The following is a 72,089-nucleotide window of genomic DNA, read 5'->3' as shown; positions in this document are numbered from 1 at the left end:
ATTGATTGTACAATATCTGTCATTATATCACTGTATCATTATATCACTATATTGCTGTATTATTATATCACTATATTGTTCTATCACTATATCATTATATGATTTCTGTTATCATTGTATAACTTCAGTGATAGTCACTCTCCTCTTTTATCTCTTTGAGTGAAGAGCAGTTTTCTTTGAATCTGATTCATCACTTCTATCTCTTTCTCACATCTCATTCATTTGCATATGTGGCATTTATCTGAGTGTGGAGTTTTTTCTTCAACAAGTAAAGCAGCATCAATCAGATGCTCTTTCACTCACTACTCTTCATACACTATCTTTTGAGACATTCTAGAACCACACTGACATGATAACTATGAATCACTTCATAGATGAAATTATCACATTCTGGAGGAGCCTGCACTTCTCACTAGTTTTTAGACATGCTATCAGATGTGATTCAAAGGTTGCTTAAGCCAGTGTATAATTACAGGCGTATGCCGGCTTCTTATATATTGAATCTCGTACGCTAAATTAATTAGTGGCTGCTAGAGCCCCCTTTACATTCATACGCTAGTAGTTCGGAAGCGGCCGCGTTATTATCCGACGGTCGTACGTTCTTCCGAACCACAGAGCCAGATTGAAAGAGAAGTATAATCTAAATCAATTAAATATGAGATTCTTATTCTCAACTGAGACAGGAATTAAATACTTAATAGACTTTCTATCAGAAACTCAAGCAGCTAGAAGAAAATGACTAAATTCAGAATTATCTGAATATGAAGAGAAGGAAATCAACCAGATATAGTCTGTTAAAACAGCTATATACTATCTTTTAATAATTTGTTTTATTACAGTCTTTCTTTATTTTATCTTTTCCTTTCAATTCCTTTCTATCTATCTATTTAATGTGTCTATCTTTAAGACTGTGTTCTCTTTTCCTTTGTCATGATGTTGTCAAATGGTTTCAAAGTATTAGAAGATGTTAAATCACTGTAATTTGTAAACAGTTTTTGTATTCTGAGCTGGAATTTTCTGATTTTGCATATCTGAAATTGATGAATGTATAATAGTTAACTTTACAGATATAGAAAAAACTCTGAGAACTAAAAGTTCTCAGGTAGATGTCATAGTCTCTGACTGCATACATATATAATTGAAGAATAATAATAATAATAATCACTTACAGATCACTGTAAGAGTCACAGACTTATAGAGAGTAGATCACTGATCAGTCTTATAAGAGTCAGAATAACAGAGAACAGATTTATCAGAGAAAGATAATAAGATATAGAGAGATTTATATCTAACTACTAAGTAGAGAGAAAGAGCTTTATAAGCTTCTATAAACAGAGTATATAACAGAGAGATTAAGAAAAAGAGTCTCTACTTTATCTATTTAAAATCAGAATATCTTCACACAAACTGTTCAGATAAATTAAAATAGAAATTTAAAGAATTATAAACAGAGTTAGTAATAGTCTTCTTAAAAGTCTTGAAGCTAATATCTGAATCTGTTACTCTCTTAATAAAAATATATACTTACAGAGAGAGACTGTGCTATAGTACTACTATTTTATCAGTATAAGAAGTATTAATAAACTTAAAATCTCAGATCACTATAATATCTCTAAAGCTCACAGAGTGAATAAACTGAGTGATGAAAACTGAGAATCTACTCTTATAATAAGCAGAGTATGAGAACTCAGACTTGAGAATAGAGAAACTTATAAGAGTTATCTTTGAATTATAAAATCTCTCTGAAATCTGAAGAAAATTTATAGAAACTGTGATTATTACAGATATTACAGATAACATATACTTGAAACTTATATAACTTTAAAGACATAATTTATATATAGCTGTTTATAAGTCAGATTTATACTTCTGATCAGTGTTAATAAACTTATTTATAAAGATAGAATCAGTTAATACTGTAGAGTTAATTAGAGAAGACAAGTTCATCTATATAATAACTTTATAAATATCTGAGAACTTTATAGTTATAAAAACTGAGCTTCAGATATCAGAGAAATATCAAGATCTCATAGAGATATTCAGTTAAGTTAAGATAGTTAAGTTTTCTTCTCACTATGAGAAGAATCTAATAATAGATTTAATAGAAGAGTAGAAATTCTTCTGAGAATTAATTTATAAGTTCTCTTATTATAAGATAGAGATCTTACAGACTTATATAAAGAAGAATCTGAAGAATAGCTTTATCTAATCTTCACAGATCTCTGCAGAAGTCTCTGTAATATTTATAAAAAAGAAGAATAAAGATCTCAGATTGTATATAAACTATTCTAATCTGAACTTTAAGACTATAAAGAGTTACTACTCTCTATCTCTTTATTATTATTATTATTATTCTTCAATTATAGATGTATACAGTCAGAGACTATGACATCTACCTGAGAATCTTTAGTTCTCAGGGTTTTTCCTATATCTATAGAGTCAACTATTATACATTTATCAATTTCAAATATGCAAAATCAGAAAATTCCAGCTTAGAATACAAAAACTGTTTACAAATTACAGTATTTCAACACCTTCTGATAGTTTGAAATCATTTGAAAATATTATGACAAAAGAAAAGAGAATATAGTCTTAAAGATAGACACATTAAATAGATAGAGAAAAGAATAGAAGGAAACAAGTACAGTAAAGAGAGACTATAACAAAACAAAATTATTAAAAGATGATGTATAGCTGTTTTAACAGACTATATCTAGTCAATTTCCACCTCTTCATATTCAGATACTGCTGAATTCAGCCATTTTCTTGTAGCTGCTCTAGTTTCTGATAGAAAGTCTATTAAGTATTTAGTTCCTGTCTCAGTTGAGAATAAGAACCTCATATTTAATTGATTTAAATCATACTTCTTCTTTAATCTGACTCTGAGACTATTGTATAATGCACAATACATTACAATATACTCAGAATTTTCATTCACATTGCAGAATGAGCACTCTGTTGAATCAAATCTATCATCAAATCTTTGTATATAAGATTTGAAATAATCATGTCCTAGTTTCAGCTGAATTATAGATGAGAATATTTTCTTTTTACATTTAATTGAACAAGATTTTCACTTTGATTTTGTCTCAAATCTTGAATAATATATACTCTTCTTTTGTTTCTGCCAGCTTTCATTTCACTTGTTTAAATAAGATTCTTTTATCTTTCTCTTTATGAAAGATCAGAATACTGTTTTTTGAATAGATCTGCTTAATTCTGAACTCTTTTTTGCAGCTGAATCAGCCAATTCATTGCCATGAATATTCATATGAGCAGGAATTCAATGCAGATGAATTATCAGTTTTGATATTCTTCTCTTTTGAATTTTCAAAACAGAGTTTAAAATCAGTTCAAGATTCATTTGATCATTATAAATCTGACTATTTCTAAGTCTTTTTAAAGCAGCTTGACTATCAGAGAATATTCATGCCTCTTTCAAATCATTTCCTCTTTTATGAGATTTTATTTCAATGAGTTTGAAAGCTTTCACTATTACAAATAGTTCAGCATCAAAGACTTCAGATTCACAGCCTAAATTTCAGAAATCTGAGATAAAATTAATATTATCTTCAGTATAAGCAATGCCTGCGCCTAATATATTCAAATTCTCATTTTTTGAGTCATCTGAGTAGATCAGAATAGAGTCTTTTATATTAATTGTAGAGATCTTCTTCAAATGCTGTTCATATTCTCTCTCTTTGAATAGTTCACTTATTTGTAAGTCTATGAGAGATTTCAGCTTTTCTCTTCAGAGAGATATCTTCTCATGATCAATTTTCTCAATATTTAATGAAGAAAATTGATTCTTAATAAGTGAACATAGTCTATACAGTTGAGAGGGCATTTTCTTTAAAGTATTATTCTCATTTCAATCAAGAAATCTATTCCAATTCAGTTCATTTCCTGAGTTAACTGATGGAAATGAAGAAGAGACTCTTTCTCTGATTATATGATTTGAGCTCATCTTCATGACTCTCAGAGCATAGTTCATACAGGCCTTTTCAAATTGAATAGCAGAAGATGGAATTGAAGCTTCAATTTTCATTGCTTTAATAGAAGATGACTTGAATACTCTCAGAATTCTTCTCAAAGCTCTGTTTTGTAGACTTTGAAAGAGTTCAGTGAAGTTTTCTTGATTATTCCATCAAACTTGAACTTCATAATCAGCTACTGAGATAATACAGGCTATGTATAACTGTCTCATAGCCTGAAAGGATAGACCTCTCTCAGTATTTGATAGTCTGATTATACTATTCAGTAGTCTCTCTGTCTTGATGATTCTTTGTTGAATATGATATTTAAAATTCAGCTTGGAGTTTAATCATACTCCTAGTCATTTGACATTTAAACTGGGTTTAATCTCTTTATTTAAAAGAGTTAGACTTAGTTCTTTCTCATTAAATCTGGGAAAAAAGTGAATTAGCTCAGTTTTATTCATATCAAATTAAATTAGATTGATATCTGCTCTAACAAAGATTTTCTTTACTACTTTCTCAATCACTTCTAAATTCTCTTTGATTGTCTTTGAATTGTAGAGTAGATCAATATCATCTATATAACTTGAAGATCTCACTATTTTCATCTCTCTATTCTTGAATAGATATGCAGTGTATATTGCAAATAAAACAGGTGAGATTGAAGATTCTTATAGTACTTCTATTTTTATCTCAGTTTTATCTTATTTTCTTTCATCAAAGAATAGTTGTATAATTCTTTTAGATATGAAACAATTGATTCATTTTATTAGAGAAAGTGATAGTTTTAACATCTTCAAAGTTTAAATCATCTTAGACTTTGACACATGATCAAATGTATCTTTTATATCAATAAAAACTGCAGTTGAGACCAGGCCTTCATGCTTTGCTACTTGAATATCATAAATAACTGAGAGAACAGTATCAATTGCAGAACATTGTTTTCTATCTCTCATTTGTTCATTAAATAGAAGAGAATCACTAATAGAGCTTATAAAAGATAATCTAGTAGCTATTATCTTTTCTAGAATTTTTCTCAAACAGTTCAACAGAGATATTACTCTATATGACTTAGAAATTGAAGCCTTTCTATTAGATTTTGCAAGGATTACTTCAGTAGCTTCTCTTCAGTATTCAGAATGATAACCATTTTTTAAGAGATTGAAAAAGAGCTCAAAATATTCATTCTTCAAGTAGAAATATGTGTTTTGAATAATTGAGTGATTAATTGAATCAGGCCCTGCAGCAGTTTTAATTGAACTTGAGAATATTGCTGACTCTAGTTCATCATATGTAAGCTCAGGCCATTCTCAGTTATTTTCATCAATATATTCATGAAATGACATATTCTCCTCTTCTAAATGTGATAAGTTTTGGAAGAGAATTCTCATAAAAGCTTGACATTTTTTCTCAAAAGAATTTGCTGTATATAATTCATTCTGAAATTCATATTCTAAGGTTGAAAGCTTTGCTACACTTCTTGTTTTAGTATAGTTAAAGGCTTTAAAAACTTCTTTTTCTTGTGCTTCTTCAAGAAATTTATTCCAGCAATCTGTTTTGGCTTTTTTAATATCTGAAAAATATTCATTTCAAATAGCTTTGAACTCTTTATCAGATATTAAGTGATTCTTTCAATCTCTCTTAGCAGTGACTAATTGCTTTCTTTTAGAAGTGATATTCTCATTTTATCAAGATTTGAAATACTTAGAAGACTTTTTCTTTGAAATATTTTCTTCAATACTTATTAGAAGAATAGATGTAATCAGCTTTGCTCTATTCTCAAGTATTTCATTTGATATATCTTGACTTTGATTTCAATAGAGCTTACTCTATCTTTCAGATTTCAGCTGTTTTACTCTTTCTTCAACTGCTTTTCAATCAGCTTTATCAAAGTTATACTGATTAGAGAGAAGAGGATTTTCACTTCTTTATTTTTCACTCAGTTCAATATCAAATTGAATAATCTTATAACCTGATTCTGAGGTTTCATTTGAATCAATAAATCAGTTTATAAGTCTTTTTTCAATTAGATTTTATGACATGAAAGTTAGATCTATAATAGATTTCTGTTTCATGTCTTTTCTAAAGAATGTTTGTTGATCAGACTTGTTAACTAAATCTATTGAATACTTAAAAGTTCATTTAATCAGTTTATCTGCTCTTACTGCTCTTATGCACTCTGAGTTTTATCAGAGATGATGTGCATTGAAGTCTTCTGCAATTATAGAGTTTTTTAAGAGAGTTATATTCAAAAATTCTCTATCAATTGTTCAGATATTGTTGTTTTCTTTCAATGATTTTTCATTATAGATATTTATAAGTTGAATAGTATCAAACTCATTATCTTTATCTATAATGTCACTTACTAGAATGTCAGAGTCAGATATGATATCAAATCTCAGATTAAATTGATATCTTGATCTTTTTCTCTCATAGATTGCTACTCTTGATTTTATCTCAGATTTTTCAGAAAGAAAGTAGTAATAGCTTGAATGAGAAATGATGTACTTTTGCTCAGTATCAAAGTTTGATTCTTGAAGAAGTACAAAGTCAACTTTTTATTCAAATGCAATCTGAAGATAAGAATAAATACAATTTAAGTTTCTATTCATATTGTTTTAAATAAATGTGATTTTTGAAGAGTTTTTAAACTTTTTTTGTTGTTTTTGTTGTATATTCATACTAAAAGAGAGTGAAGATATAGTAGAATCTAATCACTATCATCAGATAGTAGATTATAACTATTTTGAAAAGCAGGAATCTCAACTGCTTGCATTCTATCTAGTTTATTATCAGAGTCATTTCTCAATTCTCTAATCTTAACAGATGTTTAAGAATTCAAATTCTATTTACATTTAGCTGGAGAATTGAAGTTTGAAGACTTAGATAGTTGAGAGTTTCTTCTTTTTGAGCTTACAGTTGTGAATTTACTAGCTTGACTTTTCTCTTCAGTTTTAGATTCACTTTGAGCTTCATCTTTTCTTCAGTTCTTCTGAGTTCTTGAAGCAAATACACATTCTTTTGAGCTAGATGCATGTTTTTCTTTGCAATTGAAGCACTTAAGCAGAGTATGTTAACATATTTCATCTCTTTTTGAGCATGTTTCACATTTATGCTCACTAGTTTTGTGATCTCTAGTATAGAATGCATATTTTGAGTCTCTGAAATAAGAGATTGCAAAGTATTCATATCTTTGACAGTTTGAACACTGTGTTTGAGCTTTGAGATTCATTCTTGAATCTTTGTATTTATAAACTCTCATTTTCAAACCTGCTACTCTTACTTCAGAGATTCTTGATTATTCAAGTGTCTTTGTATACACTAGAACAGAGATATTTCTTCTACTCTATCTGAACTCAATTGAATTAAGTCATACAGACTCTTTTCTCAGTTGAATAGAATTATATTCTTCTAATTCATTTTTAAGAAGTAGCATTTCTTTCTCACAGTCAAAAATTTCAACTGAAATATCATAAAGAATGAATTTATCTCACTTTTCATCTCTTTTAGATAGAATTGTTGTATTCAGTAGAGATTCTATTACTGATTTTCAGAGATTCTTATTCTGAATAAGGAATTCTGCACTGAATTCAGACATTGTAGTCAAAATAATAGAGTTTTCAAAGAAAGATAGCTCAATTGAAGCTGTAACTGATTTTTGAACTTTAATATTAGTTATTAACTGAGAAAAGAACTGCTGATTAATTTCATTTCTAATTCTGAAAATAAGATTTAAGTTTAGCTTGTTTTTTTACAAGCTCTTCTGATTTGAGACTTTGAGAATAAGTCTTCTGTTTCTAAAGATTTGAAAGTTCTTCTCTTTTTACATTTCTTTTTTTTCCTTTCTATGAACAGAGATCTGAGAAATATTCTTCTCAGTTTTCTCAGAATTTTGAGCATATTTTGAACTAGCAGGTTTGAAGACAGCAGATTCTGCTACTTGAGTATATATTTTCTTCTGATTTGAAGAAGAAGATGAAGAGTAGAAGATGAAAAAGAGTCAGTGACTGTACTGAAAGATTTCAATGTTTTTTGAATTGTGTTTGAAATTCCAAGTTTGAACTTAATCACTTCTTGTAGTTGTCTAGTCTGAGCATGAAGAATTAACAGAACTTCTTCATTCTTCTCACTCAGACACTGTTTTTCAAGAATTTTGCTTGCTTTTTCCAGTTTCTGTATTTCAAGAACTTGTTATTTCTCTATTTCTTCCTTCTTTCTTCTCTTTAGAATTTCAATCACAGAAATGACATCTGAGAAAACATCTTTTTTCACATCAACTGAGTGTACTCTTGAACTCATTTTACTCACTGAATGTAAAGTTAATCAGACTGTTTCAATTGAGAGATTTATCAGTATATTTTCAAATGAAAAGTTGATCAGACTGTTTCAATTGAGAGATTTATTAATCTATTTTCAAATGAAAAGTTAGTCAGACTGTTTCAGTTGAGAGATTTATTAGTCTATTTTCAATTGAAAATTTGATCAGACTGTTTCAAAAGAAGAATGAAAGACTTTTATGTATAAAACATCTAATTTTTTTTCACACTAGTTCAGTAACTAGATTAGATTTTTGAAGAGAATCTAATAAACTAAAAGTGATTTTTAAGATAAATCAATAAAATCTTTACAAACTCTTTCTTGAAATACAGTGAGGAAAAGTATGATATCAATTGATAATAAATCAGATAATATGACAGTTTTTGAGAGAAAAACTGACAAAAAATAAGTCAATTTTTTGCAGAGAAATTGATTAAAACTATTCAATTTTATTCTAAATCATTCAATTCTCCTCACACAACAAGTGTGCAACTCAAATCAGTCAATAAAGAGTGTAAAAGAGAATTAAGTATTAATGAAAGCTCTTCAGCCACTGAAAAAGTAATTCTTACTTAAAAGAATATGAAATTATGACAGAAAATAACTCTGTTTTTAATTCTTTGTAAGAATATTGTGTAAAACTCAGAGAAAAACACCTTACTTTTTCAAGAGAAGTAAAAAACTATTTCTAAGATCTTTTTTTTGCATTAACTGCTGCAGAAGAATGAGATAGAAACTGCTAAGATATACACTACTATATACTCTCTATCAAGACTTTCCCTCTTCAGAGTCTTGATATTATAGAGAATATAAGTCTGTTTCTATATAATAATGTAAATATTGTCAGCAGAATGTAGAGGAACTGGTTATTTATATCTTAAAATAGAAGACTTTGTCAATGATTATATCAATATAGAGTTAATTCTCAAATTCAATAGAAATTTAGTATTGCTGTTCTCAATCTCTTGCAGAATCTATTGAATATTGAGATATTAAAACTAGATTTAATATATCTCACTGTGCAGAGATCAAAGGCTCAGTCAGATCTTGAAGTATACTGATTTTATAGTTATTGATGTGCTGTTAACTCATTATTCACTGATTATGTATTGAATGCTGTTACTAAGGTATCTTTTTGTATCATTCTGCTGAGAATGAGCCAGATTGAGAGGGATAGTACAAGGGTGAGACTTGGTGTTGAAGTCTAGATACACTGGTGACAGACTGTGAAGATTACACTTCAGAAGAGTTCATTGATTATGTGCTTGATATTATTGCTGAGGTATCTTTTTGTATTTTTCTGCTGGGGATGGGCCAGATTGGGAAGGGCGGTATGAGGGTGAGACTTGGTGTTGGTGTTTTGGAACATCAAAGATGGACAGGGTTTTCACGGAGGTCACTTCTCGGATATCTCCACAACTACAGGTCGGGGATCTTCCAAAATCGAGAAGATTGGTGCATATGGCTAGGTCACTTCACCTTACAATTTGTATGGCACTCTGGCCCGGGGTTGTGGTGTGGTAGGGGAGAACGGGGGATAATCCCACACAGAAGCTTCGAACAACGTCCGGTTCACATTTGGCTGGATAACTCCACCATCACACAGGGTATGCGGTCGGCGATGGGGTCAGAATGCTCGTATGATCGAGGGCTTTTCGATGGATCTATCGGCGGGTTCTTATTCGAAAAATCGAGCGAGTTCGTGGTGGAGCGGTTGGCTTGATATGCAGTGTATATTGCAAATAAAATGAGTGAGATTGAAGATCTCTGTGACACTTCTATTTTTATCTCAGTCTTATCTTATTTCATTCCATCAAAGAAGAGTTGTATAATTCTTTTAGATATAAAACAGTTAACTCATTTTATTAGAGAAAGTGACAGTTTTAATATCTTCAATATCTGAATTAACTTTGACTTTGAAACATGATCAAATGCTTCTTTTATATCAATAAAAACTACAGTTGAGACCAGACTCTCATGCTTTGCTATTTGAATATCATGAACAACTGAGAGAACAGTGTCAATTGCAGAACACTGTTTTCTATCTCTCATTTATTCACTGAATAAAAGAGAATCATCTATAAAGCTTATAAAAGATAGTTAAGTAGCTATTATCTTTTCTAAAATCTTTTCTAAACAGTTCAATAGAGATATTACTCTATATGACTTAGGAATTGAAGTTTTTCTATTAGATTTTATAAGAATCACTTCAGTGGCTTCTCTTCAGCATTCAGAATGATATTCATTTTTCAAGAGATTGAAAAAGAGCTCAAAATATTCATTCTTTAAGTAGAAATATGTATTTTGAATAATCAAGTGATTAATTGAATCAGAATCTGCAGCAGTTTTAACAGAACTTGAGAAGATAGCTGACTCTAATTCATCTTGTGTAAGATCAGACCATTCTCAGTCATTTTCATCAATGTAGTTAAGAAGTAATATATTCTCTTTCTCTGAATCTGAATCTGAATCTGATGAGTTCTGAAAGAGAATTCTTATAAAAGCTTGATATTTTTTCTTAAAAGAGTTTGCTGTATATGATTCATTCTGAAACTTATATTCTAAGACTGAAAGTTTTGCTACACTTCTTGTTTTAGTATAGTTAAAAGCTTTAAAAACTTCCTTCTCTTGTGCTTCTTCAAGAAATTTATTCCAGCAGTCTGTTTTAGCTCTTTTGATATCTGAAAAATATTCATTTCTGACAGCTTTAAACTCTTCATCAGATATTACATCATTCTTTCAATCTCTTCTAGCAGTAGCTAATTCTTTTCTTTTAGATGAGATATTCTCATTTCATCAAGGTTTTGAATACTCAGAAGATTTTCTCTTTGAAATATTATCTTTAACACTTGTTAGAATAATAGATGTAATAAGCTTCACTCTATTCTCAAGCATTTCATTTGAGATATCTTGATCAGAATTTCAATATAACTCATTCTGTCTTTCAGATTTTAACAGTTTTATGCTTTCTTCAACTGCTTTTCAATCAGCTTTTTCAAAGTTATACTGATTAGAGAGAAGAGGATTTTCACTTATTTGTTTTTCACTCAGTTCAATATTAAATTGAATAATCTCATGATCTGATTCTGATGTCTCATTTGAATTAATAAATCAGTTTACAAGTCTTCTTTTCATTAGATTTTGTGATATAAAGATTAGATCTATAATAGACTTCTGTTTCATATCTTTTCTAAAGAATGTTTGTTGATCAGACTTATTAATCAAATCTATTGAATACTTAAAGATTTATTCAATCAAATTATCAGCTCTCACTGCTCTCTTGCATTCTGAATTTCATCAGAGATGATATGTATTGAAATCTTCTATAATTATAGAGTTTCTTGATGAAGTTATGTTTAGAAATTCTCTATTAATTATTCAGATATTGTTATTTTTCTTCAATGACTTTTCATTATAGATATTTATGAGCTGTATAGTATTAAACTTATTTTCTTTATCTATAATATCATTCATCAGAATATCAGGATCAGATATGATATCAAATCTTAGATTAAATTAATATCTTGATCTCTTTCTTTCATAGATCACTACTCTTGACTTTATCTCAGACTTTTGAGATAAAAAGCAGTAGTAGCTTGAATAAGAAATGACATATTTTTACTCAGCATCAAAATTCAGCTTCTGAAGCAGTATAAAATCAACTTTTTATTCAAATGTAATTTGAAGACAAGAATAGATACAGTTTGAGTTTCTATTCACATTATTTTGAATAAATATGATTTTTGAAGAGTTTTTAAACTTTTTTTATTATTTTTATTGTATATTCATACTAAAAGAGAGTAGAGTAGAATCTAATCACTATCATCAGATAGTAGATTATAACTGTTCTGAAAAGTAGAAATCTCAACTGTTTACATTATATCTAGTTTATTATCAGAGTCATTTCTCAATTCTCTAATCTTAACAGAAGTTTGAGGATTTAAATTCTGTTTACATTTAGCTGGAGAATTGAAGTTTGAAGACTTAGATAGTTGAGAGTTTCTTCTTTTTAAGCTTGTAGTTATGAGTTTACTGACTTGACTCTTCTCTTCAGTTTTAGATTGACTTTGAGCTTCATCTTTTCTCCAGTTCTTTTGAGTTCTAGAAGTAAACATACATTCTTTTGAGCTAGATGCATGTTTTTCTTTGCAATTAGAGCACTTAAGCAGAGTATATTGACAAATTTCACCTCTTTTTGAGCATGTTTCACATTTATGCTCACTAGTTTTGTGATCTCTGGTGTGGTTCGGAAGAACGTACGACTGTCGGATAATACCGCGGCCGCTTCTGAACTACTAGCGTACGTGTACAAGTGTAAAGGGGCCATAGCGACTGCTAATTAAATTAGCATATGATATTACAATATATAAGAAGCCGGCGTACGCCTGTAATCATACACTGGCTTAAGCAACCTTTGAATCACATCTGATAGCATGTCTAAAAACTGGTGAGAAGTGCAGGCTCCTCCAGAGTGTGATAATTCCATCTACAAAGTAATTCATAGTTATCATGCCAGTGTGGTTCTAGAACACCTCAAAAAGATAGTGTATGAAGAGCAGTGAGTGAAAAAGCATCTGATTGATACTGCTTCACTTGTTGAGAGAAAACTCCACATTCAGGTGAATGCCATATATATGAACAGATAAGATGTGAGAAAAGAAATGAGAGCAGTGAACCAGATTCAAAGAAGACTGCTCTCCATTCAAAGAGATAAAAGAGAGAGATGGCCATCACTGAAGTCATACAATGATAACAGAAATCATATAATGATATAGTGATATAGTGATATAGTAATATAATAATAGACATTGTACAATCAATGAGAAAATCACTGAAATGAATATCTCTTCTAGTCAATACAAACAACACTCTTCTCTGCTATCTGAACTGAAAGATATGCAGAACCTCTCAGAGAGTTTACTCAAAGTAGTAAGAAAAGCAGCTGAGACTGCTGAACCAGAATCAAAGCTTCATACATGTATGAGAATTCTAAACAAGATTGAGGCCTTGCGTACACAGTGGCAGGCCAAGATGAAAATCAAACAACAATTGACATTCACTGCAGATCAAGCATTCACTATGAAGAGCTTCACTGACGCAATCATCACTATTAATAAGAATAGAGAAAACCAGATCTTAGGCCTGCAGCAGGAGATTGAATGTTTATGCAGACAGATGACTATGCTGAATCTGAAGATCTCATCATAATCATTCACAATCTCTTCAGAAGTGTACATATTATCAGAGACTGCTGTGCAGAATGAGAATCTGAGCATGAAATATATCAAGTCAGAAGATCTGCTGAAGTTACTAAGCTTTAATAGTGACTGAAAAAATAATGCTGCAATCAGCTGGCTAAGTCAGATGTAATTATATTATTGAATTGAACATGAACTTACAGACAGACAGTTAACAGAATTTCAACAAGTCTTAAGATCTGTTATATTTCTACATGAAAAAGCAAAGTCATTATAAATGACTGATGAAAAGATGAATCTCACAGATCTGAAGTAATATTCATTTTCACAAACATGAAATGAGTTTTTCAAATGAATCTTGCACAACTTTGAGAAAGTGAATGTATGAGATAAGTGTTATGAACACTTCACTGAGTGTAGATAAGTGAGTAATCTTATATCATACTTCACACACTTCAGCTTACACTATCTTGTATTGAATGAAGAGCTTTCAACATCTTTCTGTTTACAGATCTTCATTCATGATCTCACATCTGAGTTGAGAGTAGAATGAAAATGCTTAACCTCACAGCCAGGCACAGTGAAGAAAGTATACAACATTCTCATTATACAGAAACAAGTGAGTCAATTGCAATAGAAAATACTGCAATCAAGTATATCTCAGTGAAGAATGAATAATCAGACTTCTACAATACAAGTCACACATCTGAATATAATGAATCTAGATCTGAATGTCATCACTAAAGCACTGAATTCTCTGAAAAAGAAATTCTTTGAGTGAAAACCTTGATGTTGTGAGCATTGAGCTTGTTTCAACTGCAGATGCTAAAATCATGATGCAAAAGATTGCACTCAGTGTGTGCAGTTAAAAAACTAGCAGAATCAGTGAGCTTAGAGGCACTCACTGATATTCTATGAAAAGTCTTCAAAGTGAAAGAGATGCCCGTGTTAGATGACTCTCTGAATTCTGTAAATGTAAAGAAGAAGCAGGCTTCTGACTGAGGTATGAGTGAGAATGAAGTGAACACTCATCTCAATGCCTTGAGACCTGAAATGTTAATGTATAAGAGACACTTGAGTAAGAATTGAGAGATAGCTGCAAAAGTGTTAGTGAACACAGAAGCTTCAACACAATATATTGATAATTATATAATCTGAAGATTGAAAGAGATCTGCTGAGTGAAGAATCTCTGATGCATAAGATTATCTGATAATCAATATTTAATATCACCTGCAAAAGTAAGAGTTCCCTTGCACTTCAGAGAATAGTCTTGCTATATTTAAGCATGAGAGCTGCAGAATGTGAAATACAATCTTATTCTCAGACTTGATTGATTTCAAAGGTTCAATCTGCAGATTCAATGACGTACATGCCATATGCAGTTGACTGATAGAAAGAAAATAGTTCATACAATTCTATCAACTGATATGAGAAGGACATTTCATGTCTCTGATATAGAAGGGTTAAATCTGCTTATACATTAACAAGTAAAAAGAATGATTTGCAAGACCTCATCTGAAAGCATTCTGTATGTCATACAGGACCTGAAAGTGAAGAAAACTAAGATAAAGAATATATGAGAGAATAAGTGTATGAAGAAGCTTCTGAAGAAGCATAGAAAGGTCTTCTGAACAGATCTTTCACTGAAATTACTGCTGGAATGAGAATTCATATATGAGATTGACACAGGGGATGCAAAATCAGTCAATCAGAATGCATACTCTCTGTCACAAACACATCTTGAAGAACAGAAGTGTCAGATCACAGACCTTCTAGAATGTGATCTCATATGATTCTCATCAAGCACATGAGGCTTTCCAGTTCTATTTGTGAAAAAGGTGAGTGAGAAGTGACAGATGTGTATTGATTATTGAGCACTTAACAAGCTTATGATCAAGAATGAATATTCACTGTCACAGATTCAATAATAGTTGAATACAGTCAGAAACACCTGATATCTATTAAAGATTGATCTTCTCTCAGAATACTGATAGATTCATGTAGATAAACTGTCAGTTCTGTGAATTATGTTTAATATACAATGAGAGAAGTTTAAATTTCTGACAATGCTATTCAGTCTGATAAATGTATCTATCACTTTTTAAACAATGATGAATATGATTCTTTATAAACAGAATGAAACCTCATGCCTTGTATATCTCAATGATATTCTAGTCTTTTCAAACTCATACAATGAATATCTGAAGTATCTCAATGAAGTACTTATAACTCTGACAGAGTATAAGCTCTACATCAAATCAATCAAGTATGTGTTTGAAATGAAAGAGTTGAAGTTCATGAGATATGTAGTGAGTGATGACTGTATACACCTCATTCTGAAGAAATTGAATGTCATAGCAAATTAACCACAGCTGAGAAATGTACACCATATATGACAGTTTCTTGAGTTAATCTCATATTACTGCAGATTCATCAAGGATTTCACATAAATATCTGCATCACTCTTAGATCTCTTAAGAGAAATGAATACAAATCTGTGAAAGAAGAAGTTTCATTCAATCATCTGAAATGCTGTGTGTGAAGAGGCTTTTCTCACACTGAGAGAACATGTAACAATATTCTCAGTGCTTATTCAATCAGATTATAATAAATCTTTCTACATTGAGACAGATGCATCTGAATGAGCTATTGAAGATGCTCTTCTACAGATGAGTAAGAACAGCAAGCTGCACTCAGTGATATATGATGATAGGAAACTATCAAGTACTGAGCTCAATTATTCAGTGCATGAAAAGAAATTGCTAGCAATCAAGCATGCACTGGTGTTGTGAGATAGATATATTGATAACAGACATATAATAACAGTGATCACAGATTATGAAAGCCTCATCTATCTATAATTAACAATAAAATCTTTTAAACACTTAGTATGTTGAATCTCAGAGTTTCAAGTGTATAATCTTCATATCAAATACTGAAAGAGATCAGACACAGTGATATCTGATGCAATCAGTCACAGACTCAATTTCATGAGTGAGAGTCCTGCAAACCAGGTACAAGAGATGTTCATGTTAAACACACTGAGAAGATGTAAGAAATTAGAATGAGTGAATGCCATGATCTCTCACTTAAAGAATGACAAGATGTCAGATAACAAGTGTCTTATGAAAGTAGTAGAAGAGATGCTTCTGAACTTCAAGCTGAGAAAATTGAAAAATGATGTTGTGCTTTATCATGATCTAGGATATGCAGAAGCTCTCTATCTAGAATCTTTATTTAGACATGACTTGGTGACTCATATGCACAAGGAATTCAGTCACTTAGAAAGCTCTGAACTCATGAGTGTACTTAAATCAAGAGTATACTGGCCAAGCATGACTGAGGACATTCAGATGTATGCTCATGAATGCTCAAATTATCAGGTCATGAAAGAATCTAAGAAAGGGTTAGAATGTGAGAAAGTATAACATCAGATAAAGTGTATGATACAACTGTTCAAATGATGAGAGATGAACCTCATAGGCATATTACTGTGAACATCAAATGGAAATTAATGAATAATCACTGCTATTGATTACACTACTGACTGATCAGTTGTGAAAGCAGTTTCAGAGATGACAGAGAAGATGATGATGAAGTTTCTATATAATGAGATCTATATCAACTATGAAATGCCACGCGAGATTCTAACTGATAACAGTGTGAATCTTGTGAGAGAAGTGATGAGGCATTTTGTGAGCCAGTTACAGATAAGACATTGTAGAACAATACCATATCATCCGCGGATGAATGAGAAGATGAAATGCTTGAATGAAATCTTGAACAACATGCTGATGAAATATCTAGTGAACAAGTCTATGAGACTATGAAATGAATATCTCAGGCAGGTGCTATTGACCACATGGATTCAACAGTATGCAGTCTTCAAGTGTTCATTATTCTACCTGTTGTATGAATTGCATCCGCGCATTCTGAAGAATGCTTTGAAAAAGGTGAAGGAGAAAGCAGTTGCAGACACAGCAGAAACAGCAGTTGCAGATGCAGTAGAAACAGCAGTTGCAGATACAACAGTTATGGACACAGAATCAAGATTGAAAGAGATCAGTCACACATGTGTAAAAGCTAACAAGTTACTTCTGAACTGAGCAATTCAATTGAAAAGAATATGAGACTCACTTGTTAAGAAATCAAGTCTCAAGATAGAAATATAAGTTCTTGTATACAATGAGAGTTCTGAGAAGTTTCAATCTAGATGATTTGAGCTATATAAAATACTTAAATCACATTCTCTGAGAACATATGCATTGAAAGAATCAGAGGAACAGATCTTATACAACTTAATCAATGATTCATAACTTATGAAAGCAAAGATGTAAGATCTGAGTGAATTATGATTATCTACAGCACTATTATCAGTGTTGAAAAAGAAGAGACTTACAATTGAAAAGTCTCATAAAGTAAGAGAAATCATAGATGCTTATGAATCAGATGATCTCACTTATTTCAATCTTTCTACAATTATAAGAAAAGAATGGAAAGAAATGAAGAAATCAGATGAATATCACACTTCAATAAGTGATAAGACTGTAGCTGATTGTATGATAACACACTGCAGACAGTGAGTGCAATGTGATAAAGAGTAGTCTCAAAGTAGCAGACTTGCATGTGAATCAGATTACAGAAGAAAAAGAAATTCAGAGTTAGATTTAACTGTTTACACTAGTTCAATTGCAGAGATCACAGAGGATGAACTATCTGAAATATTCACAGATATGTGAGATCAAGCTATCTTGACCTCTGAGAATACTCAGAGATCAGATGAGATTAGTTTTGATGAGCTGTTCACTGTAGTGATCTGAGCAGGTGAAGAGAGACAGTATAATGTGTGAGACAGAATCACAAAAGATGAAAGCTGCTGAACCTAGTCACTGAATGCTGTACTATATAGAGGTTGTGTAAGAGTAGTGACTAGTAAATAAAGGAAAAGTGTAAGAAAAGAAATGATGGATTGATCATCAACTGTAAGAGTCAGCTGTAAAAAGACAAATGTTATCATACACATCTCATTCATTTTTATATGTCACACATTTAATCTATTTCCAACATCACATCATCTGAAAAATGTTAAAAACAAAGAAAATCTCAAAACTCAAGATCTGTAAGGAATTTGAGAGCTGCAAGCTGCTCTTGTAATAACACTGTACATGTCTCTGATTTCTCTACTGCTCTGTATATGACATTAATGTCATTTATTGCAAGATTGACTGGAATGTCAATATAGAAATGCGTACGTGTACATGTAGAGAAATTGAAGGAGAGTGCAGAACCTGCAGGACCAGAAGTCAGAGCAGAGGAAGTGAAGATGAAAGAGACAGAAGAAGAAGAAGACACAGAACTGAATGAATGACAGTGAAAGTCACTCAGCACTGAACACTTATAACTCAGTGTGCACACAACCTTTCTCACAGAGAAGGGAGAGAAAGCAATGAGAGAAGCTTGAGAATGAGAGAGAATAGTCTCAGCAGTGTTGTTATCTTTGATTAGAATAGTCTCTGATGCTGAAGCAACTAAGAATCATTATTAGTGTATAAAAATTGCAAACTCAGAGATGAGAACAGTTACTGAATGAACATCTGCTGGCCTTAGAGTTGTACATGCAATTACAACATGCACAAGGCTTCTCAGAAAGAGAGAGAGAGACATGAGAGAATGCAGGAAGCAGAATGCAGTATATGAATGACTCATTCTCACAACAACATCTCAGACAAGGTGTATGAGCCTCATGCCTGTGAGTGTAAAAGAGTATGACATCTGTGTTTCTGTTCCTGAAAACACAGATATCTTTCATCTGCATTATGAAGTCAGATAACAGATATCAGAGAATAGACTGATACAGATTGATTATTCTGAAGAAATTCATCAGAGTAAATGTTCTCACAATGTTGAACTTTACAGTTGTAAAAAGTTTCTTAATATCTATGAACATCACAACTTTGTACACAGTAAAACTCATAATAATTTTCTCTAAGAACAGGAAAATCAGTGTTAGAAAGAAAAGATGAAAAAGAAAAAGACTTACAATCTTGATACTGTTAAAGAGAGAAGTGATTCTCTAGAATGAATAGATGATTGTCTCATCATGAATATTTAAAATGAATGTAATAATTAGTGTCTGTGACTGAGCTTCAGATAGTTATGTTGTACACAGTCTTTGTATAATAAATTATTCTGAGAGTTGGCAAGAAGGGTGAGAGTGTACATGCTGGGAGATGTGATTCATTAAACCTATGCAATATCTTCTTGAAACAGGGAGAGCTAGTAATGAAAGCAGAGGCAGCAAAACCAGGGGTCGCGGGAACAGGGGTAGCGGGAGCGGGAGAACCAGACACAGGGGCAAGTGTAGGAGATTGGGGAGTAGCAGAGGAAGGAACAGAGAGGAGAGCAGCAGAGGAAGAAGTGGCAGAAGAGGCAAGAGAGGATGTGAGAGACCTGATCACACATGACATGAACAATTCCTTCATTATCACATTCTTCAAGTTCTTGATCAAGGATTTCACATCAGGTTCACTATTATTGATGAATATGAATCTGTCAATGTGTGAAGATTCTACATGAATAAAAACAAACATATCAGCATCTGTGTTCATGCAAAATTGTGTCAGAAAATATGATCAGAAACTCACTGAGAAGAAGAAACAGTCAAGAATATATGAGAAGGTGAAGAAGATGTATCATCATTCATGATAATATATCATTCTGATGATTATTAGAAGATAAATAAGTTCTGATCATGTTTCACAATGCATTACACTTACTGCTAACAAACTGCTCAGTATGAGCACTATGATGATGCTTGCTGTGAAAATGAGAAGTCATTGCCAGAAATGTGTACAATGTGATAGATGAATAGATAGAAAGAGTTGAACAGAAGAAGAGGTAGAAATCTTGAATGATGATGATGTTCAATGATGATGGAATGAAGAAGATGATTGAAGAATGAAAAAAGTTAGTGAATGAGTGATGTAATATAGTGGAAGTTTCTTTGTGAGAGTGTATACAGAATGCTAGCTGAATCAGAGATAGGTCACACAATTGTGAAACACTAGTGATGAGCTAATTCACATGAAGCTAGAGTGTATGACATGATCATGTGAGCGTGACCGAATCTGATGAGAGAGGATGTGATTTGGAAGAATGTATGACTGTCAGATAATACCGCGGCCGCTTCTGAACTACTAGCATATGTGTATAAGTGTAAAGGGGCCATAGCGGCCGCTAATTAAATTAGTGTATGATATTACAATATATAAGAAGCCGGTGTACGCCTGTAATTGTACGCTGACTTAAGCAACCTTTGAATCACACTGGCACAGAATGCACATTTTGAGTCTCTAAAACATGAGATTGTAAAGTATTCATATCTTTGACAGTTTGAACACTGTGTTTGAGCTTTGAGATTCATTCTTGAGTCTTTGTATTCATGAACTCTCATTTTCAAATCTGCTACTCTTACTTCAGAAATCTTTGACTGTTTAAGTGTTTTTATATATACTAGAACAGAGGCATTTCTCCTGCTTTGTCTGAACTCAATTGAATTTAGTTATACAGGCTTCTTTCTCAGTTGAATAGAGTTGTATTCTTTCAATTCATTTTTAAGAAGTAGCATTTCTTCTTCACAGTCAAAAATTTCAACTGAAATATTATAAAAAATGAATTTATCTCACTTTTCATCTCTTTCAGATAGAATTATTGTGTTTAGCAAAGATTCTACTGCTGATTTTCAGAGATTCTCATTCTGAATAAGGAATTCAGCACTGAATTCAGGCATTATAGTCAGAATGATGAAGTTTTCAAAGAATAATAACTCAATTGAAGCTATAACTGATTTTTGAACTTTAATATCAGTCATCAACTGAGAAAAGAACTGCTGATTAATTTCATTTCTGATTCTGAAAATGAGATTTGAGTTTAGCTTGTTTCTTTGCAGAATGTCCTGGTTTGAGACTTTGAGAATGAGTCTTCTGTTTCTAGAGATTTGGAAGTTTTTCTCTTTTTGCATTTTCTTTTCCACTTTTCTATGAATAGAGGCATGAGCAGTATTCTTCTCAGTTTTCTCAGGATTTTGAGCAGGTTTTGAGACAGTAGATTTAGAGACAGTAGATTCAGCTGCTTGAGCATATGTTTTCTTCTGATTCAAAGAAGAAGAAGAAGTAGAAAAAAAGAAAGAAGAAGAGTAAGATAAAGAGTCAGTGATTATACTAGAAATTTTCAAGGTTTTTTAAACTATGTTTGAGATTTCAAGTTTGAACTTGATCATCTCCTGTAGTTGTCTAGTCTGAGTATGAAGAATTAACAGAACTTCTTCATTCATCTCACTCAGACACTGCTTTTCAAGAATCTTACTTACTTTTTCAAGTTTCTGTATTATAAGAACTTGTTATTTCTCTATTTGTTCTTTCTTTCTTCTCTTCAGAATTTCAATCTCAGAAATAGTATTTGAGAAAGCATCTTTTTCTACATCAACTGAGTGTATTTTTGAACTCATTATTTTCACTCAATGAAAAGTTGATCAGACTGTTTCAATTGAGATATTTCTAAGTCTGTTTTCAATTGAAAAGTTGGTCAGACTGTTTCAAAAGAAGAATAAAAGACTTTTATATATAAAACACCTGATTTTTTTCACACTAGTTCAGTAACTAGGTTAGATTTTTGAAGAGAATCTAATAAACTAAAATTGATTTTTAAGATAAATTAATAAAATCTTTACAATCTCTTTCTTGAGATACAGTGAGAAAAAGTATGATATCAATTGATAATAAATCAGATAATATGACAGTTTTTGAGAGAAAAACTGACAAAAAATAAATTAATTTTTTGCAGAGAAATTGATTAAAACTATTCAATTTTATTCTAAATCATTCAATTCTTCTCACACAACAAGTGTGCAACTCAAATCAGTTAATAAAGAGTGTAAAAAAGAATTAAGTATTAATGAAAGCTCTTCAGTCACTGAAAAAGTAATTCTTACTTAAAAGAATATGAAATTATGATAGAAAACAACTCTGTTTTTAATTCTTTGTAAGAATATTATATAAAACTCAGAGAAAAACATCTTACTTTTTCAAGAGAAGTAAAAAACTATTTCTAAGATCTTTTTTTTTTTTTGCATTAACTGCTGCAGAAGAATGAGATAGAAACTGCTAAAATATACACTACTGTATACTCTCTATCAAGACTTTCTCTCTTCAGAGTCTTGATATTATAGAGAATATAAGTCTATTTCTATATAATAATATAAATATTGTCAGTGAGATGTAGAGAAACTGGTTATTTATATCTCAAAATAGAAGACTTTGTCAATAATTATATTAATATAGAGTTAATTCTCAAATTTAATAGAAATCTAGTATTGCTGTTCTCAATCTCTTACAGAATCTATTGAATATTGAGATATTAAAACTAGATTTAATATATCTCACTGTGCAGGGATCAAAGGCTCAGTCAGACCTTGAAGTATACTGATTTTATAGTTATTGTGTCTGCTGATTATGTATCAAGTACAGTTACTCACATCAACCGCTCCACCACGAACTCGCTCGATTTTTCGAATAAGAACCCGCCGATAGATCCATCGAAAAGCCCTCGATCATACGAGCATTTTGACCCCATCGCCGACCGCATACCCCGTGTGGTGGTGGAGTTATCCAGCCAAATGTGAACCGGACGTTGTTCGAAGCTCCTGTGTGGGATTATCCCCCGTTCTCCCCTACCACACCACAACCCCGGGCCAGAGTGCCATACAAATTGTAAGGTGAAGTGACCTAGCCATATGCATCAATCTTCTCAATTTTGGAAGACCCCTGACCTGTAGTTGTGGAGATATCCAAGGAGTGACCTCTGCGAAAACCCTGTTCATCTTTGATGCTTCAAAACATCAATGCCAAGTCTCACCCTCATACCGCCCTTTCCAATCTGGCCCATCCCCGGCAGAAAAATACAAAAAGATATCTCAGTGATAATATCAAACACATAATCAACAGACTCTTCTGAAGTGCAATCTCCACAGTTCATTATCAGTGTATCTAGACTTCAATACCAAGTCTCACCCCTGTACTATCCCTCTCAATCTGGCTCATCTTCAGCAGAATGATACAAAAAGATACCTCAGCAACAGTATTCAATACATAATCAGTGAACAATGAGTCAACAGCACATCAACAACTATAAAATCAGTATATCTCAAGATCTGACTGAGTCTTTGATCTCTGCACAGTGAGATATATTAAATCTAGTTTTAATATTTCAATATTCAATAGATTCTGCAAGAGATTGAGAACAGCAACACTAGATTTCTATTGAATTTGAGAATTAACTCTATATTGATATAATCATTAACAAAGTCTTCTATTTTGAGATATAAATAACCAGTTTCTCTACATCCTGCTGGCAATATTTATATTATTATATAGAAACAGACTTATATTCTCTATAATATCAAGACTCTGAAGAGGGAAAGTCTTGATAGAGAGTATACAGTAGTGTATATCTTAGTAGTTTCTATCTCATTCTTCTGCAGCAGTTAATGCAAAAAAAAAAAAAGATCTTAGAAATAGTTTTTTACTTCTCTTGAAAAAGTAAGATGTTTTTCTCTGGGTTTTATACAATATTCTTACAAAGAATTAAAAACAGAGTTATTTTCTGTCATAATTTCATATTCTTTTAAATAAGAATTACTTTTTCAGTGACTAAAGAGCTTTCATTAATACTTAATTCTTTTTTATACTCTTTATTAACTGATTTGAGTTGCACACTTGTTGTGTGAGAAGAATTGAATGATTTAGAATAAAATTGAATAGTTTTAATCAATTTCTCTGTAAAAAATTGATTTATTTTTTGTCAGTTTTTCTCTCAAAAACTGTCATATTATCTGATTTATTATTAATTGATATCATACTTTTTCTCACTGTATTTCAAGAAAGAGATTGTAAAGATTTTATTGATTTATCTTAAAAATCAATTTTAGTTTATTAGATTCTCTTCAAAAATCTAATCTAGTTACTGAACTAGTGTGAAAAAAATCAGGTGTTTTATACATAAAAGTCTTTTATTCTTCTTTTGAAACAGTCTGATCAACTTTTCAATTGAAAACAGACTTAGAAATATCTTAATTGAAACAGTCTGATCAACTTTTCATTGAGTGAAAACAATGAGTTCAAAAATACACTCAGTTGATGTGAAAAAAGATGCTTTCTCAAATACTATTTCTGAGATTGAAATTCTGAAGAGAAGAAAGAAAGAAGAAATAGAGAAACAACAAGTTCTTGAAATACAGAAACTTGAAAAAGCAAGCAAGATTCTTGAAAAGCAGTGTCTGAGTGAGATGAATGAAGAAGTTCTATTAATTCTTCATGCTCAGGTCAGATAACTACAGAAGATGATCAAGTTCAAACTTGAAATCTCAAACACAGTTCAAAAAACCTTGAAAATTTCTAGTACAATCACTGACTCTTCATCTTACTCTTCTTCTTTCTTTCTTTCTACTTCTTCTTCTTCTTTAAATCAGAAGAAAACATATGCTCAAGCAGCTGAATCTGCTATCTCTAAATCTGCTGTCTCAAAACCTGCTCAAAATCCTGAGAAAACTGAGAAGAATACTGCTCATGTCTCTATTCATAGAAAAGTGAAAAAGAAAATGTAAAAAGAGAAAAACTTTCAAATCTCTAGAAATAGAAGACTCATTCTCAAAGTCTCAAATCAGGATATTCTGCAAAGAAACAAGCTAAACTCAAATCTCATTTTCAGAATCAGAAATGAAATTAATCAGCAGTTCTTTTCTCAGTTAATGACTGATATTAAAGTTCAAAAACCAGTTATAGCTTCAATTGAGTCATCATTCTTTGAAAACTCTATTATTCTGACTACAATGCCTGAATTCAGTGCTGAATTCCTTATTCAGAATAAGAATCTCTGAAAGTCAGCAGTAGAATCATTGCTAAACACAATAATTCTATCTGAAAGAGATGAAAAGTGAGACAAATTCATTCTTTATAATATTTCAGTTGAAATTTTTGACTGTGAAGAAGGAATACTACTTCTCAAAAATGAATTGAAAGAATACAACTTCATTCAACTGAGAAAGAAGCCTGTATGACTAAATTCAATTGAGTTCAGATAAAGCAGAAGAAATGCCTCTGTTCTAGTATATATAAAAACACTTGAACAGTCAAAGATCTCTGAAGTAAGAGTAGCAGGTTTGAAAATGAGAGTTCATGAATATAAAGACTCAAGAATGAATCTCAAAGCTCAAACACAGTGTTCAAACTGTCAAAGATATGAACACTTTACAATCTCATGTTTTAGAGACTCAAAATGTGCATTCTGTGCCAGAGATCACAAAACTAGTGAGTATAAATGTGAAACATGCTCAAAAAGAGATGAAATTTGTCAACATACTCTGCTTAAGTGCTCTAATTGCAAAGAAAAACATGCATCTAGCTCAAAAGAATGTATATTTACTTCTAGAACTCAAAAGAACTGGAGAAAAGATGAAGCTCAAAGTCAATTTAGAACTGAAGAGAAGAGTCAAGCCAGTAAACTCACAACTGCAAGCTCAAAAAGAAGAAACTCTCAATTATCTAAGTCTTCAAACTTCAATTCTTCAGCAAAATGTAAACAGAATTTGAATTCTCAAACTTCTGTTAAGATTAGAGAATTGAGAAATGACTCTGATGATAAACTAGATATAATGCAAGCAGTTGAGATTTCTACTTTTCAGAACAGTTATAATCTACTATCTGATGATAGTGATTAGATTCTTCTCTACTCTCTTTTAGTATGAATATACAACAAAAACAACAAAAAAAGTTTAAAAACTCTTCAAAAATCACATTTATTCAAAATAATGTGAATAGAAACTCAAATTGTATTTATTCTTGTCTTCAAATTGCATTTGAATAAAAAGTTGATTTTGTACTGCTTCAGAAGCCGAATTTTGATGCTGAGTAAAAATATGTTATTTCTCATTCAAGCTACTACTGCTTTTTACCTCAAAAGTCTGAGATAAAGTCAAGAGTAGTGATCTATGAAAGAAAGAGATCAAGATATTAATTTAATCTAAGATTTGATATCATGTCTGACCCTGATATTCTGGTGAGTGATATTATAGATAAATTATTATTATTATTATTATTATTCTTCAATTATAGATGTATGCAGTCAGAGACTATGACATCTACCTGAGAACTTTAGTTCTCAGGGTTTTTTCTATGTCTGTAAAGTTAACTATTGTACATTCATCAATTTCAGATATGCAAAATCAGAAAATTCCAGCCCAGAATACAAAAACTGTTTACAAATTGCAGTGTTTTAACATCTTTTGATACTTTGTAACCATTTGACAATATCATGACAAAAGAAAAGAGAGAAAGAACACAGTCTCAAAGATAGACACATTAAATAGATAGATAGAAAGAAATTGAAAGGAAAAGATACAGAAAAAGAAAAAGTAAAGAGAGACTATAACAAAACAAATTCTTAAAAGAGAGTGTATAGCTGTTTTAACAGACTATATCTGATTGATTTCCTCCTCTTCATATTCAGATAATTCTGAATTTAGCCATTTTCTTGTAGCTGCTTGAGTTTCTGATAGAAAGTCTATTAAGTATTTAATTCCTGTCTCAGTTGAGAATAAGAATCTCATATTTAATTGATTTAGATCATACTTCTCTTTCAATCTGACTCTGAGACTATTGTATAATGCACAGTGCATTATAATATGCTCAGGATTCTCATTTGTATTGCAGAATGAGCATTCTATTGAGTCAAGTCTATCATCAAATCTTTGTATATAAGATTTGAAATAGCCATATCCTAGTTTCAGCTGTATTATAGATGAGAATATTTTCTTTTTACATTTAATTGAACAAGATTTCCACTTGGGTTTTGTTTCAAATCTTGAATAATGTATACTCTTCTTTTATTTCTGCCAGCTTTCATTCCACTTGTCTAAACAAGATTCTTTTATTTTTCTCTTTATAAAAGACCAGGACACAATTTTTTGAATAGATCTGCTTAATTCTGCACCCTTTTTTGCAGCTGAATCAGCCAATTCATTGCCATGAATATTCATATGAGCAGGAACCCAGTGCAGATGAATTCTCAGCTTTGATATTCTTCTCTCTTGAATTTTTAAAACAGAGTTTAAGATCAGTTCAAGATTCATTTGACCATTATGAATCTGACTATTTCTAAGTCTTTTTAAAGCAGCTTGACTATCAGAGAATATTCATGCCTCTTTCAAACAATTTCCTCTTTTATAAGATTTTATTTCAATGAGTTTGAAAGCTTTCACTATTACAAATAGTTCAGCATCAAAGACTTCACATTCAGAGCCTAGATTTCAGAAATCTGAGATAAAATTAATATTATCTTCAGTATAAGCAATGCCTGCGCTCAATCTGTTCAAGCTCTCATTTTTTGAGCCATCTGAATAAATCAGAATAGAGTCTTTTATATTGATTGTAGAAATTCTCTTCAAATGCTGTTCATATTCTTTCTCTTTTGATAGTTCACTTATTTGTAAGTCTATAAGAGATTCAAGCTTTTTTCTCCAGAGAGATAACTTCTCATGATCAACTTTTTCAACATTTAAAGAAGAAAATTGATTTTTAATCAGAGAGCATAGTCTGTACAGTTGAGAAGGCATTTTCTTTGAAGAATTATTTTCATTTCAATCAAGAAATCTATTCCAATCCAGTTCATTTCCAGAGTTAATTGATGGAAATGAAGAAGAGACTCTTTCTCTGATTATATGATTTGAGCTCATCTTTACAACTCTCAGAGCATAGTTCATACAGGCCTTTTCAAATCTAATAGTAGGAGAAGGAATTGAAGCTTCAATTTCCATTGCTTTAATAGAAGATGATTTAAATGCTCCCAGAATTCTTCTCAAGGCTCTGTTTTGCAGACTTTGAAAGAGTTCAGTGAAATTCCCTTGATTATTCCATCAAACTTGAACTCCATAATCAGCTACTGATGTAATACAGGCTATATATAACTGTCTCATAGCCTGAAAGGATAGACCCCTCTCTGTATTTGATAGTCTGATTATGTTGTTCAATAGTCTTTCTGCCTTGACAGTTCTTTGTTGAATGTGATATTTAAAATTCAACTTGGAGTTTAACCATACTCCTAATCATTTGACATTTACACTGGATTTAATCTCTCTATTTAAAAGAGTTAGAGATAGTTCTTTCTCATTGAATCTAGGAAAGAAATGAATCAACTCAGTTTTATCCATATCAAATTGAATTTGATTGATATCTGCTCTAACAAAGATTTCCTTTGCAGCTTCTTCAATTACTTTCAAATTCTCTTTGATAGTTTTTGAGCTGTAGACTAGACCAATATCATTCACATAACTCAGAGATCACACTATTCTCATATTTCTATTTTTGAATAGATATGCAGTGTATATTGCAAATAAAATGGGTGAGATTGGAGACCCCTGTGATACTTCTATTTTTATCTCAGTCTTGTCTTGTTTCATTCCATCAAAGAAGAGTTGTATAATTCTTTTAGACATAAAACAGTTAACTCATTTTATTAGGGAAAGTGGCAGTTTTAATATCTTCAATGTCTGAATTAACTTTGACTTTGAAACATGATCAAACACTTCTTTTATATCAATAAAAACTGCAGTTGAGACCAGACCCTCATGCTTTGCTATTTGAATATCATGAACAACTGAGAGAACAGTGTCAATTGCAGAACACTGTTTTCTACCTCTCATTTGTTCACTGAATAAAAGAGAATCATCTATAGAGCTTATAAAAGATAGTCAAGTAGCTATTATCTTTTCTAAAACCTTTCCTAAACAGTTCAATAGAGATATTACTCTATATGACTTAGGAATTGAAGTTTTTCTATTAGGTTTTGTAAGAATCACTCCAGTGGCTTCTCTCCAGCATTCAGAATGATATCCATTTTTCAAGAGATTGAAAAAGAGCTCAAAATATTCATTCTTTAAGTAGGAATATGTATTTTGAATAATCAAGTGATTAATTGAATCTGGACCTGCAGCAGTTTTAACAGAACTTGAGAAGATAGCTGACTCTAATTCATCTTGTGTAAGATCAGGCCATTCCCAGTCATTTTCATCAATGTAGTTGAGAAGTGATATATTCTCTTCCTCTGAATCTGAATCTGAATCTGGTGAGTTCTGAAAGAGAATTCTCATGAAAGCTTGACATTTTTCCTCAAAAGAGTTTGCTGTATATGATTCATTCTGAAACTCATATTCTAGAGCTGAAAGTTTTGCTACACTTCTTGTTTTAGTATAGTTAAAAGCTTTAAAAACTTCCTTTCCTTGTGCTTCTTCAAGAAATTTATTTCAGCAGTCTGTTTTAGCTCTTTTAATATCTGAAAAATATTCATTTCTGACAGTTTTGAACTCTTTATCAGATATTACATCATTCTTTCAATCTCTTCTAGCAGTAGCTAATTCTTTTCTTTTAGATGAGATATTCTCATTTCATCAAGGTTTTGAATACTCAGAAGATTTTCTTTTTGAAATATTATCTCTAACACTTGTTAGAATGATAGATGTAATAAGCTTCACTCTATTCTCAAGCATTTCATTTGAGATATCTTGACCAGAATTCCAATATAGCTCATTCTGTCTTTCAGATTTTAACAGTTTTATGCTTTCTTCAACTGCTTTTCAATCAGCTTTTTCAAAGTTATACTGATTAGAGAGAAGAGGATTTTCACTCATTTGTTTTTCACTCAGTTCAATATCAAATTGAATAATCTCATGACCTGATTCTGATGTCTCATTTGAATCAATAAACCAGTTTACAAGTCTTCTTTTCATTAGATTTTGTGACATGAATGTTAGATCTATAATAGACTTCTATTTCATGCCTTTTCTAAAGAATGTTTGTTGATCAGACTTATTAACTAAATCTATTGAATGCTCAAAGGTTCATTCAATCAGATTATCAGCTCTCACTGCTCTCTTGCATTCTGAATTTCATCAGGGATGATGTGCATTGAAATCTCCTGCAATTATAGAGTTTCTTGATGAAGTTATGTTCAGAAATTCTCTATCAATTGTCCAGATATTGTTATTTTCCTTCAATGACTTTTCATTATAGATATTTATGAGCTGTATAGTATCAAACTCATTTTCTTTATCTATAATATCACCCACCAGAATATCAGGGTCAGACATGATATCAAATCTTAGATTAAATTGATATCTTGATCTCTTTCTTCCATAGATCACTACTCTTGACTTTATCTCAGACTTTTGAGGTAAAAAGCAGTAGTAGCTTGAATGAGAAATGACATATTTTTGCTCAGCATCAAAATTCGGCTCCTGAAGCAGTACAAAATCAACTTTTTATTCAAATGCAATTTAAAGACATGAATAAATGCAATTTGAGTTTCTATCCACATTATTTTGAATAAATGTGATTTTTGAAGAGTTTTTAAACTTTTTTTGTTGTTTTTGTTGTATATTCATACTAAAAGAGAGTAGAGAAGAATCTAATCACTATCATCAGATAGTAGATTATAACTGTTCTGAAAAGTAGGAATCTCAACTGCTTGCATTATATCTAGTTTATCATCAGAGTCATTTCTCAATTCTCTAATCTTAACAGGAGTTTGAGGATTCAAATTCTGTTTACATTTTGCTGAAGAATTGGAGTTTGAAGACTTAGATAATTGAGAGTTTCTTCTTTTTGAGCTTGCAGTTGTGAGTTTACTGGCTTGACTCTTCTCTTCAGTTCTAGATTGACTTTGAGCTTCATCTTTTCTCCAGTTCTTTTGAGTTCTAGGAGCAAACATACATTCTTTAGAGCTAGATGCATGTTTTTCTTTGCAATTAGAGCACTTAAGCAGAGTATGTTGACAAATTTCACCTCTTTTTGAGCATGTTTCACATTTATGCTCACTAGTTTTGTGATCTCTGGCACAGAATGCACATTTTGCATCTCTAAAACATGAGATTGCAAAGTGTTCATATCTTTGACAGTTTGAACACTGTGTTTGAGCTTTGAGATTCATTCTTGAGTCTTTGTATTCATGAACTCTCATTTTCAAACCTGCTACTCTTACTTCAGAGATCTTTGACTGTTCAAGTGTTTTTGTATATACTAGAACAGAGGCATTTCTTCTGCTTTGTCTGAACTCAATTGAATTTAGTCATACAGGCTTCTTTCTCAGTTGAATGAAGTTGTATTCTTCCAATTCATTTTTGAGAAGTAGCATTCCTTCTTCACAGTCAAAAATTTCAACTGAAATATTATGAAGAATGAATTTGTCTCACTTTTCATCTCTTTCAGATAGAATTGTTGTGTTTAGCAATGATTCTACTGCTGACTTTCAGAGATTCTCATTCTGAATAAGGAATTCAGCACTGAATTTAGGCATTGTAGTCAGAATAATAGAGTTTTCAAAGAATGATGGCTCAATTGAAGCTATAACTGGTTTTTGAACTTCAATATCAGTCATCAACTGAGAAAAGAACTGCTGATTAATTTCATTTCTGATTCTGAAAATGAGATTTGAGTTTAGCTTGTTTCTTTGCAGAATGTCCTGGTTTGAGACTTTGAGAATGAGTCTTCTGTTTCTAGAGATTTGGAAGTTTTTCTCTTTTTGCATTTTCTTTTTCACTTTTCTATGAATAGAGGCATGAGCAGTATTCTTCTCAGTTTTCTCAGGATTTTGAGCAGGTTTTGAGACAGCAGGTTTAGAGACAGCAGATTCAGCTGCTTGAGCATATGTTTTCTTCTGATTCAAAGAAGAAGAAGGAGTAGGAAGAAAGAAAGAAGAAGAGTAAGATGAAGAGTCAGTGATTATACTAGGAATTTTCAAGGTTTTTTGAACTGTGTTTGAGATTTCAAGTTTGAACTTGATCATCTTCTGTAGTTGTCTGGTCTGAGCATGAAGAATTAACAGAACTTCTTCATTCATCTCACTCAGACACTGCTTTTCAAGAATCTTGCTTGCTTTTTCAAGTTTCTGTATTTCAAGAACTTGTTATTTCTCTATTTCTTCTTTCTTTCTTCTCTTCAGAATTTCAATCTCAGGAATAGCATTTGAGAAAGCATCTTTTTCCACATCAACTGAGCGTATTTTTGAACTCATTGTTTTCACTCAATGAAAAGTTGATCAGACTGTTTCAATTGAGATATTTCTAAGTCTGTTTTTAATTGAAAAGTTGGTCAGACTGTTTCAAAAGAAGAATAAAAGACTTTTGTGTATAAAATACCTGATTTTTTTCACACTAGTTCAGTAACTAGGTTAGATTTTTGAAGAGAATCTAATAAACTAAAATTGATTTTTAAGATAAATCAATAAAATCTTTACAATCTCTTTCTTGGGATACAGTGAGGAAAAGTATGATATCAATTGATAATAAATCAGATGATATGACAGTTTTTGAGAGAAAAACTGACAAAAAATAAATCAATTTTTTGCAGAGAAATTGATTAAAACTATTCAATTTTATTCTAAATCATTCAATTCTTCTCACACAACAAGTGTGCAACTCAAATCAGTTAATAAAGAGTGTAAAAAAGAATTAAGTATTAATGAAAGCTCTTCAGTCACTGAAATAGTAATTCTTACTTAAAAGAATATGAAATTATGACAGAAAACAACTCTGTTTTTAATTCTTTGTAAGAATATTGTGTAAAACTCAGAGAAAAACACCTTACTTTTTCAAGAGAAGTAAAAAACTATTTCTAAGATCTTTTTTTTTTTGCATTAACTGCTGCAGAAGAATGAGATAGAAACTGCTAAGATATGCACTACTGTATACCCTCTATCAAGACTTTCCCTCTTCAGAGTCTTGATATTATAGAGAATATAAGTCTGTTTCTATATGATAATATAAATATTGTCAGCAGGATGTAGAGGAACTGATTATTTATATCTCAAAATAGAAGACTTTGTCAATGATTATATCAATATAGAGTTAATTCTCAAATTCAATAGAAACCTAGTGTTGCTGTTCTCAATCCCTTGCAGAATCTATTGAATATTGAGATATTAAAACTAGATTTAATATATCTCACTGTGCAGGGATCAAAGGCTCAGTCAGACCTTGGGGTATACTGATTTTATAGTTGTTGATGTGCTGTTGACTTGTTGTTCACTGATTATGTATTGAATACTGTTGTTGAGGTATCTTTTTGTATTGTTCTGCTGGGGATGGGCCAGATTGAGAGGGGTAGTACAGGGGTGAGACTTGGTGTTGAAGTCTAGATACACTGGCGGCGGACCGTGGAGGTTGCACTTCAGAAGAGTCCGTTGATTATGTGCTTGATATTATCGCTGAGGTATCTTTTTGTATTTTTCTGCTGGGGATGGGCCAGATTGGGAAGGGCGGTACGAGGGTGAGACTTGGCGTTGGTGTTTTGGAACATCAAAGATGGACAGGGTTTTCGCGGAGGTCGCTCCTCGGATATCTCCACAACTACAGGTCGGGGGTCTTCCAAAATCGAGAAGATTGGTGCATATGGCTAGGTCACTTCACCTTACAATTTGTATGGCACTCTGGCCCGGGGTTGTGGTGTGGTAGGGGAGAATGGGGGATAATCCCACACAGGAGCTTCGAACAACGTCCGGTTCACGTTTGGCTGGATAACTCCACCACCACACGGGGTATGCGGTCGGCGATGGGGTCAAAATGCTTGTATGATCGAGGGCTTTTCGATGGATCTATCGGCGGGTTCTTATTCGAAAAATCGAGCGAGTTCGTGGTGATATTATAGATAAAGAAGATGAGTTTGATACTATACAGCTCATAAATATCTATAATGAAAAGTCATTGAAGAAAAATAACAATATCTGGACAATTGATAGAGGATTTCTGAACATAACTTCATCAAGAAACTCTATAATTGTAGGAGATTTCAATGCACATCATCCCTGATGAAATTCAGAATGCAAGAGAGCAGTGAGAGCTGATAATTTGATTGAATGAATCTTTGAGCATTCAATAGATTTGATTAATAAGTCTGATCAACAAACATTCTTTAGAAAAGACATGAAACAGAAGTCTATTATAGATCTAACATTCATGTCACAAAATCTAATGAAAAGAAGACTTGTAAACTGATTTATTGATTCAAATGAGACATCAGGATCAGATTATGAGATTATTCAATTTAATATTAAACTGAGTGAAAAACAAATGAGTGAAAATCCTCTTCTCTCTAATCAGTACAACTTTGAAAAAGCTGATTGAAAAGCAGTTGAAGAAAGCATAAAACTGTTAAAATCTAAAAGATAGAATGAGCTATATTGGAATTCTGATCAAGATATCTCAAATGAAATACTTGAGAATAGAGTGAAGCTTATTACATCTATCATTCTAACAAGTGTTAGAGATAATATTTCAAAAAGAAAATCTTCTGAGTATTCAAAATCTTGATGAAATGAGAATATCTCATCTAAAAGAAAAGAATTAGCTACTGCTAGAAGAGATTGAAAGAATGATGTAATATCTGATGAAGAGTTCAAAACTGTCAGAAATGAATATTTTTCAGATATTAAAAGAGCTAAAACAGACTGCTGGAATAAATTTCTTGAAGAAGTACAAGGAAAGAAAGTTTTTAAAGCTTTTAACTATACTAAAACAAGAAGTGTAGCAAAACTTCCAGCTCTAGAATATAAGTTTCAGAATGAATCATATACAGCAAACTCTTTTGAGAAAAAATGTCAAGCTTTTATGAGAATTCTCTTTCAGAACTCATCAGATTCAGATTCAGATTCAGAGAAAGAGAATATATCACTTCTCAACTACATTAATGAAAATGACTGAGAATGGCCTGATCTTACACAAGATGAATTAGAGTCAGCTATCTTCTCAAGTTCTGTTAAAACTGCTGCAGGTCCTGATTCAATTAATCACTTGATTATTTAAAATACATATTCCTACTTAAAGAATGAATATTTTGAGCTCTTTTTCAATCTCTTGAAAAATGAATATCATTCTGAATGCTGGAGAGAAGTCACTGAAGTGATTCTTGCAAAACCTAATAGAAAAACTTCAATTCCTAAGTCATATAGAGTAATATCTCTATTGAACTGTTTAGAAAAGGTTTTAGAAAAGATAATAGCTACTTGACTATCTTTTATAAGCTCTATAGATGATTCTCTTTTATTCAGTGAACAAATGAGAGATAGAAAACAGTGTTCTGCAATTGACACTGTTCTCTCAGTTGTTCATAATATTCAAATAGCAAAGCATGAGAGTCTGGTCTCAACTGCAGTTTTTATTAATATAAAAGAAGTGTTTGATTATGTTTCAAAGTCAAAGTTAATTCAGACATTGAAGATATTAAAACTGTCACTTTCTCTAATAAAATAAGTTAACTGTTTTATATCTAAAAGAATTATACAACTCTTCTTTGATGGAATAAAACAAGACAAGACTGAGATAAAAATAGAAGTATCACAGGGGTCTTCAATCTCACTCATTTTATTTGCAATATACACTGCATATCTATTCAAAAATAGAAATATGAGAATAGTGTGATCTCTGAGTTATATGAATGATATTGATCTAGTCTACAGCTCAAAAACTATCAAAGAGAATTTGAAAGTAATTGAAGAAGCTGCAAAGGAAATCTTTGTTAGAGCAGATATCAATCAAATTCAATTTGATATGAATAAAACTGAGTTAATTCATTTCTTTTCTAGATTCAATGAGAAAGAACTATCTCTAACTCTTTTAAATAGAGAGATTAAACCCAGTGTAAATGTCAAATGATTAGAAGTATGATTAAACTTCAAGTTGAATTTTAAATATCACATTCAACAAAGAACTGTCAAGGCAGAAAGACTATTGAACAACATAATCAGACTATCAAATACAGAGAGGGGTCTATTCTTTCAGGCTATGAGACAGTTATATATAGCCTGTATTACATCAGTAGCTGATTATGAAGTTCAAGTTTGATGGAATAATCAAGGGAATTTCACTGAACTCTTTCAAATTCTGTAAAACAGAGTCTTGAGAAGAATTCTGAGAGCATTTAAATCATCTTCTATTAAAGCAATGGAAATTGAAGCTTCAATTCCTCCTTCTACTATTAGATTTGAAAAGGCCTGTATGAACTATGCTCTGAGAGTTGTAAAGATGAGCTCAAATTATATAATCAGAGAAAGAGTCTCTTCTTCATTTCTATCAATTAACTCTGAAAATGAACTGGATTGGAATAGATTTCTTGATTGAAATGAAAATAATTCTTCAAAGAAAATGCCTTCTCAACTGTACAGACTATACTCTCTGATTAAAAATCAATTTTCTTCTTTAAATATTGAAAAAGTTGATCATGAGAAGTTATCTCCCTGGAGAAAAAAGCTTGAATCTCTTATAGACTTACAAATAAGTGAACTATCAAAAGAGAAAGAATATGAACAGTATTTGAAGAGAATTTCTACAATCAATATAAAAGACTCTATTCTGATTTATTCAGATGGCTCAAAAAATGAGAACTTGAATAGATTAGATGCAGGCATTGCTTATACTGAAGATAATATTAATTTTATCTCAGATTTCTGAAATCTAGGCTCTGAATGTGAAGTCTTTGATGCTGAACTATTTGTAATAGTGAAAGCTTTCAAACTCATTGAAATAAAATCTCATAAAAGAGGAAATTGTTTGAAAGAGGCATGAATATTCTCTGATAGTCAAGCTGCTTTAAAAAGACTTAGAAATAGTCAGATTCATAATGATCAAATGAATCTTGAACTGATCTTAAACTCTGTTTTAAAAATTCAAAAGAGAAGAACATCAAAGCTGAGAATTCATCTGCACTGGATTCCTGCTCATATGAATATTCATGGCAATGAATTGGCTGATTCAGCTGTAAAAAAGGGTGCAGAATTAAACAGATCTATTCAAAAAATTGTGTCCTGATCTTTTATAAAGAGAAAAATAAAAGAATCTTGTTTAGACAAGTGAAATGAAAGCTGGCAGAAACAAAAGAAGAGTATACATTATTCAAGATTTGAAACAAAACTCAAGTGAAAATCTTGTTCAATTAAATGTAAAAAGAAAATATTCTCATCTATAATACAGCTGAAACTAGAACATGGCTATTTCAAATCTTATATACAAAGATTTGATGATAGATTTGACTTAATAGAATGCTCATTCTGTAATACAAATGAGAATTCTGAGTATATTATAATGCACTGTGCATTATACAATAGTCTCAGAGTCAGATTGAAAGAGAAGTATGATCTAAATCAATTAAATATGAGATTCTTATTCTCAACTGAGACAGGAATTAAATACTTAATAGACTTTCTATCAGAAACTCAAGCAGCTACAAGAAAATGACTAAATTCAGAATTATCTGAATATGAAGAGAAGGAAATCAATCAGATATAGTCTGTTAAAACAGCTATACACTCTCTTTTAAGAATTTGTTTTGTTATAGTCTCTCTTTACTTTTTCTTTTTCTGTATCTTTTCCTTTCAATTTCTTTCTATCTATCTATTTAATGTGTCTATCTTTGAGACTGTGTTCTTTCTCTCTTTTCTTTTGTCATGATATTGTCAAATGATTTCAAAGTATCAAAAGATGTTAAAACACTGCAATTTGTAAACAGTTTTTGTATTCTGAGCTGGAATTTTCTGATTTTGCATATCTGAAATTGATGAATGTACAATAGTTAACTTTACAGACATAGAAAAAACCCTGAGAACTAAAGTTCTCAGATAGATGTCATAGTCTCTGACTGTATACATCTATAATTGAAGAATAATAAATAATAATAATAATAAGTACAGTTACTGAGATATCTTTTTGTACTTTTCTGTTGAGAATGAGCCAGATTGAGAGAGGTGGTACAAGGGTGAGACTTGGTGTTGATGTCTAAATACACTGAAGACAGACTGCAGAGATTGCACTTCAGAAGTGACTGTTGATTATGTTCTTGATATTATCATCAAGATATCTTTTTGTATTTTTCTGCCGGGGATGGGCCAGATTGGGAAGGGCGGTACGAGGGTGGGACTTGGCATTGATGTTTTGAAACATCAAAGATGGACAGGGTTTTCGTGAAGGTCACTCCTCAGATATCTTCACAACTACAGATCAGGGATCTTTCAAAATTGAGAAGATTGATGCATATGGCTAGGTCTCTTCACCTTACAATTTGTATGGCAATTTGGCCCGGGGTTGTGGTGTGATAGGGGAGAATGAGGGATAATCCCATGCAGGAGTTCTGAATGATGTCTGGTTCATGTTTGGCTGGATAACTCCACCATCACACGGGGTATGCGGTCGGCGATGGGGTCAAAATGCTTGTATGATCGAGGGCTTTTTGATGGATCTATCGGCGGGTTCTTATTCGAAAAATCGAGCAAGTTCGTGATGGAGCGGTTGAGTTGAATTCTGAACTGTTATAAGGCCTTCTCTATAATATGTTATGAGATGAACTTCTTCTTCTTTAAAAGACACTTAATGATCTGTTAAATAAGAGATTTATACACATTAGCAACTCTTTCACCACAGCCTCTATTCTCTTTGTAAAGAAACCAGGAGAAGGACTTCAGTTCTGTGTAGATTATCAAGAATTAAATAGATTAATAAAGAAAGACTGTTATTCTTTATCTCTTATCAATGAAACTCTAGCTTGCATTGAATAAGCTCAATAGTTTACAAAGTTAGATGTCATTGCTGTGTTTCATAAGATTCATATCACTGAAGAAGATGAGTGACTTACAGCATTTTAAACACAATATAATCTCTTTGAATGAGTAGTCACACTCTTTGAACTGATCAATACTCTCAGTATATTTCAGAAGTATATTAACTGAGCACTTCAAGACTTTCTTAATGAATTTGTATCTGCTTATCTAGATGACATTCTTATCTTCACTGATAAATTCAGAAAGAAATACTAAGAGTATATACAAAGAGTATTACAATGACTATGAGAAGCAGAACTATTAATTAATATTGATAAGTGTGATTTTAAAGTCAAGAGTACTAAATACTTAGGTTTCATCATAGAAGCTGACAAAGAAATCTGAATGAATTCTGAGAAGATCTCTGCTATTCTTAAATGAGAGGCTCTGTGCACTGTGAAAGATGTACAAAGCTTCATCAGATTTGCTAACTTCTATCAGTGATCTATATGAAACTTCTCAGATATCACAAGATCACTTATAGAACTCACTAAAAAAGACTCAGTATTTCAATGATTAGCAGACACTGAAGCTGCATTTACACAGATGAAAAAGATATTCATTAATATCTCTTTGCTGATAATATTCAATTCTGATTACAAGATAGTTATTAAAGCTGATTTCTCTGACTATGTGACAGAAGAAGTAATATTGCAATATAATAATAAAGATATTTTACAATCATATGTCTTTATATCTAAGAAACTGAGTCTCACTGAATATAATTATGAGATCTATGATAAGAAACTTCTTGCAATTATACACTGTTTAGAAGAATGAAACTCTGAACTCTAAAGTATCTCTGAATTTAAGATAGTCACAGATTATAAGAATCTCAAATACTTCATAACTACTTATAAACTCACTGAATAACAGATGTGATGATCTGAGTTCTTAAGCTGCTTTCATTTTACAATACACTACTGTTCTGACAGTCAGAACTCAATGACAGATGCTCTCTCACAATGAGAGTAAGATATACCTTTCAATGTAGCAGACACCTGTTAAATGAACTGAGAACATCAGCTTCTAGATCTGAAGATATTAGTTAATTAAGATAAAACAACTTATGACATTATACATGCTTCTCTGATTAGAACACACTCTCTCTGAACTGACACTGACACTGATATTGATACTGATATCTTGACTTCTTCCGAACCTATATTAGATGAGCTATGACATACAGCAGCTTAAACTGATAAACTTCTTCAAGTACTCACTGAAGCAGTATAATAAGAAGCACTCTGATTTCCTTCAGAATTACATGTAAGAACTGACATCTCAGAATGCTTAATTAATGATAATAATACTCTATGATGCTATAAACAACACTGAGTCTCTCACTCTGAACTCTTACACACTCAGATAATGCAAGAGATACATGATTTATATATAACTGATTATTCAGACTGTGAATAACTGTATAGAATAATCTTCTGAGAGTTCTATTAATCTGAGATATTAAACAGCATCAGACACTTTATCTGAAATTATAACTACTGTTCTTTCATTATCTTATGAAAGAACTGTAGAAAAGATCTACTGAAATCACTCAATATTTCTAATAGAATCTGATAAAATGTAATGATTAACTTTGCTATTAATTTATCTGAGAGTAAGAGTTACAGAAATATTCTGATCATTATTAACTGACTAAGTAAAGATATAATATTGAAATCTTGTAATAAGATAAATACTGAACAAGTCACTGAAGTCTTCTTATAAAGTTTATTCTATCAGATATATAAGTTATCAAGATTAAAAGTATTAGATCAGAGCTGTTAATTCATAAGTACTCTCTGAACAAGAATCTGTCAAGTTCTCAAGATTACACACTGTCTGTCAACTGTCTATCACTCTGAGACTGATAATACATCAGAATGAATAATTCAGACTATAAAGAACTATCTTCACAAGTTCTGTAATTACTTATAAGATGATTGATATGATTTACTTCTACACATAGAGATCACTATCAATGAATAAGATGCTGTTTTAACAGATATAAGCTTATTCTTTCTTACACATAGTTATTATATAAAGATGTTAAATCTTCTAGAGATTACATAGTTCATATCAGATCTCTGCAGTCTGATTCAGATTATTAACAATATAGTAATAAAGCTCTGAGATACTTATAATTGAGCAGAGGCCTTTATAATAACTATAAAATAAGATTAAGAGAATTAAATCAATGTTTATCAAGATCTCACTGAATAATATAAGATAGAAGATCTGATATAATTGAATCTTAAGAATATACAAATCACACATTCATCTCATACACTAGATTACTGTTATATCAGATATAAAGTGATAGAAGTTCTAGATAGTCATAACTATTATCTTAATATATTATCAGAAATTTATAATATTTTTTATACAAGTTTGTTTCACTGTGCTGTCACTGACTTATTTTCTTCTCAACTGACTTTCAACTAGCAATTATCAGAGATCATAGAAGAAGATAATGAGCTTGAGTGAAAGATGAAAGATATTCTCAATGAGAGATTACACAGCTGCAGCTGATAATATTTTATGAAATGAGTCAGTTATAATTAACTGATCTGAGCTTTAAGTTCTGTATTATCTGAAACAGCAGCTCTTGACTGATGAGAACTGCTTCTAGAAAGAGAGGGCTAATGTGATGAGCTGTGCCTGATCAATTATATAGACTATTTCATTACACTTCACAGATTTCAATCACTTCATTCTTGAACATGTATGCTCCGATTCTTGACTATTCTCAATCACTGATTCTTAGACTGACTGTGTGACCGTGTCTGAGACCAGAACCAGATTTTTTGATAGTCTTATTATCAATTCAACTGATCCCATTACACAGTTTTAACATTAGATAGTAGTCTCATACTGTCTCAGTGAAACTTACTATCTACTCTTATCACATTTTTCAAATGAGATCATGATTTTCACTTCTCAATTTAAATTATTTTTATTGCTTTAAATGACTTTAAATCTTATTTTAGCATTATCAAAAAGTGTTACTTTTTAAAAAATTAAAAATAGTCTAAAAAAACCTTAAAATGTCTAAAAATAGTAACTTTATGCCAAGAATGAAACTAAATGAGACTAAATGAGATTACTTTCTCATTTTTTTCAAGTCATGGTTTCATTTTAAGATCTGATATATAGTCACTTTACATGTTTTTTTGATAGCCAGTTCCAGCGGGATTCACGCCAAGAAATGTATGAGACCAGATCAAATGGGATCAAATGTGAAATTCATGGTCTCAGCGGCCAGTCTACCGATCCTCGGCCGCCACTTCATTCTCGAACATGTACACTCCGACTCTCGGCCATTCTCAATCGCCGATCCTCAGGCGCCACGAACGTATATAGATTCTTCCGCCCCGAAGCTCCACCGCGTACATCACTACATACATATATAAATATTCACTCTAATCATCAATTTCTACACTTTCTCTTTCTTTTCTTCTCTAACATTTTTCTCTTTGTTATATAAGACTTATCAATATTATACCGATCTATTCAGCGTAGACCTCTTACAAAAATCTTATAAAAGAGAAAATAGTTTAAAAGAGATATGAATATTCTCTAATAGTTAAGCTGCTTTAAAAAAGACTTAGAAATAGTCAGATTTATAATAATCAAATGAATCTTGAACTGATCTTAAACTCTGTTTTGAAAATTCAAAAGAGAAGAATATCAAAGCTGATAATTTATCTATACTAAGTTTCTACTCATATGAATATTCATAATAATGAATTGACTGATTCAGCTGTAAAAAAGAATTCAGAATTAAGCAGATCTATTCAAAAAATTGTATTCTGATCTTTTATAAAGAGAAAAATAAAAGAATCTTGTTTAAATAAGTGAAATGAAAGCTGATAGAAATAAAAGAAGAGTATACATTATTCAAGATTTAAAATAAAACTCAAGTAGAAATCTTGTTTAATTAAATGTAAAAAGAAAATATTCTCATCTATAATACAGCTGAAACTAGAACATGACTATTTCAAATCTTATATATAAAGATTTAATGATAGATTTAATTCAATAGAATGCTCATTCTGTAATACAAATGAGAATTCTGAGTATATTATAATATACTATACATTATATAATAGTCTCATAGTCAGATTAAAAGAGAAGTATAATCTATATTAATTAAATATAAGATTCTTATTCTCAACTGAGACAGGAATTAAATACTTAATAGACTTTCTATTAAAAACTCAAGCAGCTATAAGAAAATGACTAAATTCAGAAATATCTGAATATGAAGAGGAGAAAATTGATCAGATATAGTCTGTTAAAACAGCTATATACTATCTTTTAATAATTTATTTTATTACAGTCACTCTTTACTTTACTTTTTCCTTTCTATTCTTTTCTATCTATTTATTTAATATGTCTATCTTTAAGACTGTGTTCTCTTTTCTTTTGTCATGATATTATCAAATGATTTCAAAGTATCAGAAGATGTTAAAATACTGCAATTTATAAACAGTTTTTGTATTCTGAGCTGAAATTTTCTGATTTTGCATATCTGAAATTGATGAATGTATAATAGTTAACTTTATAGATATAGGAAAAACTCTGAGAACTAAAAGTTCTCAGATAGATATCATAGTCTCTGACTATATACATCTATAATTGAAGAATAATAATAATAATAACTGACTGAGTAAAGATATAATATTAAAATCTTATAATAAGATAAATACTGAATAAGTTACTGAGATCTTTCTACAGAGTTTATTCTATCAGATATATAAATTACTGAGATCTATAGTATCAGATTAAAGCTGTTAATTTATAAGCACTCTCTGAATAAGAATCTATCAAGTTCTCAAGATTATACACTATTTATTAACTATTTATCACTCTGAGACTGATAATACATTAGAATAAATAATTTAGATAGTGAAGAATTATCTTTATAAGTTCTATAACTATTTATAAGATAATTGATATAATCTTCTTCTATATACTATAGTTACTATTAATAGCTGAGATGCTATTTTAATAGATATAAGTCTGTTCTTTCTTATATATAGATTTCATATGAAAGTGTTAAATCTTCTAAAGATTATATATTTTATATTAAATCTCTACAGTCTGATTCAGATCACTGATAATATAGTAATAAAGCTTTGAGATATTTATGATTAAGCAGAGATCTTTATAATAACTGTGAAATAAGATTAAGAAAATTAAGTTAATATCTACTAAGATCTCACAGAATAGTATAAGATCAGAGATCTTATATAATTAAATCTTAAAAATATATAAATTATATACTCATCTTATACATTAAATTATTATTATATGAAATACATAGTAATAGAAGTTCTAGACAGTTATAACTACTAGACTGGCCGCTGGGACCATGAATTTCACATTTGGTCCCATTTGGTCTGGTCTCATACATTTCTTGACGTGAGTCCCACCAGGACCAAGCCTCAAAAAAATCTGAAAATGGACCATTTCTGAGAGAAATGGTGTGAAAAATGACCAGATTTAATTCAAGAACAGTGAAATGAAAGTAATTTTCCAGAATAAACTGTGAAAGATGATCATTCTTTCAAAATCAGAATGAGACTGAGACTGAAGGTCAAAATCAGTCTCATTCAGTTCATTCAGTGATTGCTTATATAATCAGAATTTGATAATGATTATTGATAACACTCATGAAACAACTAAATACATTCTTGTGCAAGTTTATTCTTTACTTTCTCATGAAAACTACACTTCTCTGATATACTGTGATCAGAGGTATTAAACTGTCTGATAATTCCATGTTTTACAATCATGAGTTTCTTGATTGTTTCTCCTTGTAATTGTTCCCAGCAATAGTGATAAATATCTCAACTTGAGTTGAACTTTCACTCCATTCTCACCTCTGTCAATGGAATTGTCAGAATATCACGCGTCATCAGTGCAACAGTTGAATATGTACTCTCAACAATTTTTCATAACTCTAGAATTGATTTGATATGTAAATTCATCAGATCATCTTGAAGATAGCAGTCAAATTCAGTTTTACAAGCATGTAGTTTTGCCTGATTTTCAGTTGCAATCAATGTATGCAAGTTCTGTTTCAAAGTTAGTATTATAGTTCTATGTGATATGAAGTGTTATCAAAGATTGTTACTTACTAGGGAATTGTATTTCACTGTCTTCACATCTTGAACATCTGCTCATTCAAATCTCTGATAGTTGGCATTGTAGTAGTCTCAGGCTAATTTAACATATGAGTCTCATTTCTTCTCTGTTCAATCTTGAGAAGTGTAGATGTTAACTCAACAGAAGAGATCTAGTAGAGCTGCTACAGCATAGTACTCTGCAAAAGATTGTTCCATTTTGCTGTAGTAATATGCCAGTTTATTTCTTACAGCAATAATAGCCTGTGCTATAGCATCATCTCAGACTGAATTTCTTTTTGAGTGATTCAACTGCTTCTCAAGATGAGTAAATAAACTGTTATACACTCACCAGGCTGACTGCAGTATTGATGTACAAGTGATTGAGACTGTCTTTGTTGTCTTATAAAACTGAAACAGTAAATCAATCACATATTTCAACTGAGTTCACTTCATATCAGAAAGTTTCAATATCTGAATCTTTTTCTGATCAGAGTGTTGTACTCAATAATCAATCATCTGACACAATTGAAGAGCTCAAACAGCCATCTCATATATTGAACTTCACTGTGTTCTAACATTCTGTATCATATTCAGTGATGTGACTGATTTGTTTGTTTATTGAATATCATAGAATCATTGTTATTATTTAGAAGAGATACAAATTGCATTAGCAATGTTTCAAATCTATGATATTTAAATTATTAGTCAATCTATTCAAAATTAACAGTAGCATTACTAAAAAGCATTACTAAAAAGCAATATCAAAAAGTGTTATCAAAAAACATTATCTTTTGCAAAGTGAATGCAAAAGTTACTTGAGTAATCACTTTCATCTCATTCTCATCTCAAGAATCAGCCATCTCATTATTCTTCATCTCAATGTTAAGATTCTTTACCAGTGTTTGCATCACAAGTTGAACCACATGAGCAATGCAGGGGATATGACCTTATTTATCATTTCAGAAATGCAAAGTCAATTTTTGCTTCAAGCTCTTTATCATAGTGTAGTTATTCACAGCATTGTCAGTTGTAATTGCAAGAAGACTGAGACTAATATCTCAATAGTCATTTTTAATTACAGTTATTAATATCTCTGCCATATAATCCTCAGTATGACTACTGATCAATGATTCAAATTCAATTAATGTCTCTCAATAAGTTCAGTTCTCATCAATGTAATAACATGTAACTCTCATAAATGCAAGATTGTTTGTACTAGTTCATGCATTCACTGTGAGAGACACTCTTCAATGATTCTTCAACTCTGATTCTAGATGTTGCATATTGACTTTATAGTGTGTCTCAAGGTTGAACTGAAGACAGAATTGATGTGGAATATGAAGATTTGAATTAAGCATTTGAAGAAGTGTTCAGAATTCGGGGTTTTCAATTAATTGAAGAGAAAGATTCAGAGATATACACATGTGAAGTAATTGTTCATGAAAGTTATCAGATAAGAGTTGTGAAATCAGAGTACTGATACAGGGTTGTTTTCACATGATTTTCTTCAAATTAGAAAGTTAGTGTTATCAAAAATTGTTATCTGATAGAGCAACTTACCAGCTCAGTAGTAATTTTCTGATTATTTTTCTTTTATTGTCTACATTCTGATGACTTCAGATGTCAGGAAATTTCTTCAGAGTCATGACCAGTTCATAATGAATGTTTCTGAATGAAGTTGCAGTGATTGTAGCAGAGAGATGACTCTTCAGTAATCTGCAATGCAATCTGTTGATAATTATTTCATAGTTCATCTCAATGTTTGTGTTGAGTTTTTCATAAATTTCATGACCTGGAATCAGATGTGAAGAATGAAGTGGTTATTTATTATGATTGAAAGAGAGCATTCTGTGTTGAATTATAAACAACATAGACTTTGTGATTCACAGTGATTTCTTGAAGAGTTTGTGAATCTTCAATAGAAGTAAAAGAAGTGAAAGAAGTGAATTCAGAAGACATGATAATAATTTGAGAAAGATGATAATTTATTTTCAATAACTGATCACTGATGTGTGTAAGAAGAATTAATATAAGAGAAAATAATCTTGTTTCTTAGCTTAGTTATAATTTTAGTACTAACTCAGATTGAATATCATTGATGTATAAAAGTAAATAAACAATCTTGATTAATCTCTGTCATATTTCTTGAAATATATTAATATTATGAAAGAGAGTGTTACTAAATTGTGTTATCAGATAATATCATTAAAAATATATTAATATTGTGAATATCAATGTTGAAAAAATGTTGATACTTATACATTATAGTGATTTGTGAATCATGATAGTTAAATATATATATATATATATATATTGTTCCTGACTTGATTACAACTTGTACAATAATTTTTAAAAACTTAAAATTAATTTCAATTATTAATAATTATGAACTTACAACTAACTAATATAAAAAGAAAAAAACTTTTTCTACTCATCATCTTTCTTCTCTTTCTCATTCTTCTTATTATTCTTCACAATTTACTTCTCATTCTTCTTCTTCTTCTTCTTCTCCTTATCTGAGATGATAATCATCTTAAAATCTCCCTCTGCTGCCTTCTCAGAGAAGAGTTCCTGCTGCTCCCTCTCAGCCAGGTCAACCTGTGCCTCAAAATCCCGCATTTTCTGGTCTGCTGTCTCAGGTTCCATCTCAGTGACAAGCAGATTGACATGCTCAGAGAGCAGGGCTGTCTTCTCAATGTTCTGAATCATGAAGTGCATTCAAGACCTGAACAAGGCCTCAATTCTCTTCTTCTCTATCAGCTTCTGCTAATCAATTAGAGAACAGAAGTGTTATCAAAAATTGTTATCTCTTAATAAATAAAAAACTTATCAGTTTTAACTTCTTTATCTCTCACTTCAACATTCTCTTAATCTTCTTCTGTCACTGCTTATTTACAGTAACACTCTTCTTCTCTCTCTCTCTCTTCATCTTGACCTCAAATCATTCTCAGAACTTCTTCTGATTTCATCACTACTGTATGAGACTCTTCACTGTCTTCTTCTTCAATCTCTCACAGACAGTGTCATCTGCATTATTTCTATACTTAGTTCAGTCTAAATCTATCAGAAGTATTACTTAAAATCATTATCATTCTACTCTCTTACAGAGTCTCTTCAAGGCATCATAATATGCCTTGTGATCTGTCTTCTCTTGCTTGAACACCTTCTTCTTCTCTCTCTTCAATCTGTGATGATGCTCACGCGCCTTGATGGTCCGCAGGACTGCAGAATATTTGAAGAGGAATGACATGATTGATTTCAGTGAGTGTTGAAGAGAGGTGAAGGCAGAAGAGGCGGCCAGAAATGATATGATAATAGTGATGATAATGATGGTAATAATGATGATAATGATGATAGTAATGATAATGATGATAGTGATAATGATAATGATGATGATAGTGATGATGATGATGATAATGATAATAATGATGAAAGAGAGAGTGCATTGAAATATATTACTGACTTATCAAATATAAAGAGACTTAAAGAAAATATTAACAGCTTTCAGTGATGTATAGAAACAGCTACAGTGTTGTATAGCAACATCATCTTCATTCAATACATGCACTGTTGATATTCTTTGTATACAGTTATCATATAATCTGTATCAGAGATACATGCAGAAAACAGATCTTTATTACTAGAACAAATGATTACAGCAATTCTCTGTTTTCATATTATAAAGATAAGTTATTCTCATTTCTTTCTTCTCTCTTTTCTCTTATTCAATCAATCACTAATTCCAAGCTGATATGAAAACTATTAAAACACTCTCAGAAACTCTCAAATTGAAGAGTATAGACTAATCAAATTTCAAATACAGAAGAAATCAAATTATCTCCTATCTTCTACAGATTCAATTACTCACTCTCTCTCAAATAAAACAGTAGTCGCGTTCCCTCCCCTCCCCCTCAATCAAACAAAACATAGCCCGTGAAAAGTGAGTACCACGCCAGGCCATAATGACCAACACAGCCTCAGTATGCAGGGCTGTATATGCACAGTGCATGCTGAACTGAGAGACTGCATGAGTTACAAACCAGCAGCAGCATCTCAGAAAGAGCTGTGCAGCATGAGAAAGCTGCAACTCTCAGTTATATGTGCAGAGAGTGAATCACTGCAGTAAGTGCATGTGCATTGAAGTAATGCTTTTTGATAATACTCAGTCTCTGATATGATGAAAATAGAGTCTCTCTGTGAGATCTGTTTCTACTAGAAGTCTGGGAATCTTATATTTCTCAAGACCATCTTCACACACCTTGTCTGTGAAATCAATGAGAAGAATCATTAATTTCAGTATTCTGCTCTTGATGTCATTCAAGTGACAGCAGAGTTCACCCTGATCACACTTTTTAAGTGTATATTTTCTAATTATTCACATTTATATAGATATATACTGATTATTTGTTAGATGATGTTAAGATAATGACTCATCACAGCTGTGTTATTCTCACTATGAGAGATACACAGTTGATGATGAATATTATAAAGACTCTGAAAAGTGAGTATTTTGAGAGTGCTGCAGCTCTGCAATCTTGATTTTTTTTTGTTTTTATTTTTTATTTTTTTCTTTTTCTTTTCTTTTTTTTTTTTTAATTTTCTTTCTCTTTCTGTCTCTTTTTTTCTTTCTCTTCTTTTTTTCTTTCTCTTTTTTTGTTTTTTTTTTTTTTTGTTTTGATTTTTTCTTGTTATTTTGTTTTTTGTTTTTTTGTTATTTTTTGTATTGTACATTTTTTTTTTTAATTAAAATGATATTGATTATGATCTGTGTTCAGAAAAGTAACAATATTTGATAACACTCTCTATTGAATTTTCAACAAATGAGCACTATGTTATGATATTATGTAAGTGAGAAATGATTTCATGATCTCATTTGATGCCATTTTCAATAATGAGATCAGAATGAAAATGTGACTAAGAATTCAAACATATTCTTTATCTGAGACTAGATTTTTATTTGAAAAGTGAATCTGAAACCTTTAATATTTGAAATAACAGAATTTGAAATCAATGTGATGAACACAAATCATGACCAGAAGTAATGCTTTTAGGCAACATGACAACTGTAAAGTTTGATCCTGGTCCCAGACACGGTCACATGATCAGTCTAATAACTACTGTCTTAATACTCTATCAGAGATTTATAATATATTTCATACAAGCTTACTTCACTATGTTATTATCAACTCATTCTCTTCTTAACTGACTTCTGACTAACAGTTATCAGAAATCATAGAAGAAGATAATAAACTTAAGTGAGAGATTAAGAATATTCTTAATAAGAGACTTCATAATCACAGCTGATAATATCTTGTAAAATAAGTCAGCTATGATTACTTAATCTGAACTCTGAGTTTTATATTATCTGAGATCACAGCCCTTGATCAATGAGAACTACACACAATCAGAGAAGAGAGAGGCTAATGTGATAAGCTGTGTCTGATCAATCATATAGACTATTTCATTACACTTCATAGATTTCATCAAAAGCTCTGATTCTCAGTCATTCTCAATCATCAATTCTCAGTCAAAAAACTCATGAAATTTCTATTCTTTCATCCCAAAGCTTCACTACATACATCACCGCGTACACATATAAATATTCACTCTGATTGCTGATTCTCACACTTTCTCTTTCTTTCCTTCTTTAATGTTTTTCACTTTTGTATTATAAGACCTATATATTATACCGATCTATTCGGCGTAGGCCTCTTACATATCATCTTGCAGCATCATTTCTCTCAAAGACCTCATTGCCTTGCAGCATCATTTCTCTCAAAGATCTCATCACCTCGCGACTGCTCAATGATCAGCATTTCCTCATTCTCATCCTCTGCTAGCAATGGAAAGCTTTTCATACTCTTCAAGCTATATGTCTAGGAGTGACAGAGGCTGTTAGCTACCTTGGGCAACTTTATAGCTGGTAAAAAACATGATTTGATGAACAGCACCCTTCTCGGTTGGGGGCTCAGCATGCACGGGCGCGGGCGTATGAAATGGGCGGGCAGATCAAACAAGCGTGAAGCTACTCGAGCATGTGGTAAGTAAAACACAACCGGGATAAGGCTCTAGTCCTGCTCATACGTTAACCTAGTTGACGAACGCCTTAATAGCCCAGGTTAATCCAGAAGAAGATATCTGAGCTTCAGCGTCAAATCCAGATTCTTCTTTTCGCGCTCGTTCCCTTTGTATACTCCGTCAAAGTTGTTTTTATAATAGAAGCTGTGATGTTCATTTTAGAGTAATATCTCTCAGAAGACAGCAAACCCGAGATAAATATATGATGAGATTTAAACAAATGTACAGTACAGTACATGTACCTTGTGGCACAAAGAAATGAAATGTCATTATGCACTCGGCAAAATTCAGCGGAGCGAAGAAAAAAAGAGTTTTTACTCTCATGTCTGCTCTCTCAACAGAAGCTCTTCGAACTTTCCCGCGAAGTGCGGTTTAAAGAAAGTTGTTTCTCCTTCCTCACTCACTAGCAAGGGAAGGCTACGTACAGCATAGGGCATCCGTAAGGAGTGACCTAAAACCAGTCGCCTGCACCGCAGAATCCTCATTGACGTTCACTGAAAGGGATGATCTCCGCGGTTATTACAGCATTCGAATAGTATATACCCAACCCGGCTTCATTTCCATACTATTTTCATCAGAGAGTTAGCATACTCCACACATCGTATAATGCGCCTCATTGTTTACTTACTGTTAGGAACACAGCAGCCGGTTCCCTGTGCACTTTTTGGCCTGGTGTACTATTAATCCAAGTTACATTTCTTCGGTAATAAACTTCTCCAGGATCGGGATCATCATATCCCTCAGCATTATTTTCCAGGTACTGCAACCTCCTATCCCGTCCTGCGAGATATGAGCTACTCAACTCTCTGTCAATGTAGCGCGGATCGAGCATGGCGCTGAACATAGCGTCTTCATCAAAGCACTTGAATGTCTGGTAGACAAGCATGTCGATGCCTTTGAGGTTGTTTGGGAGGTGGTCGTGGGATGCCCTCGCAGAGTGTGGATAGGCATGTGTGCATATGAAGCCAACAGTACCACCTGGACTCATAATGAACATGAGGATCGACAACAATTGCAAGATGACAATGGTGGAGCTCACCTTTTGGGAGGAAGTCAGCACACCTGACAAGTTTGTCGAAAGCCGAGTAGAAAACGAGGGACTTTTGGTCGATGGCATCAAAATTTTCTGACATGGAAGCCGGGCCGTGTAGGGTCCAGAACAAGTTGTAGGTCAGCGTCACGCGGTGTCCTTCAGTTACCTCTAGGACTTCATGCTCGCAGTCAGAGAAAAATGCCGCCCATTGAACCTGGGAATCACACTCAGGGCCCCAGTCGTAAATGACTTCGCGACCCTGATGGCGGACTGCGAGTTGGCCGCCTTGGTGTGGATGCGGGAGGCAGACTACCAGTGAGCCCATCTGTAGTTCTGATCGCGGTGTATCCACATGGGCTTTGAATTTTCCCGCAGGTCCAGAGTAAACCTGCCTTCCTAGTTAGTCGTTTCTTGTCTTCCCTCATTGTTCTTTTCCGCAGGAAAAGTGGTGGAGAAGAGAAAATGTATGTGATGTACATTGAGTTTGTAGAGCTGAGCTCGGATGCCGCGATAGTTGGTTTTACTTTTGACACGGCTGTACGCCAAAGCCTGAACAATCATATCAACAACTCCATATTCATAGGGAGTAAAATTGGTGGAAAAGTTCTCAGTGTCCATCTTCCCGGCCTTGCGGTATTCCTCATCGAGGATGTCCTTGTCCCCTTTGCCAAACGTGGCGGGCTCACATTCCTTCACGAGCTGACAGAAGGATGATTGAAGGACGGTGTCTTCGCTGACAGGCAAAGACACCATCCTACCAGTATTGTTGCTGGCATCGCCTGGGTTCCATCGAATTGTGATGGGGAAAACACCTTGACTGGTGCTGTCGATTTTGCCACCGATCGTAAAGACAGCCTTTTTTGCACTGGCATGCAGGACTTCTTGGAGGGCCTTAAGAGCTTCGTCAGAGTTGACTGCTTCTGAAGCCCGTGGAGAGGAAGCGGCTCCTGAGATTTCAGCGTTGCTAGTTTCAGACATGTTTGCTGATATCTGATGTTAGGACTAAATAAGGGATGAGAAGGCAAAGAAGGGTAAAGGGTTGCTGCTGTATGTTGGGTGCCTAATTGTGGCTTACAAGAAAGCTAACTAATGAACTCTGGACTAATCGTGCCGCTGCTTAACGTGATCAACCACCCAACGCCCGCCATTTCGCCATCACTATGATGAAATATTTTCAATGATATCTCAACAATGCAATTAGATTTTAAGGTGATATATTATATGATGAAAATATATATAGAAAATTACACATAAAAATATACAGCTAATTCTGTAGATGTATATTTGACTTAATAACTCATCTGAAATATGAAATCTTAGATGAAGATAGATTCAGTGAACAAGCAGTTATTGTAGCGGGCTACGCCCGATTGATAGACCATTTCATTACACTTCATAGATTCCTGCTGAAAGCTCTGATTCTCAGTCACCAATCCTCAGCTGAAGAACTCACAGAGTTTCTATTCTTCTGCTTCAAGCTTTATCTCATATGCATATAGATATCTGGTCATTTCTATTCTTCTGTCTCAAAGCTCTACCTTGTACACATAAATATCTACTTCAATTGCTGATTCTCATACTTTCTTATTTATTTTTCTTTTCTAATGTTTTCTACTTTTGTTATATAAGACCTATATATTATACTGATCTATTCAGTGTAGACCTCTTACACTTGAAAAATATTCATTATCTTCTCATTAGAAATAATTACTCATTAAGAAGATATCTAAATATGTAATAATATATAAGAAATAGAGAAATGAACAATCAGTTAAGCAGACACTGAGTTTCTAGATAGAAGCTTACTTATCAGTCACTCTGACTCTGTAACAAGATCTTATAAAGAGAATATCAGTGAAAGATCTGAGAGTTCTGATATCTTAGATATATAAGATATTCATATAATTACACTTCTTTCAATTCCATAGATATTACATATTTAATAAATGATATAGCTATGTGTACTGATAATATAAGAGAACTTTTAAATATAAGTATAGATACAGTGTCACAGTGACTCTGAGTAATATTGAAATTACAACAGTAAGAACTAACTGATATATATATAACTTAATAATATTAATATAAAGAAATTTAATAATTATTTTAATAAGAAACTTCTGCATAGATAATTTCAACACTGACTGAATCAGATATATATAATATAAGTGTTAAAGAAATATTTAAACACTTCTACATATTTTAATACTTCTGATCTCACTCTCTATTCATTATAAAGATTGAAAATGCTCATGAAACTAAGTGTAGATGAAGATGTCATCAGTTTATTAACTAATTAAGATTGATATATCAATAATCAATTGAAGAATTATATAAAATAGAAGTTTTATTTATAAATAAAGATATGTAAATCAGTGTTATATATATCTGATAATATTATTGAACATCTCAATGTTCTGTTCAGAGACACTGCTATACAGTAGAAAATATTAGATTGATTATAGAGTACTTAACAGAGAAATACTTCTCTTATAATATTCATTTCTGACTTCAAAATCAAGATTTCAGAAGCAGATGATTAATCTTGAAAGAATCAAATAAAGATTAGCAGGCTTAAAAAGACATTAACTTTTGAACTTCTATAAGCTCTTATAAGTGTAGATAAAGACCTGACTTATGAAGACTTCTGTATATAACTTCAGACATTGAATAACTGTCTTATCAAGCTCAAGAGTAGTCATCTCAAGAATTCTCTCCGCTTCAACACGAACTCGCTCGATTTTTCGAATAAGAACCCGCCGATAGATTCATCGAAAAGCCCTCAATCATATGAGCATTTTGACCCCATCGCTGACCGCATACCCCGTGTAGTGGTGGAGTTATCCAGTCAAACATGAACCAGATGTTGTTCAAAACTCCTGTGTAGGATTATCCCCTGTTCTCCTCTATCACACCACAACCCTGGGTCAAAATGCCATACAAATTGTAAGATGAAGAGACCTAGCTATATACATCAATCTTCTTGATTTTGAAAGATCTCTGATCTGTAATTGTCAAGATATCTGAGAAGTAATCTCTGTGAAAACCCTGTTCATCTTTGATATTTTAAAACATCAATGCCAAGTCTCACTCTCATATCATCCTTCTCAATCTGACTCATTCTCAGCAGAAAAATATAAAAAGATATCTCAGTAATAATATCAAGTATATAATTAATGAACACTTCTGAAGTGCAATCTTTATAAATATTCTGTCTGTCTTCAGTGTATCTAGACATATAATAAAACAAATTATTAACTCATCCAATCGCTTCACCATGAACTCGCTCGATTTTTCGAATAAGAACCCGCTGATAGATTCATCGAAAAGCCCTCGATCATACGAGCATTTTGACCCCATCGCCGACCGCATACCCCGTGTGGTGGTGGAGTTATCCAGTCAAATGTGAACCAGACATTGTTTGGAACTCCTGCATGGGATTATCCCCCATTCTCCCCTATCACACCACAACCCCGGGCCAAATTGCCATACAAATTGTAAGGTGAAGAGACCTAGCCATATGCACCAATCTTCTTGATTTTGGAAGATCTTCAATCTGTAGTTGTGAAGATATCTGAGGAGCAATCTCTGCAAAAACCCTGTCCATCTTTGATGTTTCAAAACATCAATGCTAAGTCTCACCCTTGTACCGCCCTTTCTAATCTGACTCATTCTCAGCAGAAAAATACAAAAAGATATCTCAGTGATAATATTAAGTATATAATCAACAGTCACTTCTGAAGTGCAATCTTCATGATCTGTCTTCAGTGTATCTAGATATTAATACTGAGTCTCACTCTTGTATCATCTCTCTCAATCTGGCTCATCTCTGATAGAAAAGTACAAAAAGATATCTCAGTGATAATATCAAGTATATAATTAACAGTCACTTCTGAAGTGTAATCTTCACAGTCTGTCTTCAGTGTATTTAGACATTAACACTGAGTCTCACTCTTATATCATCTCTCTCAATCTGGCTCATCTCTGATAGAAAAGTATAAAAAGATATCTCAGTAACTGTGCTTAATACATAATCAGCAGACATAACAATTATAAAACCAGTATATCTCAAGATCTGACTGAGTCTTTAATCTCTGCACAGTGAGATATATTAAATCTAGTTTTAATATCTCAATATTCAATAGATTCTGCAAGAGATTGAGAACAGCAACACTAGATTTCTATTGAATTTAAGAATTAACTCTATATTGATATAATCATTGATAAAGTCTTCTATTTTAAGATATAAATAATCAGTTTCTCTACATTCTGCTGATAATATTTATATTATTATATAGAAACAGACTTATATTCTCTATAATATCAAGACTCTGAAGAGAGAAAGTCTTGATAGAGAGTATACAGTAGTGTATATCTTAGCAGTTTCTATCTCATTCTTCTACAGCAGTTAATGTAAAAAAAAAAAGATCTTAGAAATAGTTTTTTACTTCTCTTAAAAAAGTAAGATGTTTTTCTCTGAGTTTTATATAATATTCTTACAAAGAATTAAAAACAGAGTTATTTTCTGTCATAATTTCATATTCTTTTAAGTAAGAATTACTTTTTCAGTGACTGAAGAGCTTTCATTAATACTTAATTCTTTTTTACACTCTTTATTAACTGATTTGAGTTGTATACTTATTGTGTGAGAAGAATTGAATAATTTAGAATAAAATTGAATAGTTTTAATCAATTTCTCTGTAAAAAATTGATTTATTTTTTATCAGTTTTTCTCTCAAAAACTGTCATATTATCTGATTTACTATCAATTGATATCATACTTTTTCTCACTGTATCTCAAGAAAGAGATTGTAAAGATTTTATTAATTTATCTTAAAAATCAATTTTAGTTTATTAGATTCTCTTCAAAAATCTAATCTAGTTACTGAACTAGTGTGAAAAAAAATCAGATATTTTATATATAAAAGTCTGCTATTCTTCTTTTGAAATAGTCTGATCAACTTTTCAATTGAAAACAGACTTAGAAATCTCTTAATTGAAACAGTCTGATCAACTTTTCAATTCAAAAGAGTTTAATAAATATCTTAATTAAATTAGTCTGATTAACTTTTCATTGAGTAAGAATAATGAGTTCAAAAGTACACTCAGTTAATGTAAAAAAAGATACTTTCTCAAATACTATTTCTGAGATTGAAATTCTGAAGAGAAGAAAGAAAGAAGAAATAGAGAAATAATAAGTTCTTGAAATACAGAAACTTGAAAAAGTAAGTAAAATTCTTAAAAAGCAGTGTCTGAGTGAAATGAATAAAGAAGTTCTATTAATTCTTCATACTCAGACTAGATAACTACAGAAAGTGATTAAGTTCAAACTTGAAATTTCAAACACAGTTCAAAAAACTTTGAAAATTTCTAATATAATCACTGACTCTTCAGTTTACTCTGCTTTCTTTTCTACTTCTTCTTCTTCTTCTTCTTTAAATCAGAAGAAAATATATACTCAAGCAGCTGAATCTGCTATCTCTAAACCTGCTATCTCTAAATCTGCTATCTCAAAACCTGCTTAAAATTCTGAGAAAACTGAGAAGAATACTGCTCATACTTCTAGTGATAGAAGAGTGAAGAAAAAAATGTAAAAAGAGAAAAATCTTCAAATCTTCAGAGATAGAAGACTTATTCTTAAAGTCTCAAATCAGAACATATTACAGAGAAATAAGCTAAACTCAAATCTTATTTTTAGAATTAGAAATAAAATCAATCAGTAGTTCTTTTCTCAGTTAATAACTGATATTAAAGTTCAAAAATCAGTTATAGCTTTAATTAAGTTATTCTTCTTTGAAAACTTCATCATTCTAACTACAATGTCTGAATTCAGTGCTGAATTCCTTATTCAGAATAAGAATCTCTGAAAATCAGTAGTAGAATCTTTGTTAAACACAATAATTCTATTTAAGAGAGATGAAAAGTGAGATAAATTCATTCTTTATAATATTTCAGTTAAAATTTTTGACTGTGAAGAAGAAATACTACTTCTTAAAAATGAATTAGAAGAATATAACTCTATTTAACTGAGAAAGAAGCCTGTATGACTAAATTTAATTAAGTTCAGATAAAGTAGAAGAAATGTCTCTATTCTAGTATATATAAAGATAATGAAATAGTCAAAGATCTCTGAAGTAAGAGTAGTAGATTTGAAAATGAGAGTTCATGAATATAAAGACTTAAGAATGAATCTCAAAGCTTAAATACAGTGTTCAAACTGTTAAAGATATAAATACTTTACAATCTTCTATTTTAGAGACTTAAAATATGTATTCTGTATCAGAGATTATAAAACTAGTGAGTATAATAAATATAAAACATGCTTAAAAAGAGATGAAATATATCAATATATTCTACTTAAATGCTCTAATTATAAAGAAAAACATGCATCTAGTTTAAAAGAATGTATATTTACTTCAAGAACTCAAAAGAACTGAAGAAAAGATGAAGCTCAGAGTAAATCTAGAACTGAAGAGAATAGTTAAGTTAGTAAACTCACAACTGTAAGCTTAAAAAGAAGAAACTCTCAATTATCTAAGTCTTCAAACTTCAATTCTTCAGTGAAATGTAAATAGAATTTGAATTCTCAAACTTCTGTTAAGATTAGAGAATTGAGAAATAACTCTGATAATAAACTAGATATAATGTAAATAGTTGAGATTTCTACTTTTCAGAACAGTTATAATCTACTATCTGATAATAGTGATTAGATTCTACTCTACTCTCTTTTAGTATGAATATACAATAAAAATAATAAAAAAAGTTTAAAAACTCTTCAAAAATCACATTTATTCAAAATAATATGAATAGAAACTCAAATTATATTTATTCTTATCTTCAAATTATATTTGAATAAAAAGTTGATTTTATACTACTTCAGAAGCTGAATTTTGATACTGAGTAAAAATATGTTATTTCTCACTTAAGCTACTACTACTTTTTATCTCAAAAGTCTGAGATAAAGTCAAGAGTAGTGATCTATGAAAGAAAGAGATTAAGATATTAATTTAATCTAAGATTTAATATCATGTCTAACCCTGATATTCTGATGAGTGATATTATAGATAAAGAAAATGAGTTTAATATTATACAGCTTATAAATATCTATAATAAAAAATCATTGAAGAAATATAATAATATCTGAATAATTAATAGAGAATTTCTGAATATAACTTTATCAAGAAACTCTATAATTATAGAAGACTTCAATACATATCATCTCTGATGAAATTCAGAATATAAGAGAGTAGTAAGAGCTGATAATCTGATTGAATAAATCTTTGAGTATTCAATAGATTTGATTAATAAGTCTGATTAATAAACATTCTTTAGAAAAGATATGAAATAGAAGTCTATTATAAATCTAATCTTTATATTATAAAATCTAATGAAAAGAAGACTTATAAACTGATTTATTAATTTAAATAAGATATCAGAATCAGATTATAAAATTATTCAATTTGATATTGAACTGAGTGAAAAATAAATAAGTGAAAATTCTCTTCTCTCTAATCAGTATAACTTTAAAAAAGCTGATTGAAAAGTAGTTAAAGAAAGTATAAAACTGTTAAAATCTGAGAGATAGAATAAGTTATATTGAAATTCTGATCAAGATATCTTAAATAAAATACTTAAGAATAGAGTAAAGTTTATTACATCTATTATTCTAACAAGTGTTAGAGATAATATTTTAAAGAGAAAATCTTCTGAGTATTCAAAATCTTGATAAAATAAAAATATCTCATCTAAAAGAAAAGAATTAACTACTGCTAGAAGAGATTGAAAAAATGATATAATATCTGATAAAGAGTTCAAAACTGTCAGAAATGAATATTTTTCAGATATTAAAAGAGCTAATACAGACTACTGAAATAAATTTCTTAAAGAAGTATAAGAAAAGAAACTTTTTAAAGCTTTTAACTATACTAAAACAAGAAGTGTAGTAAAACTTTCAGTCTTAGAATATAAGTTTCAGAATGAATCATATACAGTAAACTCTTTTAAGAAAAAATATCAAGCTTTTATAAGAATTCTCTTTCAGAACTTATCAGATTCAGATTCAGATTCAGATTCAGATTCAGAGAAAGAGAATATATCACTTCTTAACTACATTGATGAAAATGACTGGAAATGACCTGATCTTATATAAGATGAATTAGAGTCAGCTATTTTCTCAAGTTCTGTTAAAACTGCTGCAGATTCTGATTCAATTAATCACTTAATTATTCAGAATATATATTTCTACTTAAAGAATGAATATTTTGAGCTCTTTTTCAATCTCTTGAAAAATGAATATTATTCTGAATACTGAAAAGAAATCACTGAAGTGATTCTTATAAAATCTAATAGAAAAACTTCAATTTCTAAGTTATATAGAGTAATATCTCTATTAAACTGTCTAGAAAAGATTTTAGAAAAGATAATAGCTACTTAACTATTTTTTATAAGCTCTATAGATGATTCTCTTTTATTCAGTAAATAAATGAAAGATAGAAAACAGTGTTCTATAATTAATACTATTCTCTCAGTTATTTATAATATTTAAATAGCAAAACATGAGAATCTGATCTCAACTGCAGTTTTTATTGATATAAAAGAAGTATTTAATTATATTTCAAAGTCAAAGTTAATTCAGATATTGAAGATATTAAAACTATTACTTTCTCTAATAAAATGAGTTAACTGTTTTATATCTAAAAGAAGTATATAACTCTTCTTTAATGAAATGAAATAAGACAAGACTGAGATAAAAATAGAAGTATCACAGAAATCTTTAATCTTACTTATTTTATTTATAATATACACTGTATATCTATTTAAAAATAGAAATATAAGAATAGTGTAATCTCTGAGTTATATGAATAATATTGATCTAGTCTACAGCTTAAAAACTATTAAAGAGAATTTAAAAGTAATTAAAGAAGCTGTAAAGAAAATCTTTGTTAGAGTAGATATTAATTAAATTCAATTTAATATGAATAAAACTGAGTTATTTAATTCTTTTCTAAATTCAATAAGAAAGAACTATCTCTAACTCTTTTAAATAGAGAGATTAAACCCAGTGTAAATATCAAATGATTAGAAGTATGATTAAACTCTAAGTTGAATTTTAAATATTACATTCAATAAAGAACTGTCAAGACAGAAAGACTATTGAATAATATAATCAGACTATCAAATACAGAGAGAGATCTATTCTTCCAGACTATAAGACAGTTATATATAGCCTGTATTACATCAGTAGCTGATTATGAAGTTCAAGTTTGATAAAATAATCAAGAGAATTTCACTGAACTCTTTCAAAGTCTGTAAAACAGAGTCTTGAGAAGAATTCTGAAAGTATTTAAATCATCTTCTATTAAAGTAATGAAAATTGAAGCTTCAATTCCTTCTTCTATTATTAGATTTGAAAAGATCTGTATGAACTATACTCTGAGAGTTATAAAGATGAGCTTAAATTATATAATCAGAGAAAGAGTCTCTTCTTCATTTTTATTAATTAACTCTGAAAATGAACTGAATTGAAATAGATTTCTTGATTGAAATGAAAATAATTCTTTAAAGAAAATGTCTTCTCAACTGTACTGTAAGAGGCCTACGCTGAATAGATCGGTATAATATTGATAGGTCTTATATAACAAAGATAAAAACATTAGAGAAGGAAAGAAAGAGAAAGTGTGAGAATCAGTGATTGAGATGGATATTTATACGTGTATGTGGTGATGTATGTGGTGGAGCTTCGGGGCGGAAGAATATACACGTGTTTGTAGCGGCTGAGGATCAGTGATCAGGAATGGCTGAGAATCGGAGCATACACTACACGCGTTTGTAGTGGCCGCGGATCAGTGATCAGAAGTGGCTGAGAATCAGAGCATATGCTACGCGCGTTTGTAGCGGCCGCGGATCAGTGATCGGGAATGGAAGAATCTATGGAGTGTAATGAAATAGTCTATATGATTGATCAGGTGCAGCCCGCCACATTAGCCCCTCCTTTTCAGAAGCAGTTCTCATCAGTCAAGGGCTGCTGTTTCAGATAACATGGAACTCAGAGTTCAGGTCAGTTGATTGTAGCCAACTCATTTCATCAGATATTGTCAGCTGCAGCTGCAGAATCTCTTATTAAGAATATCTTCAATCTCTCACTCAAGCTCATTATCTTCTTCTATGATGCCTGACAGCTGTCAGTCAGAAGTCAGCTGAGAAGGAAACAGATCAGTAACAGTGCAGCAGAGCAAGCTTGTGTGAAATACATTATGAATCTCTGATGATGTGTCAAGATAGTAGTTATGACTATCTAGAACTTCTATTACTTTATATCTGATATGACAGTAGTCTAGCATACAAGATGAATATATGATTCATATGTTCTTAAGATTCAATCACACAAGATCTTCTATCTTATACTGCTCTGCAGAATCTCATCAGATGTTGATTTGATCTTCTTGATCTTGTTTCACAGTTGTCATGAAGGCCTCTGCTCAGTCACAGACATCTCAGAGCTTTATTACTATATTATCAGCAATCTGAATCAGACTGCAGAGGTTCAGTGTACACTGTGTAGTCTCTAAAAGATTCAACACTTTCATGTGATATCTGTGTGTAAGAAAGAACAGGCTTACATCTGTTGAAACAGCATCTTGACTGTTAATAGTAATCTCTGTGTGTAGAAGAAGATCATGTCAATCATCTTATAAGTGATTACAGAACTTATAAAGATAATTCTTTACAGTCTGAATTATTCATTTCAATGTATTATCAGTCTCAGAGTGATAGATAGTTAATAGATAGTATATAATCTTGAGAACTTGACAGATTCTTATTCAGAGAGCACTCACAAATTGACAGTCTTAATTCAATACTATCAATCTCAGCAATTCATGCATTTAATAGAATGAACTTTATAAGAAGGCTTCAATAACTTGTTCAGTGTTCATCTTATTGCAAGATTTCAATATTACATTCTTACTTAGTCAGTTAACAATGATCAGGATGTTCCTGCAGCTCTTGCTCTTAGATAGATTAATAGTGAAGTTAATTACTACATCTCATCAGATTCTATCAGAGATATCAAGTGATTTCAGTAGATCTTTTCTACAGTTCTTTCATGAGATAATAGAAGAACAGTGATTGCAGTTTCAGACAAAGCATCTGATGCTGTTTAATATCTCAGATCAGTAGAATTCTCAGAAGATTATTCTATACAGTTATTCACAGTCTGAATAATCAGTTATACACAAATCATACATCTCTTGCATTATTCAAGTGTATAAGAATTTGAAGTGAGAGACTCAGCATCATTTGCAGAATTATAGAATATTATTATTATTAATTAAGTATTCTGAGATATCAGTTCTGATACATAGTTCTGAGAGAAATCAGAGTGTTTCTTGATATACTGCTTTAGTGAGAATCTGAAGAAGTTTATCAGCCTGAACTGCTATATGTCATAGTTCATTCAGTGTAGAGAAAGTGAAGATATCAATATCAGTTCTAATCAGAGAAGCATGTATGATACTGTGAGTCATTCTATCTTAATCAATTAATATCTTCAGGTTCAAGAGTCAGTGCTCTCAATTCATTCAGTGAGTATCTGTTACATCAGATGATATATCTTACTCTTGTTATGAGAGGGTATCTGTTATTGAGTTCTGACTGTCAGAATGATAGTGTATTGTAAAATGAAAGCAGCTTAGAAACTCAGATCATCACATCTGTCATTTAGTAAGTTTATAGATAGTTATGAAGTATTTGAGATTCTTATAATCTGTGACTATCTTAAATTCAGAGATACTTCAGAGTTCAGAGTCTCATTCTTCTAAACAGCATACAATCATAAGAAGTTTCTTATCATAGATCTCATAATTGTATTCAGCAGGACTCAGTTTCTTAGACATGAAGACATATAATTGTAGAACATCTTCATCATTATATTACAATATTGCTTCTTCTATTACATAGTCAGAGGAATCAGCTTCAACAACTATCTCACAATCAGAATTAAATATTATTAGTAGAGAGGTATTAATAAACATCTTCTTTATCTGTGTAAATGCAGCTTCAGTATTCACTGATCATTGAAATACTGAGTCTTTCTTAGTGAGATCTGTAAGTGATCTCACAATATCTGAGAAGTTTCATATAAATCACTGATAGAAGTTAGCAAATTCAATGAAGCTTCATACATCTTTCACAGTACACAGAGCTTTTCATTCAAGAATGACAGAGACTTTCTCAGAATTCATTCAAATCCTCTTACCAGCTTCTATAATAAAACCCAGATACTTGATACTCTTGACTTTAAAATCACACTTATTAATATCTATCAGTAGTTCTGCTTCTTATAGTCATTGTAATATCTTTTGCACATATTCTTAGTATTCTTTTCTGAATTCATCAGTGAAGATGAGAATATTATCTAGATAAGCAGATGCAAACTCATTAAGGAAATCTCAGAGCACTCAGTTGATATACTTCTGAAATGTACTGAGAACATTAGCCAGTTCAAAGAGTGTGACTATTCATTCAAAGAGGTCATAATGTGTTTAGAATGCTGTAAGTCATTCATCTTCTTCAGTGATACAAATCTTATAAAACACAGTGATGACATCTAGTTTTATAAACTATTGAGCTCATCTGATCCATGCTAGGATTTCATTGATGAGAGATAAGAAATATCAATCTTTCTTTGTCAATCTGTTCAGACCTCAGTAGTTCACACAGAATCAGAGTTCTTCACCTGGTTTCTTTACAAAGAGGATAGAGACTGCAGTGGAAGAGTTGCTAACACATATGAATTCTTTATTCAACAGATTATTGAGTGTCTTTTGAAGAAGAAGAAGTTCATCTCAGAACATGTTATAAAGAGAGTCTTATGACAGTTCAGAGTTCTTATCATTCTTTTTCTCTAACTTGATACTGTGATTCACTTCAGAACCTTGTAAGAGAGATATATTTATAATATTATCTTATCAGAAGATATCTAGATATTTATGATATTATTGAGAGAGTTTTATATGAGAATCTGTTATTGTAACACAGAATAACTTTTCTAGAGTCTTTTTAATATTAGTCAGACTGACAGAATAGATTGACACATGGTCTTACTGTCAGTAACTCTGTCAGTGATTTTGATGATGACTTCTTTTTCAGAGTATTTCATATGTGTTGACAGAGATCTGTGTCAGATCCATGATCTTGTGAATATCATTTTCATGAACTCTATCATTGTTAGGAAATATCAAGCTTCTGTTTCAAGCATTCAACAAGATACCTTGTTCAGATAGCCAGGTAAGTTCTAACATAAGATCATAATCAAGATTATCAACTTCATATGTGTAGACATCTTCATGTTGATGTTCTTCTACATCTATAATCAGCTTCACCATGTAACAGGTACAAATGTCTTTTGAATCATCAAATCCTGTGAGAAGTCGGGGTTTTGATAGAGAAATACACTGAAGATTATAATATCTTACAACTGAAGATTTTATCATTGCATAGTAACATAGATCACTGTCTATCATGGCCTTCATATTATACATGTTATTAATCACAGTGAATACAAGAATTGCATTCATTGCTATCTTCTCTTCAAATTGTTGTCATCTGACCTCTTCAAGCTTCTGTTTACAAATTTGAATAGAAGCTAATCTTTTCCCTGTTTCATCAGAGCATTCTCATAGTTATTCTCTGAATCTTTCTCTAATGCAACATGGTTGACACGGACAGGCGCTGATCCATTCTTTGAATGAGAAGGCACTGATCCTTCTCTTGAATATGAAGGCACATAGGTCAATCAGCAGTTGAAAGCAATGTGTCCTGATTAATTACAGTTGATATACACTCTATGTTGACATTGATCAGCAGCTTCTTCAGGAGTGATCTCAGGGACTCAGAAGCCTGTTCAGACAGTGGAGACCCTTGCTTGTGTATAGACATTTGAGTCTACTCAATTCATGGCATCTGCATCATTGTTATTCCTCAGTGTGGGTGTATGAGTCACTGAGGTGTAACATCTTCTGCTACTGTTCTGTATATTCTTGAGCTTGATAAGACAGTCATCCATTGTCCGGAGCTGTGTGCAGAAGTCTTCATAAGTTGAGTCTTCATCTGCACTCACAAGGACCTGTAAGAGTTCAAAAGTCAATGTCTTCTTGAGCATGCTAATCTTCATTCAATCCTCTCAAGACTGATCACCTGCTTCTAGAATCTTGGTGTTGAAGTCAGGGATGAATGTTGTAAGAGAAGTGTTCCTCTGTCAGACACTCTGTAATCAATCTAATGCTTTCTATTGCATGGCTAGACTGGCCGCTGGGACCATGAATTTCACATTTGGTCTCATTTGGTCTGGTCCCATACATTTCTTGGCGTGAATCCCGCTGGGACTGGCTATCAAAAAAACAGGTAAAGTGACTATATATCAGATCTTAAAATGAAACCATGACTTGAAAAAAATGAGAAAGTGGTCCCATTTGGTCCCATTTAGTCCCATTCTTGGCATAAAGTTACTATTTTTAGACATTTTAAGGTTTTTTTTAGACTATTTTTAATTTTTTAAAAAGTAATGCTTTTTGGTAACGCTCAAATGAGATTTAAAGTCATTTAAAGCAATAAAAATAATTTAAATTGAGAAGTGGAAATCATGGTCCCATTTGGAAAATGTGACAAGAGTAGACAGTAAGTCCCACTGGGACAGTATGGAACTACTATCTAATGTTAAAACCATGTAATGAGATCAGTCAAATTGGTAATGAGACTATCAAAAAATCTGGTCCTGGTCCCAGACACGGTCACACGGTCAGTCTATGCATGGCAGTGTCTCAGAACAGGATATCAAGATATTTCATGATGTTATCAGGCATTCACAATGCTGGTTCACATGCTTTCATTCATGAATGAAACTTCTGTTTCACACAATCCTTCAATCATTCATTGATATACCAACCTTGATTGATTAATAAATCAATGAAATCTTCATCTACACTCAGTTTCATGAGCATTTCCATCCTTCATGATGAGTAGAGAGTGAGATCAGAAGCATTGAAATATGCGGGAGCATCTAAGCATTCTTTCAGTACTTTTGTATTCAATTCTGTAGATGCTGGAATTGCATGGATTCCTTGTTGTGATAATTGTTGAATCTCTTTATATTGACATTGTTGAGTTGCATGCATATCAGCTATTTGTTGTTATTGTAGTTTCAACATTGCTCAGAGCCACTGTGATACTGTGTCTATACTCATGTTTAAGAGTTCCATATTATCATTAGACATGATTATATCAATTGTTGAATGTATGATATCTGTGGAATCTGAAGAAGTGTAATCATATTCTTATATATCTGAGTGTCAGAACTCTCAGGTCTTTCACTGATATTCTCTTATAAGATCTTATTCTCTTTGTAAGATCTTGTTGCAGGGTCAGAGTGACTGACAAGCAAGCTTCTATCTGAGAACTCAATGTTCACTTAACTGTGTGACTGTTTCTTACACATCATTACACATTTGAATATCTCTTGATGAATAATTGTTCCTGATGAGAAGACAATGTGTGAATAATTGTTTCCTAATAAGAAGACAATGAATGTTTTTATAGTGTAAGAAGCCTACGCTGAATAGATCAGTATAATATTGATAGGTCTTATATAACAAAGATAAAAATGTTAGAGAAGGAAAGAAAGAGAAAGTGCAAGAATCAGTGATTGAGATGGATATTTATATGTGTATGTGATGATGTACATGGTGGAGCTTCGGGGTGGAAGAATATACGCGCGTTTGTAGCGGCTGAGAATCAGTGATCAGGAATGGCCGAGAATCGGAGTGTACGCTACGCGCGTTTGTAGCGGCCGCGGATCAGTGATCAGGAGTGGCCGAGAATCGGAGTGTACGCTACGCGCGTTCGTAGCGGCCGCGGATCGGCGATCGGGAATGGAAGAATCTATGGAGTGTAATGAAATAGTCTATATGATTGATCGGGCGCAGCCCGCCACATGTACAGACTATACTCTCTGATTAAAAATCAATTTTCTTCTTTAAATATTGAAAAAGTTGATCATGAGAAGTTATCTCTCTGAAGAGAAAAGCTTGAATCTCTTATAGATTTATAAATAAATAAACTATCAAAAGAGAAAGAATATGAACAGTATTTAAAGAGAATTTCTATAATTAATATAAAAGACTCTATTCTGATTTATTCAGATGACTTAAAAAATGAGAACTTGAATAAATTAGATGTAGACATTGCTTATACTGAAGATAATATTAATTTTATCTCAGATTTCTGAAATATAGACTCTGAATGTGAAGTCTTTGATACTGAACTATTTATAATAGTGAAAGCTTTCAAACTCATTGAAATAAAATCTTATAGAAGAGAAAATTATTTGAAAGAGATATAAATATTCTCTAATAATCAAGCTACTTTAAAAAGACTTAGAAATAGTCAGATTTATAATAATCAAATGAATCTTGAACTGATCTTAAACTCTGTTTTAAAAATTCAAAAGAGAAGAATATCAAAGCTGATAATTCATCTACACTAAGTTTCTGCTTATATGAATATTTATAACAATGAATTGACTGATTCAGCTATAAAAAAGAATACAGAATTAAGCAGATCTATTTAAAAAATTATATTCTGATCTTTTATAAAGAGAAAAATAAAAGAATCTTGTTTATATAAGTGAAATGAAAGCTGATAGAAATAAAAGAAGAGTATACATTATTCAAGATTTAAAATAAAGTCTAAGTGAAAATCTTGTTTAATTAAATATAAAAAGAAAATATTCTCATCTATAATACAGCTGAAACTAGGACATGGCTATTTTAAATCTTATATACAAAGATTTGATGATAGATTTAACTCAATAGAATGCTCATTCTATAATATAAATGAGAATTCTGAGTATATTGTGTTGACTCTTACGGCCGTTGCGGTTAGCGATCCCACTAGATCACGTGACCCACCACTATATTATGTTCCTGTAGATAGATCTATCAATACAACCTTCAACTATTTTACAGGTTATAGCCCGGATGGCACGTTTTTCTTTTTAGAACGTTCTTACTCTTTATTAGAGATATTCCATTTTCTCTGAATCTGCCAGTCAGCGGATTCATATACTTTATTTTTTTTGAGAAAGCGTGTTCTCCATTGTGGAGGATATCACTTTTTATCTTTTTTTTTTACACATCTAGGAGAAGCAGAGCCATCTCAATATGAGTGATACACCTGTTACTTCAGAGTTCAGCTCAAGGCCCAGGACCACACACTTCACTAGATGACTCATTGATAGGATGATCACTCATTATGAGAAAGCTCCTGACTTGCAAGATGAGGCTGAGGTCAGTTTTCACCAGAGTATGGAATTTGATGATGATGAGACAACAGAGGAACTTCAGGACAAAGGAAAGCAGAGTCAACATCCATCTGCAGAATCTGTTCATTTCAACCCTTCGAATCCTCCACCGTCCCCCACCCCCGGAATGCCGACTTTTAATGATGATCCGAATCAACCTATCTATTGCACCGCAGGCAATCTTATGAATCTTATGCAGATGATGCTATGGAACCAGATAGCTGCAGCTGAAACCGCTCAACATCTCACTACACCTGTCCCTGCACAAAGAGACACTACAAGGGATGAGTTGCGGGAATACCAGAAGGAAGTCAAATATGCACTAGACATCAAATCAGTGACCACATTTGATGGCTCTAATTATGAAGCCTGGCGTGTTAATATGTTGACTGATGCAGAAGTTATTGATGGAACTGACATTCTATTGAGGACTCAATGAGAATCCCCTTTTACACATCATATCAACTCCAAGAAGTTGAGGATCCGTTCCAAGTCTCTATATAGGCATATGCTATCAAGTCTTGTTGAAAACATTCAAACTACTATTGAAACCTTGGAAGCTGACAATGCTGCGGCCCTGTGAGACAAGATCAATGTGGAATATGCAATATCACTGGCAGAGAAATAAGTTAATGTCTTCAAGGAATTGACAAAATTACAAGTCAAGGAGAATGATTATCTTACTTTTCAGAGACATTTCTGCTATCTTATTACTCATCACAAGAAGCTCTGTCAGAGTACTGAGAATATATATTATGATCTCTTTCTCAACAATCTACAAGATTATCAAAGACTGTTTGTCAAGACATGTTTAAATGAGTTTTTCTTCACTAGTCAGAGACTCATTATCAACATTGATATTAATGATTTAATAAAGCAACTGATCAATTGTATATTCAAGAAGATCATCACTGAGCAGAAAAAGCAGCCTCAGGCCGATTCTGTGACTGTGAAAAAGAACAAGGACAAAGATAAGGACAAAGATGAGGACAAAAGCACACCTGTATGAAAGTGCACTCACTGCAGAAGATATGAACATACTGTTGACAGGTGTTTCATCTTACACCCTGATAAAAAGAAAAAGAAGAATGACAAGAAGAATGACAAGAAGAAAGAGAAGAAGAATGACTTGATGAGTTCTCAATCAGCAGCAAATGCAGCAATTACAAAGATTGAGTTCTATTCCTCTTTCACAGTCATCAGAAAACCATTCTCTAGATCTTGATATTTGAACACATGTGCAAGCCTGAATATGATGAGTGAGCTTCATTCTTTTTCAAACATCAAATCTTTTAATAATAATATCTCTGTCAATTCTGTGACTGGGAGAACTAAGTTTGTCAAGAAGATTGAGACTGTCACCTTGAAGGTTGAGAGTGATGATGTTAACTTACAGAATGTTCACTATATTTCTAATATTACAGTTAACCTGCTCTCATTTGTAAAGCTTGAAGATCAGGGATTCTGATTTACATTGTCTTTCACTATTCTCTCATTTTTCATTTACAGAGCTCTGAATGGTGTTATTTTTCATACAGTTCAGACTGCTCAGAACAATATATATAGAGTCAATGAGCAGGAGTTCAATGAGAATCTCAATCATCTGAACAAGGCAGTCAAGTATATTGTGATGCCACACAAGTATGATTTTGATCAAAAAGTTAATCTTTCTATAATCACTGTCACTACTGTTAATAACATTGATTCTACAGTCCTGAATACAGGTCTCAAGAATACAAGAATATCAAAGACTCTTTTGAACTGGCACTGTGACCTCGGTCACATTCACACTGATGCTATAATTGCTATGGCCAAGGATTCTCATACTGAAGTCACAATTAAAGATTCTAAGACTAAGTTCTTTTACAAGAAATGTGTCAAGACTGGTATGATGTGAGATTATTCAAAAACACTGATGTCTAGATCTATTCAACTCATTGAGAAGGTTCATATTAATCTTGCAGATGACAGATGTACATTGAAAGACCTCTCTAACCATCTCTTAGAGTCTCATCAGAGAATGAAATACTAAATGCTTATCATCTGTGATGTGACCCGCTACTGTTGAGTGTATTTTTTAAAGTTCAAGAATGAGGCTGTTCAATACTTTGAGTTGTGGCTCAGATTCATGAGTAATCTCAGGTATACAGTTCCTGCTTTTCTATGAACTGATATTGATGATGTTTTCTGATCCACATGTATGCACACAGTTATGAATTCATATGATATCAAATGAGAATCAACAGCATCACATTCATCACATCAGAATGATGTTTCTGAACATGAAATCTGTACTATCATGAGACAGGTTA

The 72,089-nt window shown here is 31.7% G+C and overlaps 7 protein-coding genes across 7 annotated transcripts; 4 read left to right on the top strand and 3 right to left on the bottom strand.

Moving 5' to 3' along the window:
• Positions 1 to 9,603: 9,603 nt before the first annotated feature.
• On the top strand, positions 9,604 to 10,020 carry BDCG_07056 (uncharacterized protein; the record flags this gene model as incomplete). Its single annotated transcript, XM_045422819.1, has 1 exon — positions 9,604 to 10,020. One exon carries the CDS (start codon positions 9,604 to 9,606, stop codon positions 10,015 to 10,017), a length of 414 nt encoding a protein of 137 aa, XP_045278375.1. The 3' UTR covers positions 10,018 to 10,020.
• Positions 10,021 to 13,130: 3,110 nt separating this feature from the next.
• Positions 13,131 to 13,502, top strand: BDCG_17451 (uncharacterized protein; the record flags this gene model as incomplete). Its single annotated transcript, XM_045426573.1, has 1 exon — positions 13,131 to 13,502. The coding sequence occupies one exon, from the start codon at positions 13,131 to 13,133 to the stop codon at positions 13,500 to 13,502; it is 372 nt and encodes a 123-aa protein (XP_045281952.1).
• A 20,330-nt stretch (positions 13,503 to 33,832) lies between these two features.
• On the top strand, positions 33,833 to 34,240 carry BDCG_17450 (uncharacterized protein; the record flags this gene model as incomplete). Its single annotated transcript, XM_045426572.1, has 1 exon — positions 33,833 to 34,240. The coding sequence occupies one exon, from the start codon at positions 33,833 to 33,835 to the stop codon at positions 34,238 to 34,240; it is 408 nt and encodes a 135-aa protein (XP_045281951.1).
• Positions 34,241 to 47,788: 13,548 nt separating this feature from the next.
• On the bottom strand, positions 47,789 to 48,019 carry BDCG_17449 (uncharacterized protein; the record flags this gene model as incomplete). The annotated part of the gene is made up of 1 exon (XM_045426571.1): positions 47,789 to 48,019. The coding sequence occupies one exon, from the start codon at positions 48,017 to 48,019 to the stop codon at positions 47,789 to 47,791; it is 231 nt and encodes a 76-aa protein (XP_045281950.1).
• Positions 48,020 to 51,477: 3,458 nt separating this feature from the next.
• Positions 51,478 to 53,503, bottom strand: BDCG_07053 (uncharacterized protein). Its single transcript, XM_045422818.1, has 4 exons — positions 52,899 to 53,503; positions 52,428 to 52,809; positions 52,017 to 52,366; positions 51,478 to 51,953 (listed from the first exon to the last, which is right to left on the bottom strand). Exons 1-4 carry the CDS (start codon positions 53,397 to 53,399, stop codon positions 51,870 to 51,872), a joined length of 1,317 nt encoding a protein of 438 aa, XP_045278374.1. The 5' UTR covers positions 53,400 to 53,503; the 3' UTR covers positions 51,478 to 51,869.
• Positions 53,504 to 66,369: 12,866 nt separating this feature from the next.
• BDCG_17448 (uncharacterized protein) lies at positions 66,370 to 66,693 on the bottom strand (the record flags this gene model as incomplete). Its single annotated transcript, XM_045426570.1, has 1 exon — positions 66,370 to 66,693. The coding sequence occupies exon 1, from the start codon at positions 66,592 to 66,594 to the stop codon at positions 66,370 to 66,372; it is 225 nt and encodes a 74-aa protein (XP_045281949.1). The 5' UTR covers positions 66,595 to 66,693.
• Positions 66,694 to 69,710: 3,017 nt separating this feature from the next.
• Positions 69,711 to 70,216, top strand: BDCG_17447 (uncharacterized protein; the record flags this gene model as incomplete). Its single annotated transcript, XM_045426569.1, has 1 exon — positions 69,711 to 70,216. The coding sequence occupies exon 1, from the start codon at positions 69,716 to 69,718 to the stop codon at positions 70,214 to 70,216; it is 501 nt and encodes a 166-aa protein (XP_045281948.1). The 5' UTR covers positions 69,711 to 69,715.
• Positions 70,217 to 72,089: the final 1,873 nt, after the last annotated feature.

This window comes from Blastomyces dermatitidis (assembly GCF_000003525.1).
Source record: "Blastomyces dermatitidis ER-3 genomic scaffold supercont1.8, whole genome shotgun sequence".
NCBI lineage: Eukaryota > Fungi > Ascomycota > Eurotiomycetes > Onygenales > Ajellomycetaceae > Blastomyces > Blastomyces dermatitidis.
This window is presented reverse-complemented; position numbering and strand designations above follow the sequence as displayed.

What these genes read in the sequence shown, in the direction of transcription:
- BDCG_07053 (XM_045422818.1), bottom strand. Translation starts at nt 53,399, where the DNA reads ATGTCTGAAACTAGCAACGCTGAAATCTCAGGAGCCGCTTCCTCTCCA. An exon ending in CTCAGCTCTACAAACTCAAT is followed by an intron (nt 52,810 to 52,898) that starts GTACATCACATA and finishes CTAGGAAGGCAG; the next exon opens with GTTTACTCTGGACCTGCGGG. An exon ending in CGGCTGCTGTGTTCCTAACA is followed by an intron (nt 51,954 to 52,016) that starts GTAAGTAAACAA and finishes TGATGAAAATAG; the next exon opens with TATGGAAATGAAGCCGGGTT.